This window comes from Pelodiscus sinensis, chromosome 9 (assembly GCF_052426305.1).
Source record: "Pelodiscus sinensis isolate ZL-2025 chromosome 9, ASM5242630v1, whole genome shotgun sequence".
In the NCBI taxonomy this organism is placed as follows: Eukaryota; Metazoa; Chordata; order Testudines; family Trionychidae; genus Pelodiscus; species Pelodiscus sinensis.
This window is the reverse complement of record NC_143060.1, coordinates 24,816,781-24,882,959: the sequence shown is the minus strand read 5'-3', so window position 1 is coordinate 24,882,959 and position 66,179 is coordinate 24,816,781. Positions and strand designations below refer to the sequence as shown.

At 40.8% G+C, this 66,179-nt stretch overlaps 1 long non-coding RNA gene across 1 annotated transcript; it reads left to right on the top strand.

The window, feature by feature from the left end:
- Positions 1–19,908: 19,908 nt before the first annotated feature.
- LOC142830657 (uncharacterized) lies at positions 19,909–24,793 on the top strand. The gene is made up of 3 exons (XR_012906095.2): positions 19,909–19,999; positions 23,376–23,472; positions 24,508–24,793. It is a non-coding gene; the product is annotated as an uncharacterized LOC142830657 (long non-coding RNA).
- Positions 24,794–66,179: the final 41,386 nt, after the last annotated feature.

Sequence of the window (66,179 nt, the reverse complement as noted above, 5' to 3'; positions counted from 1 at the left end):
CAATGACTATTTATTTGCAAAACCTGGACGCTTAAGACATTTAAAATGCAAGCTCAGTCAAAGTTTTCTCTGTAATTGCTTCATTCATTTTTCTAAGGCTAACTTGGCCCTACTTAAACTGCAAAAGAAAAACAACTTTTAATCTTATATGTTGGTGCCTCTGATATTACTGAAACGGAGCACAAGAGGCAAGCAATGCGTATGCAGAACAGATGTTGTACTATTGACCTTCACTCATCGAAAGCTTATTACTAGATTGTTCTTACAGGCACTAGAGTTTCACAGACCGAGCAACTGGGTGACAACCGCTGCCAGGAAACCTGACTCCTTCAGAAAAGATCTGAACTCATTTTGAAAAGGAAAATGTTGCTTAAGGTGGCTTTTAATATTTGATACCCATAGAATTATTCTCTGCACTTCTTGCTGATCCGTTACTAGATGAAATTCAAGGTATGAGCTACTATTCAAAGAGATCAGAAAGAACTACAATTGCTTTACAAACTACCTTACCACATCCACCATACCACACTTACCCAGATCCTATGGGCCAGATTGTGATCTCAGCTATAGGGTTACACAAAACAGAACACCCATGCCCTGCATTCACTCCATGCCCTCTTCCCCCCATCATTTGCTTTCTCTGCCCTCATTCACTCACTCATTTTCACCGGCCTGGCTCAGAGGACAAGGATTCAAGAGGGTAGACCTGGGGGTTCAGAGTAAGAAACAGGGCTCCAGGCTGAGTCAGGTGGTTAGGATGTGAGAGGAGGTATGGGCTCTAGACTGAGGTATGATTTTCAGGGTGAGCTCAAAATGAGGGGTTCAGGGTACAGAAGGTTGGGGGTTCAGGCTGGGAGTGCAGGCTCTGATGTGGGGCTGGGTCTAAGGGGTTCGGAGTGAGGGGTAGTGTTGTGGTGGATGTGAGGACTCTTGCAGGGGCGTGCACACTTTGAGTTGGGGCTAGGGATGATGGGTTTGGGATGTGGGAGTGATGAAGGCTGGGACAAGGGGTTCAGAGGGTGGAGGGGGATCAGGCCTGGGGCAGGGATTTGGGGCACCAAAGTGGGGATAAGTGCTTTGACTGGGGATGAGGGCTTTGGGGTGGGGTTGGGAATGAGAGGTTTAGCATGCAGGAGGATGCTCTGGGCTGGGATTGAAAGGTTCAGAGTAGGGATGTTAAACATCGATTAATTAACTAATTGAATAGTCGATGGGATTTCCATTGACTATTCAATTAGCCAATAGAGACTAGTGAACATTCCGCTTTGAAAGTACAAGAGCTCCAGTGAGAGTTCTTGTACATTTCAAAGATTGAAATGCTGCATGGAACCCGGGGCCAGCGGGGAACTCTGAGTCCCCCGCTCGTCTCGGGCTCCATGCGATGTTTCAGTCTTTGAAATGCACAAGTGCTCCGGCCCCATCCCATGGAGCTGGAGCTCGGAGGAACCTGCTTTTAACCAGCACCTCCCAGCACCCCTTCCTCTTCCTCCCTTGCTGCCTCTTTCTGGTAGAGGCAGCACAGGAGGAGAGAGGAGGGGAAGCAACTAGTCGACTAATGTGTCAACTATTCAATAAGCTTTTGCTTATCGAATAGTCGACTAGTCTATTAGTCACTTACATCCCTAGTTCAGAGGGTAGGAGGGGAGTCAGGGCTGGAGCTGGGGCAGCAGGATGGGCACTGGGAGGCTCAAAGGTACAGACTCTGGATGGCACTTACCTCAAGCAGCTCCCAGAAGCAACAGCATGTCCACCCTCCTGCTCCTATGTGGAAGTAGAGCCATATGGCTCTGTACACTGCCCAGTCTGCAGGCATCATCTCTGCAGCTCCCACTGGTTGCAATTCCTGGCCAATGAAAACTGCAGGGATGGTGTAGGGGGTGGAGGTGGCTTGCGGAGCCCCCAGCTGTCCCTACCCATAGAAGCCAGAGGGTGGACATGCTGACTGCTTACAGGTGCTACACAGTGGAAAGGCTAGCGGGAGTCCTGTCAGCTCTGCTGTGCAGTGTGGCCAACCAGAGAGTCAAAATCCTAGTCAGCACCACCAGGATCCCTTTTTGATTGGGGGGGTTCATTGAAAACTGGACACCTGATCACCCTACTCACTTACATTGATGTAAATGTAGAATAACTCCACATTTAAGCTGATATAGGTGACCTTTGAAATAAGTATTCCAACAGCGATGCTTTTGAGTACTGGAGGTAGAGTCATCTCAGTGGCAGGCCCACATTACCAGAATCTCTTCCCAGCATGATCCTTGACAAAGGCAGCAAAATGCTCCTTTTTGCCCTGTTCTTCCCAGCAGATTAAGGTCTGGTTTCTCAGCTCACTGGTGAATCTGTGGAGAGCAAAACAACATGTCTCCCTTTATGATTTATAAGAAGCCAGACCAGCCTTTTTATGTCTACAGATGTTAATTGGAAGTGCTAGGTTAAATTGCTGCTCTAAATGTTATGAAATTATTGGGATTATGTCAGACATGTTTATTGCTCATTAAGATGCAAATTTTTCCAATGAATAATAATCATTATTTGAAATTAATATCTAGATAGCTTGGAGCCAGGCTTGTTTATTGGGGGAGAGCAAGAGGGAATCTGTCCTGGGACCTGGTGATTCAAAAGGGCACAGGGCTCCTGGCCGTCATCATTGTGACAGCACTGGTGGTTGGAGCCCTGGGCCTTTTAAAACACTGCTGGAGCCCTGCTAAGAGTTAACAGGGGGGCATGTTGTAGTACAGATGGCACTGAGGGCTGGTTGCCCTAGCCTCTCCCCTTCTTCCTAAGGACCTGCACCTTCTGGGAGTGCTGAGCTAACCCATCCACTTTGCCCAGGCGCCCAGCAATTCTGTTGTCTCCCCTTCATGGAACCCTTTATTGGAGGTCAGATCATGAAATCTTTAGTCAGCCCTTACAATGTCTCTGATATGTACAGTTTTGCACTATTAAAACTAGATATAACTTTGTTCTGGTTTATTCAGACCAGAGTTGTACTTCAATAGCAGTTTTGTTTGAGTAAGGATAGAGTGAAGCCTATGGCCAAAATATTAAATCTCATTAGTTAGTGAGGGTGCCTCAACTTTTGGTTGCCAAATTTGGGACCTTTTGAAGGGACCTTATTTCCAGAAAGTGTCAAGCTACATATGCTTTGAAAATCAGATCCATTTGAGGTGTCTCAAGTTGGCCACTGAAGACCACTGGTCACTTTTGAAAATCTTGACACATGTGATCTGGCCCTTTGACATCTAGGATCTGAAAATCTTGACATATAGGATTTCAGTTTATAACTGTATCAACACTCCATCCACAAGCCAATACATTGCTTGATTACAGACTGTGTCAGTACATACATGCTGAAAACTCACACAAAGGGGAGAGAAATGGGGATGGCAGTCCTTAGTTTGCCATAAAACTCCACCCAAAAAACTTTGCCCCAGCCACACTAACTGTATAAATCTTTAGGTATTGTCACCAAAAAATAACACTGCAGACAGTTCAATCAATTTTTCCCTAAAAAAGCAGTTTTCAGCAAAATACTGACAATAAAGATGGAGTTAGCAGACAATGTGCAAAAGAAAAAAAAGAAACTCCAAAGAAAACATTTCCCCAAAGATATAATTGGCACATATAAACAGCCAATAATCCAACACTGTGTAGCCTAATCTCTGGCTAGTTTCAATTGGTTAGTGATGCTTGGCAAATTTCAGGGTGGAGCCCTAAAAGACCTAAACTGATAGACAGAAATGTGGGGGTTTTTTTTAAATCACTGACAATCAAATCCTCAAGCTGTCATGGGTTTGAACAACTGGAGTACTTTACAATTGTTCATGATGAAACAGGGAGCCAGTGAAGAAGCTTCATGACTGATGTAATTTATGTTCATTTCTAAAGGGGTCAGAGACCACTCACGCGGCGGCTGCATTCTGAACCAAATGCGTTTTCTGTAATGATGATGCTGGCAGAACTGCTAGCAACAAATTATGATAATCCAGGCGAAATGTTATTAAATCTTGTACAACTGTTTTCAGATCAGCAAGGGGCCTGGCCAGATTTAATCCAAGCAATGCTTGTGAGATAGTAAAAAACTGTTGCTCTCCTGGGGGGGAGGAATAGCTCAGTGGTTTGAGCAGTGACCTGCTAAACCCAGCATTGTAAATTCAATCCTTGCAGAGGCTATTTAGGGATTTGGGGCAAAAATTTGTCAGGGATGGTACTTGGTCCTGCTGTGAAGGCAGGGGACTGGACTGGACTGGACTCAACTCAATGACCTTTCAAGGTCCCTTCTAGTTCTAGGAGATAGACAATCTCCATTATAAAAGTTTCAATAGCATTTTAATATGTTGGGCTTTGAGATCTCTTTTGACAAGCATAGCTTCCTGACTTCATAGATGTAGATTATGGGAGTAAACGATCATCTATGAAATTGGTTTTTAAGTAACTAATGATTGCTTTTAAGGGTAAACAAAAAAATCCTCAGTTCTGCTTAAACTCAGATCTAGCCCTCAGAATTCCCTCTGCCTTGAAACAACTTAAACATAATGGTCTGACAAAGGAGTGATACAAAAGAAAAATGTAAAGAAGTGATGTGTAATGTTCTTAGAGGTTCCACAGTTAAAGTGACACCTTCAATTTCAAAATTATACTTCTCTCTGCAAATGTTTTACCCACAATTGCTATAAATAACACCTAGGGTCCTCATAAAAGAAAGAGAATAGAGAAATATATTTTTCTTTTGACAAAGTATTCTGCATTGCCATTTTCATGGTTTCTACTGATTCTCACATAGGTCTTGAGCCTGCAACCACTTATGCACCTGGTTCACTTTGCACACATGGAGTAGTCCCATGTAGTCCAATAGGACTATTTATGTGGCACAAACTAAGCTGTGTGTAAATGTTTCACGGGATCAGTGCCTTAGTCATATCCCCTGTTGTTTATGCACATCACACAGCAGTGGGGGATAGAAAAACTTCTTTTAAAATAGTAAAATTGTGCCCATACAGCATGAAAATCATCAGGAGGATCAGGCAGCAGCTGTAGTATCTGAAACTACTTTAAATCTCTTTTGTATTTGACTAAATTTAAAGTTGATGGTATGTCTTTTAGAAATTTGACTGCTAAAGTGTATTGTCAATCACAATTATCACTACAGATTGAATCTCTCTAGTCTAGCACTCTCTGGTCTGGTGGCATCTGTGGCCCAGCATGATTTTAGTTAGCTAGATGGCCATTTTTCCTGGGTGTGGCTAAGTTTCCCACAGGCTCATAAAGATTGTTTACGGCCACCAGTCTGGGCTCTGTGTTCTGTGCTGTTATTTAGCTCTAGTTTACCCCAAATGTCTCCCAAGAGCCCAGCAAGCAGTGGAAGTGTTGGTAATGCTGCTGCTAGACAATATTGACCTCCCATTATTCAGTAAATTCTATGATTAGGCACCAGTCAGGTCCTGAGGATGCTGGATTAGAGAGGTTTAACCTATACATTATGGCTAGACAACTGACTAGATTATCTTCAGATAGTGACCAGAGAAAACCTGTGTAGTATTTTCCAAAACAGCAAGTGCTTCCTATAATGGAAGATATGTAAACCCTACTGACATTGACAATAAACTAAAACACAACCTTATAATTTGCACAGTTTCAAAAACACCTATGACACATTTCAGTGCTGGATACCACATGTAGTAACCTTGTAAATGAGCAAAAACTAGATTTTATGGTTTGGTGACTGGCACCAAAATGTAAACAAGCACACAAACTAAAGAAAATGTAGCCAGACATGAACCCCATCTTGTTTCTCCCCCCCCCCCAGAGAGCAAGAGAAAGGCAGTCAGCCTTTGATGCCCTGGGAACGCAGGTGTGCTGCCTGTCCCTGACTCTACCATAAACAGAAACCAGACAGTAAATGGGCTAGCTGACGACCCGGGGCCTTCCATCACCCTGATGGCTAGTACCAGTAATTGACATGCCTGCACTGTCCCAGGAGAGGAATCTTAGCCCATCACATACCAGAGGTGCCCATTGTCTGCATTTTCCCAGGTGTGAATTATGCTTTGCACCCTTCGTGGGAAATTTGTCATTCAAAGCCATTTTTCCTAATTGCCCACTTGAGACCAGGAAGAAGCCTACATGACCCAAGGGGTATAAAGAGGTTTAATAGCCCACCCCATTTGAGCTCCAATCATCTACACCTGCTGGCAGGTATTGATTGTCTCCCGAGGTCTGTGGGACGCCCAACCTCGCCCTACTTCTTCCCGAGGGATTGAGAGAAAGACGCTGGCCACGCCAAGTCTGGAACACAGGGGTGAGAATATATACCTGCTAGGTGTCTATTTTGCATGCATTTAATAAGAGCTCAGAGAACCAAAAGGGTTTCATGGTACCTGTAAGTGACTTATTAGTGTAATTTCTGTCCTGTCCTTTGTAGTGGCTGTGTTATCTGTAACACAGCAGTAGCATTTAACAGCTAAGTTTACCCTGTAACAATAAAATAGTAACTGTTAAGCTTTAACCTGACTCCTTCAGTTGCTGTAACAGAACCAAGCACAATTCTAAAAGAACTTCAGCCGGTCATAAGGGACAGGTATAGGAAGAGCTTGGGCGTTTTGGATTGTGTCACTCCCAGGTGACAGATCCGTTGGGGCATCTCTCAGTCTTTCCTGGACTGCCCGCTGCAAAGGGGTCCTATATCCTAGCAGCTAAAATCGGAGGTGTAATAATCTCTTCCTATAAACTCGGGGCGTCTGAGAGCCTGTTGGCTGCCCTCTGTGACGGGACCCCGGTCCTAGCAGTAAAGTCACAGACGTTAAACTCTTTTGGGGTGCCCTCCAGCCTCCTAGGCTGCCCACTGCAACGAGACCTTGCATTTCAGCAGTTGAAGACTTGGGTGTAACACACACGCACACACTGCCCTGACCATCGGCTGACAGAAGTAAAACTTAAACTAAGCCTATGCAGTCCCTGAGGGCATGTCTACACAGTAAGGCTGAAGTTGAATTAAGCTACGCAACTTCAGCTATGTTAATTGCATAGCCTAAGTTGAAATAGCTTAATTTGGCTTTTAGCACTGTCTACACAGCAGGAAGTCAAAAGAAGAACACTCTTCCTTTGATTTCCCTTTGACTTCCCTTATTTCATGTAAAATGAGGGTTACAGGAGTCGGAGTAAGAAGTTTTCCAACTTGCCATTATTTTGAAATAATGTAGATCCGCTCTTTGTTATTTTGGAATAAAGTCAATTATTCCAAAATAATGCTGCTGTATAGACGCACCCTGAGTGATCAAAATACTCTTTCACATGAAGACCTTAAACATGGGTATCCTCAGAAACGTGTTAGAGAATCTCAGCCTTTTATTTTTTAAAACACAAATTGCTTGCTTTCCCCATCACAAAGATAGCTTTGATACTGATAGGCATGGCTGAAATGAGAAATAAAGTGGAATCAATTTCTGCAAAGAGAAGTGTGATGAGGGAATCGAGAGATACACCTCCGTGCACTGCAAACTTTTATTTAGATACACAGGTATGTGTGCACACACACAATGTAAATAAGTAATTTATAGCAAAACACTTAAAGAATCAGCTCATTCAAACCAGTTTAGGCTGCCCCTCTCAGGGTGTGTTGACACTGCATTCTTAGCTTAAAATAAGATATGCAATTTGCGCCATGCAAATTGCGTATCCTATTTTGATTCTTTTTCAAAATAGGCTATTTCAAAATGTGATGTGTCCATACAGTGCCAAATTTTGAAATAAAACACTATTTCAAGACATCCCTTATCCCTCTTGCAACAAGGTTTACAGGGATGCTGAAATAGGACAACCGCTATATTTTGCAATAGCGTACGCATTCAAAGGATGCAGGATAGCTATTTTGGGATACCTCTTTTCTCCCAAAATAGCATTGCAGTGTAGATGTATCTAAGTGACAATTTGCTAATGGTGGATAGGATACATTTGGGTAGCAAATTTTGGTAGCAAAATTTGTTCTACGTATCCAGACTTAGAATGTCTTCTTTTCTGCTTGCTTTTCCTGTCAGGTCATGGAGGGGGAGGGGGGAAGAAAGAGGGGGGAAGAGGGGAAAGAGAGAGACAGCATGTGAGTGTGCACAGGCCCTTAGAATTGTTCTCAGTCTTTGCCTCCCATTGCCCAAACTCCTCTGCTTTCAACTGACAGAGAAAGCAAGCAGAGGTGTGGACATGTTAAAGGGTTTGTGGCACAATATTAGCCACCAGGCAGGTGTCTGGGTTTGGGAAATAGGGCCATGAAATTTCCACATTTGCAAGTTATTTTAGCTTGTTTATTTGGTCAGTGTCTGTCTATACAGTGGGCAGCTTGTGTTTGTCTCAGGGTATTTGGGCTTGTTAATCTGATCAGTGCCAGTCCATTCCTGGCTTCTCTGTCCACCTGCTGACTCCCTAGGTGCTGCCCTTCTGATGCTCTGTCCATCTGTTAAGAATTTGCCAACAAAACACATTAAATAAATCATTTTTAGCTTGTCTTTGTGTGTGTGAGGAGGGGAGAGGAAGCCTTGATCCTCAGATTTCTGAAATAATAATTCATCAAGTATAATACATAATAATTAATAAATATCCCTTTAGAAATTATTCTGCTGATCTCTGATTTTATCTTTTGTTGACTTACTAGCTATTCAGAGAATGCGTAAGTCACTCAAAATGCAGCATCTCGAGATTCAGATTCTGTATTTTTCAGGAGTCATTTTATTATTTGTTGAAATGTTATCCTGATATCAGGAGTCAGAAGCAAATCGTCAGAGTGTGTGAGTGTCACAATATCTGACCAGTCATTGCAGAAAGAAATTCGGACATAGAATCTAACAAAATCTTCTACTTAAATATCACTTGTTTGTTAAAGAAGACAATAACTTATAGAACTGGTTAGAAATTTTGTTTCCTGGGTTGAAAAAATGCAGTTTGGGTTTTCTTGCTTCTCTGATGCAAAAATTAAAAAAGTTTGATGCAATCAGACACTTTATTAACATTGCTGTTTAGCTGAAAAGCAGTGGGGGAAAAGTTTAGAGGGGATTTTTTTGACCAGTCCTAATAAGTCGGGTGTTTGGGGCAACAAACCTGAGAGGCTGAAATGAGGGATCAAATTTGGGTTAGATATAAATCTTGGCAGAGGACACTAGTAGTTTAGTCTACATATGTTCAAAGGAAGTAACTCAAATACAAGGAGGCCTAGCCCTCTTTTCCCCACATCTTTTGGCAGAAGGGAATATGGGGATGGAGAGTGTAAGGAAGGCAGGAATTCTCAAATACAGTATAGGCTGGTGAAACAACTCATGAGTATACTGCTCCATTGCAATCAGCCTGTCAAAGACATTGTGGAGGGTGGGGGGAACCAGGGAGCAAGGCTTGACAGTTGCTGGAGGCAGTGTTGATTCACATGTCGCTTGGAAATGGTGCTAGCCTTTGGGGATCTCTCAGAAACATGTGGTTTGTGTAGACTGAAAATTAATGGGCAGTTCCAAGGTAGAGCAATCCCAGTCTCTCTAGCTCCTTTTGAATGATGTTCAGAAACTCTTTAAAGAAATAGACCTTCAGCTGGTGTAAATTTATATAATCATCATCAATGGAGCTATGCTGATTTACACCAGCCCCTTGGAATGTAAAGGCACTGTGTTTCCAGTCTTTTCTATGAGACTAACCCGTATAGAGACCAGTACAGTCTACTGTGTAATAAAAGGCTAATGCAGTTTTATCTTCACATTGCACATGCAGAGGCTGTAATTTGTTTAAATTATGCTATTACCTATAAAGTATCAGTAAGTTCCAGACAGTTGTAAGACAAAAACTTAGCTTAGTTGATGAATGAATTCAGAAATCCCTTAACATGGGTCCCAGAGAGGAAGTAATATGATTAAAATGGAGTTCTAATTCATCTGACAAAACTGGAGACAATAAGACCTGAACAAAACCCAAAGGATGCTGAGACTCCTAACCTAAATCATAGATCAGTGTTTTTAAAACTGTGGTAAGTTAATACTCTTTTTGAGCAATTAATCACTGTTTACCAACCTGCTCATCAGAGAGAGCAAGTAAACAAAATACTGTAGAAAATTCCTCAAAGCTGAAGTAAAATCAATCCCTGCCAGTAGCTATTATGATTATTTTATTTTTTTCACATTGGGACTGAAAGGGAAATTGTGTGTGTAAGTCAATCAGTTTCCTCCAAAAAGTTTTTATTTTATAACAGTGTTACAAGAGAAGAGATGATACAAATATAGCATCCAGTTGAGGGTGGAGTTGAGGTCATTGCTACAACAGAAATTGTATCAGGATCTGCCTCAAGATACTTCTATGTTGCCAACTTTTTTATCTCTTGACATTTGCTGTAGACTGACAAGATAGCAATGTGAAAACTTGGGTTGGGGTGGTTGGTAAAAGGTGGCTAAATAAGAAAAAGCTCCAAATATTGGGACTGTTCCTATACAATTGGGATATCTGGTCACCCTATTTCATCTTTTTTTTTTAACCCTAGCTCCTGAAGTCCTGAGATTAAGTGAGAATTTGTTTTTATTTTAGAAAAAAGTTTCTAAATTTCTAAAAACAAATCTCATGATTTAGGTCACACTCATGAATTGAGAGCAATGAGTGAATCACATACTTATGTACTTTGCTGAACTAGAGCTAGAATGTTAAACAAATTGTAGCTTACTACCAAAACAGAGTTGAGAAGAATAAACTTTTTTTTTGCTGTTACTAATATGAGAGAGGTAAAATGCTCTATTAAAATGTATCTAAATTTACAGTTTTGTATTCCTCAGCAAAGGTAAGCAATAATGATACTGTACACATCAGATCATTTATTTTATATTGTAAAAAGCAATTATCTCAAGAAATATCTTCCAAATGTTAAAGTTATTCTTACAGAAATAACTATAATTATTGATATTTATCTTCTTATCAGAGCTTTTGCTAAGAAAGAAGCACAAAATGTAATAAGTAGGATCTTCTCTAACTACTGCAGTATATCTGCCTTATTGTCAGAACATGAAACCTTCATGTAAGATGGATTTGCCAAACAGAAGTAGACTACAAAACCTGAAATCATGTACATCACTTGATAATGACCTTGTTCTCTCTCATATAAAGCAGAGAGTTACTAGTGTTTCCATACTGTAAATCAACTTAACCTCTCATGAAACAAAGAAAAGGGACCTTTTAGATTTGCATTGTGTTATCTATCTAGAACATTTTTTTAAAATGGCTCACAGCAAAACTCTCAGAAGTGGCAATGTTAGCTATTGCATACAGCAGCTATTTCTGTATAGAGCTACTGCAGCCCAGAGGGCTTACAAAAGGGCTTTGATCATTTAGTGCTTTTGAGTTGCAAAAGCTTTCTCCTACCTAATACTTTTGTAACTGATAACTGTTTCATGGTTTCTCCTTTTCTGAATGACGATCATATATAGCTGAATGTCTGAGGGTAAATGGATTGGTTTGTGATATTTCCTTTAGATCTGAAAATATCATTGATTTGCATAAAAATAAGTCTACATTTCACATAATGGAAGACACACATCAGAATGTGTGTTGTCCATATTTGTGGACTCTTATCATAAAAACATCCAGATCTTTTAACCGGGCACTAAATATAACTTTAAAGTAATGCTAATTCAGGAGAAAAAAAAAAACAGTACGCATCATCTGTCGACAGTTTGATACTCTGTGATATGTGTAACCAATTGTTCTTATTTACATTAATTTGCATTGTGAAAAGCAATTTTACAGTTTCAGTCAGGCTTAATAGGCAATTTGCAACTCAGCGCCTAATGGCATAGTTACTTAAGCCTGCCCCAGGGGTGCTTTCCAGACTTGATATGAGACTAAACCTTTTAAATGTTCAATTGAACATCTTAAAAAGTCAAAAAGTCTTTAGCTATTAGACCTGGTTTGTACTTGCCTTGTCATATTTAATACTATTGCCAGAGATGCCCTTTGATTCAGATTCCATTTTGTTCCACATTGCAGAAGTGCTGATTTGATTCTGCAAAACATGGTGACACAAATGAAATATGTAATCCCTTCCCAAGATATATTAATGAAACAAGGAGGTGTTAGGTAACATTGCACTGGCATTATTTACAGTAGTATGTCTGGAGTGGAAGAGGGCTACTACCTTCATTTTATGTCTATGACTATTCTCTAAGACAGATGAAAACATAGTTGTATACTTTCATATTTTTGAATGTATAAACTTCTCCCATAGGTATGATAAAACCACATGCTAATAAGTCTGAATACAAGCAAATGAGCTAGATTCTACGCTCACTTGAACAAATTTTAACTCGGTGATAGTCCATTAGGCCTGAAGTTTTTTAACCAAACCAAACCAAACTGGAGAATCCCAACTAATGAGTATTCCTGAATATTTGATCAATGTGTGGGGAGCAGCAGAGGTCATGTCATATCATTTCTAGAGCACTATTTCACAGGCACTTTTTGTCTTCCACAAATTACAATCCAAGCTCATCAGGATTCCAAAAGTATGGTATTGCTCCTGGAGAAGTACTTCTGGAAATGGCAACAAGCAAGATACTGTATTGAACCCTGCAGATGCTGATATCTGTTAGTCTAGCAGATTAGGAGTGTTTGAGTAACATGAAATCCCAAAAGCTGTACCATTGTAAGAAGGAATGTAATGTACTGAATATATTTCCTTAGCCTGGTTATAAATAACAAGTGGGAATCAGTGGATGCCTGGAATAAAGTTTGATATTCTAAGGTTATCACTGTAAGTGACATATTTCATGGGATTAACGGTATTTACCTATCATGAATCAAGTGAAATGATCGTCAATACTGATTTTTAATAAAAAGAGATAAAGCCTTGTTCTCTTTTCACCATAATGGTGTTAATTATAATTGAAGTTATTGGATATTCGGGACTATACATGTGCTTAAAATTTATCTGCTTACACGTACTTGGCTGAATCAAAGCCATTATTAATGTTCTAGATCAAAACCATTCTCCTTCATATTCTGTAGTTGCAGGCTAATTGATTCCCAACAACTTTTCAGATCTTTTGGGGTATTTTTTTCTTAACTGTCTTGATATCTCCACTATGGAACTTATGACAGGATTAAGAAAAGCAATATAAGTGTGTAGGGTATTGTTAAACTTAAAAATCAACAAATAGTCTGGTAGCATTTTAAAGACTAACAAAACATGTAGATGGTATCATGAACTTTTGTGGGCACAGTCTACTTCTTCAGATGACCAGAGTGTTGGATGTCCAGAACTAAAATAAATAGGATAGAACGGGGGTGGGAGGGAGGGAGGAAGAAAAAATAGGAGGAGGGGGGAAACAAGAAGAGGCAGTAGGTATAAAAATATAAAGGGGAAAGAGGAGCTAGAATGTAACAGGAAAAACAAATAGTCTATAAGCACCTAGAATAGTGATAGAAATGTAGCAGTGTTAGTCTGGTGTAGCTGAAACAAAAACCAGGAGGATGTAGCACTTTAAAGACTAACAAGATGGTTTATTAGGTGATGAACCTTCATGGGCCAGATCCACTTCAGGTCCTGCTCACGAAAGCTCATCACCTAATAAACCATCTTGTTAGTCTTTAAAGTGCTACAGAGTCCTGTTTTTTGTATAAGCACCTAAAGACTGGATAGTCAAAAGAGGCAGATAAGAACCATTAGCAGGCAATTAGAGAAAAAGAGAACTAATACCAGATACTATACAAACAAAGAACCATTGGAACCTTCATTGTTTGGTAGGTTGATAATGTCCCAGCCATCAGATATCTTTACTTAAACCATTAACATGAGAATCAAGCTTGTGAATGAATTGTTGTTCCAGCCCTTCCCTGTGTGTTAGGCTTGTGGAATTGGTCTGTAATAAAACAGCCACTTGAAGACCTGTTATGAATGCCCAAGCAGATTGAAGTGTTCCCCAACAGGTTTTTATATGTTCCCTTTATGGATATCTGATTTGTGTCCATTAATTATTTCCCATAAGGACTGTCCAGTTTGTCCAATCTATATTGCAGTGGGACATTGCTGGCATTTGATGGCATAGATTACATTCCTGGATGTGCAGTTAAATGAACCTCTGATTTGGTAGTTTATATGGTTGGCTCCAGTAATGAATTTGCTTGAATAGATATGTGAGCAGAGTTGGCATCTGGGCTGATTGCCGGGCTGGGTTCCTGGATGTTTATGATGTAGCTGTGTAGCATGGTTACTGAAGAGAATTTGTTTCAGGTTGGGGGGTTGTCCGTAAGTGAGAATAGGCCTTTCCCCCAAGGTCTCTGAGGGTATGTCTAGACTGCATCCCTCTGTCAGCAGAGGGATGCAGATTAGGCAGGTCGACATTGCAAATGAGGCAGGGATTTAAATATCCCGTGCCTAATTTTCATAAAATGGCTGCCACGTTTTGCTGACTCAGCACTTTGTCTGCAAAAAGCAGCAGTCTAAAGGGGGATCTGTTGTGAAAGAAAGCCTTTTTCAAAACAGATCCTGTAAACTTCCTTGCAGGAGGCATAAGGCATCTGTCGAAAAAGGCTTTCTTTCTTGACAGATCCCACTCTAGACTGCCCTTTTTTGTGGACAAAATGCGGAGTCGTCAAAACATGGTGGTCATTTTTATGCAAATTAGGCACTGGATATTTAAATCCCTGCCTCATTTGCAATGTCGACCTGCCTAATCTGCATCCCTCTGCTGTCAGAGAGATGCAGTCTAGACATACCCAGAGAGTGAGGGATAATTTTCCTAGGTTGTAGATTGTGGATAATGCGTTGGAGGGGTTTAAGTTGTGGTAATGACAGGTGGAATTCTGTTATTTTCTCTTTTGGCCCTGTCTTGAAGTAGTTCATGTCTGAGTACTTTTTTGGCTCTGTCAATCTGTTTTTTTACTTCTCCAGGTGGGTATTTCAGTTTTAGGCATGTTGTATTTCTGCCTCTGAGGTGTAGAGCTATCACAAAAGATACACTGATTGCTGTTTTCTAAAATAGAACACTGTGCCATGCTCAAAATAATGGAACACCCTTACCCCTTGTTTCAGTTTCCTTTATTTCTGTAAGAAGAGTGTTATTTCAAAAGATGTCAAAATTCACTTCACAGTTGTATACAAGAGAGGTTCCAAATAAAAAATACTAGAGCTATGTGCTACAGGCATATCTAGTATTTGCAGCACTATGCAGCAAATGGAAAGATACAGTTAAGGAAAGTTGTATATCAAATCACCCCAAGATATAATGAAAAAAGCCTTTTATCTGTAATGAAGGCAACACATGCTAGTTTGTGAATATTCCATTAAGCTTGGGAAAAATAAAATAAAACAAAGCTCCTATGTTGGTCTTCAATAAGACCTGGCTTATAGTCCATCTGAATTTTGCATTGCAGTTGGTGTATACATTGAGCAGCAATCTGGTGGTTCCTGTGTATGTATCTGTGAAAATCAATGGGATAGCTTAATTTAGTTGTTTTTTATTTAAGTTGGTCATTGGTATAGCATCTCAGTGTTGCATAAAATTATAGAGCACAAAAGCACAGAACCCAAAAGATGTCATAAACTGAAAAGAGTCTTTTGAAATGACATATTAAGGGTGTTTCTCTACTTTATCTGCATTGGCAGCTATCTCAATTTCTTATCAAAGAGTAACCTGCAAAACAAATTATATTTTTCAACGTTATATCCTGAAAATAACAATTATGGTTATACACTATGTTCAATGTATTCTGCAATTCCATGGCTACATAATTTACCTCCTTGTTGCAGAACTGTGCTCCAGAAGATAAACTTTCATCTACTTCACTTATCTTAATAGGATGTTGAAGTCAGAAACCTTGATGGTTTAAAAGTCATCACTGTTAACCATTTTGTTACCAGTTATTTTAGCGGAAGCATCTAACAATCCTGAACAACCTCCTGTGTTTGACTGGTAGCATATTCCCTGCAGTTTTTTATTCTGCTGCTGGAACCTCATCCTTCCAGTAATAGCTTCTGTGAGGGAGTTGTGTTCTATGCAAAATCAAAGTACAAGGAAAACTTGTAAAATTCAAAGAGAAGATAAATACAATATCAAAACAGAGAGTTTATTTTTCTGGTGTAGTATTTCATCTTTCATTCAATACAAACATCAGTTTGGGAAAAAATGGACTGGCATGTTATAGAAATGAGGTGACTTTGCTGAAGAATTTAGAGCACATGGTACCTTGATTGCATATGATAGATCCAATGCCCCAGGAAAATGTTCATGAGGGATTTGAAAATACAGTCTGAATGCACATATACAATTTATAAATGCAGACAGAGAAAATTGACTGAAAAGATAATGATTACATTCTTCATGCAAAATATTTCTGAATAAAACACAGGAAAATTATCTTTTAAATGGTCATTTAATTTGTTCATTACTAAGATTTTACGCCCATAACACAGTTGGATAAAATCATTTTCTCTTATAAACTGCTAGTGTTTAATTGTTGTTACATAATGCTACAGAGATAAGGGCCAAATCTAATCCTTTTGTTAACATGCACAATTTTTTAAAACTAGGATTTAATCTGGTTCTCAATCATTTGTTATATAAAACCTTATTTCAAACAGTATACAGATTTCCCATATAAATAGTGTTCTCTATAAAATTCATACTGATAATGTAGCATATTCATTACAGCATCCAGAATAAGTCAGCAAATGAATTTTTCCATTAATCACTTGCCTGTATAATAATGACCTTCATGCTTAGATCTGAGTGGTCAGCAATGACAGCCTGATAGGCCACACCAAAACAGATTAATTTTTAATCCTAAAAAAACACCATAAATCTAATTGTGGAAGGAATGGAGTTCCATGAAGAATAAGCATAGCATGCAAACAGAAAACTATTGATAGAGGTTGTTGCTAGAAATAAACAACTGTGGAAGAGTGGTTGGACATACACATCAGTGAGATATACAAGGAACCAACAAACCCCTCAATCTGACAAAGCAAAGCCATCTGAGATTTGGCTCTACAAACTTACCTCTTTCTACTGTCATTTAATAAAATGAAACACTGGGTTCCAATCTGCGTATAGTCCAGCCTCCTTTAAGAGGTTATAACTGTTTACTGAATTATTTTACAAGTACACTTCTGGAATACTTAGCTAAATGTCATTATCAAAATGAAAAAAAGGGATGTCATTTTTGCTTTAAATACTGATATCTACAAGGATGCAAATCTAATATTTTGACATATTGAAATTGCTAGCTACACATTGTTCAGAGATGATTTGCACGTGACTGTTTCATGTCCTGAGACCCCTTTACTAGCTAAGAACCTTCCTTGAGGCAAATTTTAAGTCAAATGAATAGAAACGTGCGCTTTAAATGAATACAGCAATCACTTAAAAGTGTTTTCAGAATAAAACAAGTGAACATTTTTCTTTAGTAGGGGTTACGTACAATACCCTGAAACCTTTTTTGCAAATAGTTCAATAACAGACTATAAAGACTTTTCAAAAAGCAAGACAAATAGCAATAAGAAAATGATCAGTTCAAGTCCACTTTTTGTTCTCCTGAACCTGATTGTCCTCTAATACTGAGGAAATTAGTGTAACTCCTTTGAAATCAACAAATGAGTGTAAATGAGATGAGAATAAAGCCCATTAGGTACATCAAATATGAAACATATCATTCAAGTGATAGGGATTTCATACTCTCAATACTTTGTTAACTGTGGATGTGACTCCTAAAACTGAGCTTTCCCAAAGCTCTGGGATTTGAGTATCTATTTCTGAAGGAGTATTATAGATATCCAAGAAGAATTGGAGTCAACGTGATTTTTTTTTTTTAAAAAAAGAAGCCTTGCTAAAAGTTATTTGGAAAAGCAATATGAAACTTTTCATTTTGTCATTTTCATTTTTTTCCTAGCTAATGGAATTCACCAAATTCAACCAAATTTTGTGAATAGTTTTGATTGTCCTGAAACCATATTTTTCTGCAATTTTTTTCTGAAAATTTTCATCTAGCTTTATGCCTGACCTCTTACACATAGTTTTAAATTTGCTTTGTGCAGTTGCAGCAATCCAAGCCAACCTTGTTGCAGCTGAGGATCTAAACAGTCACCTATTTCCTACCTGCTTATTAAGACTTTTTCCATTTACTTCAATCAGAGCAGGGTCAAAATCTTAAAGCCCAATGTAACCTTATTTGTAGAACGTTTTTAAATATAATCCCCCAAATGACTGATGAACAGCTAGACTGTGGAGAGGAAATGGTGTGGAGCTCCTATGAAAAAAATCTGCATCATCATGGCTTGATGCCACTGGATTTTGCAGGGATGGTTTGTTGATTCAATAGTTGTCAGTTAAGAGTTAAGCCATTGTCTCATTTGACACTGGGCATGCATGTGCCATAAATGATTTACAGGAAGTTTTCAGAAAGCATGTAACAAACCTGGATATGTGTGAAGCAACATGTTTAATTAAATGAGACAATCAAAGATACAGAACAAAATTCCTTCATGTGCATTTCTGGAGTTGCTGCTCTATGGCTGATATCAATTCTTAATAATTTCAATAAGGACTTTTATGTAAAACTTGCTTGTATAATATGGCCAGCTTAATATGTGATGGATTCATTTTTTAGACAAGTACTTTTCATTTGATTTTAAATGAAAGATATACTTTCACATTGGTGATCTCTGGATGTCATTAACTTGAATAGCTTTCAGATTATTTTTATCTAAAGAGGGAGTCCCTTAACTTTGGTCTACATTAGGGAATTATTTTGAAATAACTTATTTTGAAATATTAATCGGAGAATCAACACTACCAAGCCCATTATTTTGAAATAATAACTTCTGCTTTCCACAAGGAATAACTCTTATTTCAAAATAGTTATTTCAAAATAGCATTAGTGTGGATGCTCTACTGCTGCTATTTTGATATAACTGCTCCCCAGAGTCATTCAGACTAATTACTCCCCAGTACTTCCTGGGGCTCTAAGTCAAGGTAGCATGTCCACATTAAGTGAGCCTGCCTTGGGCTAATTCTGAGGCTTCCCTGTAGTGTGAACATGCTATTTTGAAATAGTTATTTTGGGAGTTATTATTTTGAAATGATTTCCTAGAGTAGACATGTCCTTAGTTATCTACCTTCTGAAATTAGACATTTAAAAATATATAGACAATATAAAAGCCTGGCCAATATTAGTTTTCCCTCCATCATTTGTATCATTTTAGCAATATATTCCTCAGTAGACTGTAATCGGTGGTTGTACTGAACTACAGGAAGGTTATTGTGAAGAAAACAACATGTAAATAAGGCAGATAATTCCAAGCTTTTATCACTGATCTTAGAACATTTGCATTTGAACAGTTTATCCAGGTTCTGTAGATTTTATTTGGTAATTGCTTGGGCAGTTGTTTTTTGACAACGCTATGATTAATGATTGCCTTTCTTTGCCTGTCTCTTATAAATGATTTTTTAAAATGTCTAAAGGTAAAAGACTACATTTTACATCAAAATCAACATACTCAGTGATATATTTTAGTAGATACGTGAGGTCAAAGGCTGTGCCTTTGTCATTTATAATAAAAGCCTTTCACATTTTATTTTAATTAACTTGCAAAGCTATTAGCACTCTTGTACAGAGAACAGCATGTACGGTACACCTCAAGAAGTGCTTTCATACCCTGATGAGAGGCGTGGTTTAAGTGCCAAATGTTTTTTTAAAGAAATTAATACCAGTCAATAGTATACTATAGTGCAATACTATACTACTTAGTAAAGTAGCACTACTGCTTGGTACTTAGTACAGAAAGAATGAGAACCCAATACACCTGTGGAAAACTAAATTGTAAATTGTGGTACTTCCCTTTGTAATTTTAGTTAGGCCAGATCCCCAGCTGGTGTAAATTAGCTTAGCTTCCATGAAGTCAAGAAAGCATTGCTAATTTACAGGCAGTGAGGGTGTGGGATCTGGCCTTCCAAAATGTTTCTGTCTGAGTATTTCTCTCCTTATGGCATGAGAGTGTGTGGAGGTAAGGCTATTCACCCTTTTATATATTCTCCATGGTTATACTGTACCTTTGTGAATGGAATCCTGCATTTCACTGTGGGTGACATTTGACCCTCTGGAAGTCAATGGAAGTTTTGCCATTGACATAAATGGGGCTAGGGTTTTACACTGTGAATCTGCCATGCCAGCTGGTACATGGTTCCCATTTGACAAGCAAGCATGTGAGTTACTCCTGACTGTCTTTGGATAGGTGTAGGTTTCATGCACAGAAATGACATTGAGCGTAAGGGGTTTAGTAGTGCCCAGATTAGTGTAAGGGGGTTAGTAATGCCCACATTAGATGAGGACATGCTAAGTATTAATCTATGAAAACTGATGTGTAATAATGGTATGAATCTGTAAGAGATTTGGTCAGTGAGGTAAAGTTATAATGGTGGGTTATTAGAATTTCCTATATGAATATATTGATCTAAATAGGAGTCTGAAGAGAAAACAGAAAAGGCACCCAATAGATTTTGATAAGCAGTCTGAAGTATGTAATTGGAAGGCAATGTGGGAAGTTGTGAGCTTTAAGGACCCCGAATCCTAACTCCAGCAAATTGTAAGCCTTGTTTTGGCCAAAGCTGGAAGCCTGAAAGTCAAAAGAACACTGCAAAATGCCCTTCCAATGGGAAGAAAGGGATCGCTTCTCAGAAGCTGTCTACAGGCTGACACAGAGACTGGCACTGTGGAGAGACAATCTAAATAAAATGGGTCTTCCCAGATCCTTAGGGAAAAAATTGCTATGCATACAGTCTGTTTGGTTGTTGTTAAGATCTGCTGTCTCTCAAATGTTTTGGTTCTAAATATGTGATACTTTGCTCTAAGAAGGCTCTTTTGGTCACAGAATTATCATTGTTCTTGGAGCCTGAGGAATAGAACTGTAGTGTCAGAGCTTAAGTCAAACCTGTTGAAGTAATTGTGTTTAGTGTTTGGATCTGGGCCAAGGGTGGGCAAGAGACTGCCAGCTGGCCAGATCTGGCCTGCCAAGCCACCGGATCTTACCTGCACCTGCCTCACCAAAGCCCTTAGGCAGACAACAGCCTATACTTTAAAAAGCCAGATATTCTCCATTCTGCATCACTGGGGAGGACAGAGGGAGATTACTCATGCTGTTCCCGCCACCCACCAAACTCCCATTCACCAAACTCCCAGTTTCTGGCCAATAGAAGCTGAGAATTTTTGCTGGGAGCAGGGGCAGTGTAAGAAGCTTTCTCCCTCCCTTTTTGTCCCCCTCCCTCTCATGCCTGGAGTGGAGCCACTGGAGCAGTGAGCAGTCTGCACCAGACAGTCTGCCTCAGGTTTCTGCTGGTAAGTGCCTCTGAGCCAGTGCCTGCCTCTGGCACCCCAGCCCTCTGTCCTTCCTCCACATACCCAAATTCTCAGTCCCCTCATGCACACATCTCTCCTCCCATATATGGCACCCAAATCTCCTGCCCAGACCACAGTCCCCTATTACCTTAGGTTACATTCCCAAACCCTGCACCCCAGTCCCCTGCCTTAGGTCACAACTGCCTCCTTTACCCAAACTCCCTCCCAGACTCCATTCTCCTTCCTGTACCCCAATCCCTTATCCCAAGCTCCCTTCTGCACCCAGCCTCCATTAACCCTGGAATTTCTCCATTAACATCATGGAAGAGCAGGGCCCTCAACCACATTCCAAAGTCTTGGAGTGGTCCCCCAGCAAAAATTATTGCCCACCCCTGGTGTGGGCTGAGGGGACAATAGTATGATTCCATCTGGAGTCAGTGATGGGTTTAGCCCTGTAACTTGGGAGGAGGTGCACTTGATGGCTACGTCTAGACTGCATCCCTCTGTTGACAGAGAGATGCAAATCAAGCATGTCGAAATTGCTAATGAAGAGGGGATTTAAATATCCCACACTTCATTAACATAAACATGGCCACCACTTTTTTTTTAAACAGAGCTTTTTTGAAAAAAAAAAAAAAAGGGGGGAAGTCTAGACATGGTTCTGTCAAAGAATAAACCGTTTTTCGACAGATCCTGTATTCCTCAAAAAATAAGGAATACAGGATCTGTTGAAAAAGGGTTTATTTTTTGACAGATCCGCATCTAGACTGCCGTTTTTTCGAAAAAGCTCCGTTTAAAAAAAAAAAAAAGCGGTGGCCATAATTTATGCTAATGAAGCATGGGATATTTAAATCCCTGCTTCAATAGCAATTTCGACGTGCCTAATCTACATCTCTCTGTCAACAGAGAGGTGTAGTCTAGAGACACCCGATGAGACCAAGAAAGGTCAGAGGTGCAGTTCACTGGTAAATGTGGCCAAGGCACTTCGTGTTCGGTGTGCTCCACAGAAAAATGGACAGAGGGTTTCCAAAAAGAATGTCTAGTTAAGGCTAACTTCCTTGCCCACTCTGCTGCTGCCCCCTTCCCAGCCTAATGGAGGGAGGAAAAAAAAAGAGACCAAGATAAAGTTGTCTAAGGTGCCAGTTCACTCATTCATTCCTATTTGGCAAAGAATTTAAATACCTGCTTAACTTTAAACTCATACTGAATCCATTGAGACTTAAAGTAATGCAAGCTCTTAAGTGGTTTGCTGAATAAAGAAGCTTAACTTCCACTTCTTCCATTGCGCATAGGGGATTAAGGCAGATATTGATGGTGTTGAGGGGACTATTGCTTCTTTAGAGCCTTTGACAAATTGCAGCATTGATCACTGACAAATGAACACCTAGCTCATTTGTTATTTGGATGTCAATATGGTTGCCTACAAACATTATGCATCTCTTGAAACATACGTGCACTGGGACGCAGGTTTTAAAAATTTAAATACAACTGAATATGAGGGCACTGTGATAGGTTTATCTCTGGATATGTTAGGTATTATGGATAAGATTCTTGTTCGCTTTTCCGTGTTGCTGATCTTTGTGATGGACGGTAACTACAGGTTGAACCTCTCTAGTCTGGCAGCCTGGGAACCTGACTGGTGTCAAATTGGAGAATTTGCTGAACCATTGGAGGTTAATATTGTCTTGAAGCATTATTAACACTTCCACTGCTTGCTGGGCTGAGAAGAAATTTAGGAGTATATTAATGCTAAATAACAACACAGATCACTGTGAGCCAGGACTGGTGGCTGTAAACAAACTTTATGGGACTGCGAGAAACTTGGCCACACTCATGAGAAGCGGACATCCAGATAACTAAAATCATGCCATACTATGGATGTTGGCAGACTCAAATTGAACCTCTCCAGTCAACCCTCTCTTGTTGAACCTCTCTAGTCTAAAGAAAACCCTGTACCAAGTTGTGTGTGTGTGTGTGTGTGTGTGTGTGACCATAGAAAAATTAGATCTCTTTGTAGCGCACAAATGAACAAGGCCCTTCATTTTCAGGTGGTTTGTCAGCACTGCTGCTTGGGAGAAGTGGAGACAGATGGCCTTAGAAGGTGACCTGTTCATTTCCTCAGTCCTGTGTTCTACACTGCTTAAGGTATCCAATTGCACCTATGTGATATATCCCACACTGGCATGCCTGCTACACTAAAGGATGGGGGACTGGTAGCATACAGTAATCCATCTAGATGCTACATTGTTGCTCTGTGCAAATCCTTGTTTTTCTTGATTAGAATAGCGTTATCACTTTTTGTGCATAGCCTCAGCATTGCAAAGGAGTTAGAAAAAGGGGCAAGGATTAGCTGATTATGTGTGTGATCAGTTATTTCCTTGTGTTTTTTTTTAACAACTCACTGAGTTCACACTGAATGGTAACTTCTGTTCTCCGAGCTAGTTCTCTGCTCTCCTTATGTGCATGTAGGTCCACCTGACATCAATGCTTGACATCAGGGGGATGTAGGGAGACTAGCCATGCAGGTTTGAGAGGAAATTTTTGTATCAAGGTTTTCATAATGACAAATCTGGGCTCTTGACTACTGACTGAACATATTGAATTTTTATGTTCATTCTTGCTATTTTTACTGTTTTTTTTCATTCAGAGTTTTTCTTGATGCAGTAGTCAGAGAAGATACAGACTTAAATGCCCACTGCTCACTGCCAAATTGTATAACATTTGCTTCCCACAAACGTTCACTTGCCATTTCTATTTAATTACCAGAGATTTCTTAGAATGCATAAGAATGAACTATTTAAGGATTTTTTAAAGACATATGAGTTCCTAAAGGTGATTATGTGACTGAAACCACAGAATGTCATTTGGAAAAGGGTCTGTTTGAAACAATCTACTGTCCAGTGGGCTTAATTCATCTCATTTGCACTGGTGTAAATCAGCAATAACCTGCTGAAGTAAATGGAGTTATATGAGGAAATGGGTTGATTTGGCATGAATCCTATAAAATCTACGTTTGTCATCTGCCTATGTCATCCATGTATTGTGTATTTTAGAAGGTCTGTTTCAATTGTATCTAAAAGGTATAAGTTTGATTATATTTTAATATACTGATATATATCTTCTGAGGTTTATGTATTTGCTCCATATACCAAAACAGTACAATGTAATGTTTCTTTATAGGCAAGGAGCCAGAACTTCTACTGGTGCAAATTGTCATAGCAACACTGACCTCCTTTGTATTTTCTTGAGTTTTCTGGAGCTGCTGAAGTATGAATGTCCTGCTTGTGACACAATGGGCTTATAGGCTAGTCACTGCATATATTTTTGGTTCAGTTTAAAACAAAATGGATGGTATACCAGGACCTCCTGATAGAATAAAACGTAACTGCTGTGTTGTCTATCTGTAAGAAAACACTGTCATATTTCAATACTATTGTGAGGTAGTTGTGCATAAATGTTGCCTTTTACATGACAACTGTGGATTTGGCTTTTATTTACTGCTTATGGGACCAGAGCCTCAATTGTTGGAAACTGACATGGGTCCACTGATTTCAATCCAGTGCCAGGTGAATGTGTCAGAACTGGCTTCCAAATGTGGAAAAATACAAATAGGATAAGATTGAATATAATTTCAGCTACCCTGATGTAAATCAGGGATAATGTTAGAATAAACAGTGGAGTCACTCTGTATTTCCACCAGCATAACCAAGATCAGAATCCAATTCACACATATTAATATAGCTTGAGAAAAATATCAAGAAAACACTTTTGCTTCACAATAAATTTTGGACACAAGCTCTCAAAAGTCAGATGATTCTGCATGTCCTCAACTGGTATAAATCAGTGTCTCTCAATCGAATTACACTGAATTTTCACCAGCTCAGGAACTACCCTTGTTCTATCTTTTAACTTCACTCTGAAGATTGGCATTTTGGGAGCATGAGTTAAGTTCGGAAAGTAAGTTACCTGAACTTCAAATTTTCTGCCTTTTTATCACTCTGATTTGTGTAGAAACAAATGTGTCATTCTAGTTGCTATAAAATAGAATTGTCATTCTAGTTGCTATAAAATAGAATTGTAATAGATGTAATGCAAAGAACCAAACCATATCAAATGATGACGTTTGTTTGGTTGGTTTTGGCCTTCAGATCAGTATCCTCTTTGTAATGCATCTTCCTTTGCTACTTCTATTACTGTTAAATGCTGAGCACTATGACTTCAATAGAATTTTTAATAGCCAGGCTTCAAATATAAATTTGGCAGCTATCAGTAATTAGACTCACCAGAGTGCAATGTGGGGAGCAGGAATCTCTGCAGGAATCAAAGGTGCATAGTCAGGAAATAAAGCAAAGCTTTGTTTCCCCAGCTAAACAGAAGAGACTCCCTTGAGTTTGCTCTGCAATATTATAAAATGCTTAAAGGCAAAGGTCCATTATTTCTGACCTCTGTCTGCACATCCAACTGCAACTGTTGTCATTTGGGACTCTTTAAGGGCTTCAAACCAAGCTGTAATAACCAGCAAACCATTTTAGCATTGCCATTAACGGATGCTGCTATTTGTGTAGAATAGAAGAATACTTAACAGCAATTTCAAGTAAGATTCATTTAGTGTTATTTGCTGTTCCATTAGTTAATGCCAAATACTAATGTTCATTTGTTGTTAGACCATATATGATAATTAGATGATTTTTTTTCAGATTTTTCATCTTTCAGGCAACCAGAAAGAAACAAATTTACTTCATGCTGTTGTTTACTGGGAAAGGACTAATAATTGATGACAGTTTACTTAGATATTTGGAGCAACTGGCAAAATAGGGTGTTTTGATCAATGTTTTTAATCTCACCACTTTATTTTTTAAAAGTTACTTGTCAGGTGTATTGCTGTATTCAATTGACATAATTTTGCTCTGATACCGTAGGTGTAAATCAAGAGAAACTCCACTGAAATCAATAGTATTTCTGTCTTTGAAAGGAGTAAAGGAAAGTAGAGATTTTTCCTATATGAGTAAAAAGAGCAATAAGTAAGTATATAAATCTAAGGCACAGAATCAAATTTCATAGGACTTTCAAGAGTTTTAAAATTGTGAGTACACACAGTCTCAAAACTTAGACATCAGTGATGATCTGGATATCAATCCTATTCCCTTTCTGGACTGGACAAACTTTGTCAAGCAAGTTGGAAGGTTAATGCCCATCATGTTCATTGCTTAGGCACTCCTACTTCATTATCCCATTCAAAATCATCTTTGAGAAATATGTTTTCATTTGAACAATGTCATCTTATTTAGCATTGGTGTAATGCTGCTTGTCGCCTTTTGTCTTTGACAATTTGACAATGACACTGGTACTACTCATGGAAGTATACAGTTAAGGCTAGTGTATAGCCTCGTTTCCTAAGAAACATTCTGATTTAGCGTAGCGAGGATAGTATGTTGCCTTTTGGCATCCAGACTACTAGTCTCTACAGTTCATATTTAGTCTATATTTTATGTATGGGCCTGGCTTAATTCACAGAGATGATTGTAGCAGAGATCGAGGGTTAGGACTCGTGGATTACATTCCTCTAGCTACCAATAACTGTGGGTATGTCTACACTACCACCCTAGTTCAAACTAGAGTGGTTAATGTAGTCATACGAACTTGCAAATGAAGCCCGGGATTTGAATTTCCCGGGCTTCATTTGCATGTTGCCGGGCGCCGCCATTTTTAAATGTCCGCTAGTGCGGACTTCATGACCGCGGCTACACGCGGCACGAACTAGATAGTTCGGACTAGGCTTCCTATTCTGAACTATCTAGTTCGTGCCGCGTGTAGCTGCGGTCATGAAGTCCGCACTAGCGGACATTTAAAAATGGTGGCGCCCGGCAACATGCAAATGAAGCCCGGGAAATTCAAATCCCGGGCTTCATTTGCAAGTTTGTATGGCTACATTAACCACCCTAGTTCGAACTAGGGTGATAGTGTAGACATACCCTCTCTGTGTTTTCCTTTTTTGCTGGAGAGACCCTGATCCAGGGAAGTGCTATCTGTCTAAGAGCAAAGTATTTGTGTTATGAGTACTTTTCCCCCTTCAACTGATGTTTCTGTTAGGAAATAAGTAGCAAATAGTTACATTTTGATAACACCAAAGGCCTCAGTTGGGAACAGGAGCCCATAGTGCTGGAGGATCTTCTTCCTGAGTATTTTCTTTAACTACGTTACAACTACCATCATAACCTTCAAAGTATTCTTAGTCCCATTCCCAATATCATAGAGAAAATAGTTTAATAGAAAATTTTCTGTAGAAACTAACAGCAGATGATTTCTCTCATTGTCTCAGGCGTGCTCTATCGCTATCCTCTGATCCTCTCAGACATGGGTCACTTAGTGGAAACTTTAGGTGTTTTTATTTACATTCATTACCAATACCAGTACAGTCCAATGCAACAACATTACAAACGTGCTTCTCTACCCTATAATCCTTTCCTGCAGGGCCAGGGAGCAACAGACATCTCCTTCCCTGAGAACTATGCACAAACTGGACTCAGATAACCTTTGGTTTTCTTTTTTAACACACTTTCTATACAGAGAAAGGAAAGGAGAGAGATGATGATCTGTATCAATGATTTCCCAAACTTAGGGTCACGAGCCGACACTGGGTCAGTAGTCAGAGCTCGGTGTGGGATGTGGGTGGGGAGGGAGTTCCCTGGCAGCAGTGCAAGGAGCTCCGCAGGAGGGGGGGGCGGTTCTTCGGCAGACACACAGGAGCTCTGTAGGGGGAGGAGGGAGAGTGGGAGGTGGGCGGATTTGTGTCTCTAAAAAGATAAAATTATTGGGTCACAGGCATAAATGATTTTTCCCAACCGGGTCATAAGAAAAAAGTTTGAAAATCACTGATCTATATAGTACAATACAGTGAGACAGTGCAATATTAGTATGAAACAGATTGGAGTATGAGGCACCTAGAAAATACTGTTACTTTTAAATTTAGTTAATTTAGTGCTTATAAAAGATGGCAAATTGATAGTTCAGGAAATATGAAATCCTCCAATTATCCACGGTAGAATCGCAGGACAAATAGTTGCTGTGCAAGCTTCCCCATACTGTCTTAGTGATGTTTCATCCTTTAATCTCTAGCAAGAGGGCAATTCACTCACCATACCCAATTAAACCTTGGCTCTGCTCCTGAGAATGATAGCAAGGGTAGTAAATGTGAGAATGATTTTGTAAAATGGGCATATGTATTTGAATTGCTGATCAAGTGGAGAAAGGCTTTTTTCCTAATCATAAAATGATATACCATGACTTTCCTGAGCACCATTTAGACGGAAGGGTCCCCAAATACTTCACAATTAATAAAACATTTTTTACATAAGGTTCACTTCATCCACTGCTTTGAGTGAATTGTGGCAATTTATTTAATAGCAGCTTAGGAGATCCAGTCTGTCAAAGATACCCACACTACATTTTGTCCAGAACTACTGGTTAACATCCATACTCTTTGAGAAAGGGCCATGAGACCTTTGGTATCCACAAGGGGTCAGGTTATCAGAGTTACTCTTCATCCAAAAACCAATAGGTGAAATCCCAGTTCCCCTGATGTCAATATCAGAGACATCTCCAATCCCAGCCCAACCCTATTTAGCTTATGAGCCATCTACTCCATTCAGCCAGGTGATACTACACCTGAACTGTCTTCCCCAAGTATCAACATTTTCATTTCAGTCCCTCTTTCCTATCCAATCCCACCAAGACAGAAATCCTTTAAGACATTTTTCCAGCTCATTTCCCCCCCCCCCCCCCATTTGCTTCATACTTCGAAGATTATAGTGTTAACTAAACCAAATAGTTATGAAGCTTGTTAAGCCCTTTGGTCATGTCCCCCAAAGCACTCGAAAAGATCAAGCTGGAGAGTGCAACTGTATTTCCCAATCAGACATATGGCACTGAGAGAAGAACTTGTTACTAAAGTTCTACAAATGTGCTAGCACATGTCTAGAAAAGACACAAACTGAGTACAAAGTGCCATGATCAAATAGCTGGACCATGGTTGATATGTGCTAGTGGACGGGATGAATCTGAAGCTCATTGATGAATGAGAACTGCATTTCAAACAGATGAATGGCCTTCAGATGGAAGGATAAAAAATACTAATTATTAAAACAATCTAGGCCATGGAAAATACAAACAAAACCAGCATAGAAAAGATGCGAAAACTATGCTCAGTCAGAACTTGCATCTGAGTAATATTGACGGAGAGCATTGGGAACCTACAGCTGCCAATCAAATGAGGTGGTGAGAGAGCAGAAAATAATGTGTACGTGACTTGAAATCACCATTTTTTATGTGTGTAAAACAAAGTGCCAACTACATCTACAGTTGCGGGTGGTACATCAACATGAATATCACCTTTGACCATCTGGGGCAAGATGCATTAATTTTGAGAATACATGTACTCTTTCTGTAGCAGGAAGGCTGGTAGGATAAGGCTGAAGCTTAACAGTGAACCAGAGAGAGCTGTAGGACACATTATTAAAATATAGGCTTTTTTTAATATTAAAGATATTGATTCTTTGTCACAAGGCCTCAGTTGTACACACAGAGCTCTGCATCCAGGAGTGGATAGCATGCCACAGAACTCATAACCCAGGGAGACGAGGAACTTGGGTAGTTCAAAGCCATCTTTGCACTCTCCAGATTGAGGATGTAATCATGAGCCAGAGGGAGACCTGGAAGGGCTGCCAAAGTTAGGGTGGCTTGTTACTGGCTACTCAAAATGTCTGTCTTGCTTCCAGCCTTGCTCCTAGAATGGTTTCTGATGGAGTCCTCTGAAAATAGCAGGTAGGTGTCAACCTCACTTCCAGCACTGAGGGGATTCTCTCACTGCTGGAGCTGGGAATTTTAGGGCTCTTTATGATACTCAGTCCTTTGATCAGAGGTCAGAGGGGGCTGAGATTTTCACCCACAATCTTAGCTCTTTGGTTACAAAATAGGAACCAATAGCACCTTTGACTCTTTGGTGATTTACACATCAATATTTACTCTGACACTTGTATAACACAAAGTACATAGTATAATACTTAGAAGCTGCCTTGAGTCTTTATAAAAGCCACTTGAATCATTTTTTATTTTAATCATGGTTTTGCTCTACAGTTATTAAGAAGTATTATGCCATTTATAGTTGATTACATTTTCCAAATGAGTGTGTTTGTTTTTTATCCACTAAAGTGAAATGCCTAGAGGAATTTTGCATCTAATCCCTCGAAATGAAATACTGGGAATTCCTCATATCCTAATGATGACTCGCAAAGAACAAGTATGCTTTTACCACAGTTTTTATTCCAACAACTTAAGGTCATTACAAAGCTTTCTTAATTATTTGTACTTTCAGGGAACATTTCTAATATAATTTTAGAGTACAAAGGAAGTCAATGCATCTATTTTACGAGACAGCTTGAAGAAAACCTATTTTGTTCAATCATTAGGTCAAGCCAAATAAATTTCTGCCTTATTCAAAGAAAATTGCTAGTGAATGTCTAGGCTGAAGTGATTTTAACTTCCTTGACACTGAAGATTTAGTTACGTGAGATAATAATGAACAGCTGAAAGATATAATTTTAGATGTAAAGAGAGTGCAGCATCTACACATTTCAGAAATGAATAACTCTTACCACATATTGCCCCGTAAAATCATATATTTAAGGCACTAAATACGAGAAAGACTTGCAATGGATTCAAATGCTGCTTTCAGGTAGATTTATTACAATTGACATATTCAGATATTTAAAAATAAAACCCACACACAGAATTCATTCCTCCAACAATACTCTTTGTATTGTAACTCTTAAAACATTTTGGAAAGCAACGAAATGCTTTAGCCTGTGCAGAAAGTATCCACCTATACCATGAATGAATAAAGCAGCTATAGAAAAGGCACATGACAGTGATTTGCATTTTGCTCTGGTAACCTGTTTAATTCCAACAGCAATTCAAAGTGTTGGTTATTCTCTTTAAATGACATAAGTATCTGAGAAATCTCTTGTGGGGTCCTGCTGTAGCCGTAGTAATCCACTGATTTCCTCAGGTGGTCTAATGAATCCTGGGGGTTAAAACCAGAGTGCTCTCAATGGAGTTAAATGCCATTGAATGCAGGGCTTGTCTATGTGTGGACATTCCAGAAAGTTAATCTAAATAAAATAAAGGTGTGAATTTGAAGCAGATTAATTAAACTCTATTTAGGCAATGTTTATGCTTGTACAATTTTAGGGAACTGAAGAAAGAAAAATGCTGACTTGTGTACGTACTTACTTTCATAGGGGTCAGAGTTCTTATATTTGCAGCACTTCCACTGCTGATGAGACCAGCACTCTGGGGATGTCTACACTACACACTTATGTCAAAATAAGCTATTTCAGAATAGTAACTCCTGAAAGAGCTATTTCAAAATAGCACGTCCAAACTACAAATGCCCATCAAAATAGCGCAGAGCTATATCAAAATAGAGCATCCACACTGATTGGAGGATGAATTGCATTTAAGGCCACTCTGGGCAGCAGTCATTTCCTGGAGCTGCTGCTTGAGGCTATCTGAGGCTCCTGTTTAAAGGGACTCTGCTCTAGAGCCATGTCTCAGGCTCTTTACCTTTGCCTACCTCCTCAAGGGACAACAAACTCATCTCACTGCATGTTCTGGTTGCCCTTGCAGACACCACAGCACTCCGGCCATGGAGTGGGACCTGCTGCAAAGCACTCGCCAGCTCTTAGACCTCGTGTTGTGCCTCCTGTTCAGTTACCACAGGTTGCCCATGTGACTTTGCAGGAACAGAACCTGCAGCTCATTGTGGGGCACCACCTCACCTTTCTTCACGCACTGCTCATACAGCACAGTCCTTCCCACCCTATCCTGCACACTGTGCACTGCCGCTTCGTGCCAGGACACCAGTTCTGACAGTGGGGTGACCAGCAGTGACTCCAGAACATCCACATGCAGAAGGACACCTTCCTGGAGCTGTGCAAGTGGCTCGCGCCTGCCCACAGGTGACAGGACACCCACATGTGACTTGCCATCCCTCTCCAGAAGTGGGTTGCCATTGCCATTTGGAAGCTCGCTACGCCGGACAGCTGCCACTCCATTAGAAACCAGTTTGGTGTGGGGAGATCAACCGTTGGGGGCTGTGCTCATGCAGGTATGACTCTTGTGCTATTGTCCCAAGGGTGGTGAACTATTGGAATGGAGATCCCTAAGGAAGTCGAGGGTGGACTCTCCAACCCTGGAGGTTTTGAAATCCCACCTTCACAAAGCCCTGAAGGGGTTGTAGTAAGTAGGTATTGGTCCTGCTGTGGGAAGGGGCTTGGGCTTGGGGAATTCCTGAGGGCTCTGGCAACCCTGTGATTCTGTTTGTATCCTTTTATATGTGGTGAGGCCATCAACACCATCCTGCTACACACCTGAAATATTCCTGCTTCTAAAAAGAAAGCAATTGTCTTTTTTCCATTAAAACAGGTTCCAGCTCTAGGATGCCTGGTAATTTCCAAGGTTAACACAATAGTCTCTTGGTAATCACCGATGCTTCTCTTGAAAGATACATTTTTTATAATAGACTGAGATATGACTGAGCATGTACAATACTCAAAATAAAGATATTAGAAATCAAAGGAAACCCAAATGTTTGGATGTATATTTGAAACTTATTGAAAGCTCTTAACTCTTTGAAATAGGTAATAGGCTATTCTGTTACTGCTCTGTGATAGGAAGTCTTGGCATATGAAGTCCCACATAATTTGATCCTCTTTGCTGTTAAACTGCATTGCATTTTCATGTCTAATTCTTTATCCAGTCTAGGTCCCAGGTCTCTGTCAGCCTTCGCTACCTTTCCTGGATATTATCTCCTACTCACTATTTGTGAAGGTTTTTGTATCCCTCTTCCCTAACCACTGCAGTGTGATAGTTTTTATTTTTTCAGTTGAATTTATTTTGATTACAGCCTTTCTCCGAGTTACGAATGAGTTACGGACCAAATACTTGGCCATAACTCGAGTTGTTCGTAACTCGGGCCTCATTGAGTTACACGCGACCACGCTGTTCGTAAGCGCGGGTCGCGTTCATAACCTGGGGACCGCCTTTACGACCGCACCATGGGAGCTTTGGTTGTAAGTGCGAACGGTCGTAACTCAGGGAGCGGCTGTACTCAGAAATACAGGAATTGTACTAAAAAAGCCCCACAGGTCCAAGAAGTCTGCTACAATTTCTCTGACATTTGTTATAGAAACGTTAATGGTTAATTATTAAATCCTCTTCAAGAGGAGAAATATTCCTAGTCACACTTGCTAACCTGTTTATGCCCTCATTTTCTTATTATTCTAACACGTCTAGTTTTTAAAAAAATTCTATTACAAATTCAGCCTCACTAATAACCAGGACAATGAGTTCCACAAGTTTATTATGAAGATTAATTGTTGCCTTCTTTCTATATTTATAATTGTTCTAGATTTCTTGGGATTATTCCTCTATCTGTGCTGGTGTTCACATCTTCTAATGTGGTGTCTATGAATTTTATTGATGTGATGTTTACCTGTCACCTAGCCCTGATCTACACAAGGGAGATATTTTGAAATAACTGCCCCCTCCCCTTAGCTCGAATTAATAATTGAGTTTCCACCCTACCAGGCCCTTAATTTTGAAATAACAGGCTGGTTATTCCAAAATCTGTGCTCCTGTATTATTCCTCAGGGAATAATAATTATTTTGAAATAGAATTAGTGTGCATGATCTGCTGCTGCTAATTAGAAATAATTGACCTCCAGAGGCCTCTCACAGCTGCAGTTCTGACCATTCTGGCCACAGTTGGCATTTCCACTGGTCCCCTTCTTCTGTGAAGCTTAAAACTCCAGGCTGCAGAAGGACTTATCACACATGGCCAGCTTTGCCAGCCCCATGCACAACAGCAGCATCCCAGGAACCATGTGTTACCTCAGTGCTCCCTCTGAGCCTCCCGTGGCTGCCAGCACTCCTGCTGTTCCCTCAGCTGCTACTGGCCAGGGACACAGGAAAGCTTTGGCCTGGACTAGTGTGGGGAGGAGACCAACATCCAGCATCTCTGCACCAGGAAATGAAATATGGACATCTACAGCTGGATCGCTGCCAGCCTGGCTGACAAAGGCCATAACCGGACCTTGGACCAGGTCTGGATGAAAGTCAAGGAGCTCTGACAGGCCTCCCACAAGGCCAGGGAGCAGAGTGGATGCTCTGGAGCAACACCATACAGTTGCTGCTACTTCAAAAAGCTAGATGCTATCCTCGGGGGGGGGGGGGAGGTGGTCACCTCCTTCCCCATTGTCATGGCGAACTCCCACATGGCAATGGTGATGCACTTCTGCACGGGGATGGCAGGTCTCATGCGGGTGTCCTATCACCTGCGGGCAGGAGTGAGCCAGTCACAGAACTTGAGGAAGTTAGAAGTTCTGCACCCACTGCTGGTTGTCCCATAGCTGAAGGATGATGCAGTCTCACCAGTCTGAACTCATCTCCTGACACCAGGAGTGGTGCTCCATGGTGTTCCGAAGATTGAGGAGCATGTGCCAGGACATGGGTGATCAGGGTGGTCCTGCTGGAGCAGCATGCGGACAGTTTGGAAGTATTATGTCATGAGGTGAGGCACGAGGCCTGTAAGCCTTGTGCTACTTTGTAGCAGCTCTGGCTCCATGTTGTGAGTGCTGTGGTATCCACAAAGGCAACCAGAGCAGATTGCATCCCTTTTGTGTCCTGCAAGGGGGGGAGGTAGTAGAGGAGCAGCGTGTGAGATGTGGCCATAGAGAGGATCCCCTGAAAGCACACGCCACAGCTTGCCCGACCAAGCAGCCATAGGAAGTCTCTGTGCTGCTAGTGCCCTCCCCAGAGTGCTTCCAGGGGCTCTAAGTCCAAGACAGGCTCCAATCAGTGTGGATATGCCATTATTTCTCAACCAGTGGTATGAGTACCCTTAGGGGTACTGGAGAGAAGTCTGGAGGGGTACGTCAACACAACTTAAATTTGGAGAAAACTGAATTTTTGTTTTAAGTTTTACAGAATTTTATTATTTTTGTACTTTTGATACCCAAACATTTCATCGCCCACCCGACTACAATTAAGTTGTTTAAATAAATGTGTTGTAGAAATTTTTTTGTGTGTGTCTGAAAACTGTAAGTACTAGGGATACTTATATATATTTTTTAAAGGGATACTTTATAAAAAAAAAAAAGGTTGAGAAACACTGGGATACGCTATTTTGAAATAATTCTGACTAATATCAATGCTTCCAGTAGTGGGGACATGCTATTTTGATTTTGTTAAATCCAGAGTTGTTACGTTGATTTTAGTTCTTTTGAAATAATTTCCTAGTGTAGATATGCCCCTAGAGTTGGAAAGGAAGTGCCAAATAAGATGAAACTTGATACAGATCCCAGGACCTGTATTCTGAATTTATAAATGTGTGTCTGGCAACATTTGTGTTGTGGAATCTACAACTGGAATTATTTATCCCTTTCATTCTGGTAGACTGTATCACTGCTGTTTCTTGATAAGTGTCTGGGTAACAGATTTCCACTGTCTTATTCTCCTCTGTCTTATGAAGGGTGCAATACCCATTGTAACTATCCAGGTTAAACAGCTCCATACGTAATGCCCTTCTGCTCCCTCTATAGGTTCTAGTCTTTCTTGATGCTGATTCCTTGTACACCTCTTTCTTGATTAACAGAACCTTGGTCTCTTCCTCTGAGAACCACATTCAGCATAGCTTGTATTTATATTCCTATATTACAGAAAAAAAAGATATGTTACAGATTATACCAAAATTCTAAATGTAACATTCTTGTAAATTACTAACTCTAGGAAATCAGTATTATTTCATTCCAAATATAAAAGCCTTGTGTTATCTGGAAAATATGTGGTAGCATCCTACTGTTACTCCTTAGTCTGAACTTCCATTGACGTCAATGGAAATTTTCAATAAACTTAGGTGGCAGGATACAGACTCTAAATTATTCATTTGCAAATAAGATTTGAATGGTCTTCTCTGTCTCTGACTTCTTCACCATTATTTACACAAAATTAATGCAGCTTGAAGACAGTGTTCATAGTAGAGAGAAGAAATAGTACGTCACCCAGATAAATCATGTGAGTTCTGCTTTTGCACTGATAAGTCCTTTTTGTTTTCAGTGTTTATTTCACAATAAAAATTCATCTTACATGCCTGTACTTACCTGGCAGTTTGGCTGTTCCCATTTATTTATTTATTTATTTATTTTTAACATTATAGGCTTGCCAATTATGCTGGACTGGTGGGAGCTTTGAAAACGTTATTGGCAGCACTTCCTGTCTCTTATTCAGCTTTTTTCCTCCATTGTTGGATGTTTTTGATCCGTACTTGGGATTTATCAGTTTAATTAATCTAATCTCTGCAGTAGCATCCATGCTAACTGAAAAGATTTCCAACAATCTTTGGAATCCCTGTAATCACTGAATGAGAATAAAGATATGATGTAGCATATAGCAGTATTTCTTATCTGTGAGTCTTACATTTAGTTTTTTACAATTTTATTTTCCTTTTAATTGGAGCTGTATTTCTGTTTAGTTATGTGGTCACTTCTACATTTTTCCTCTTTGACAAAGCTATGTTTTAAATATTTACTAAAACTATAATTTGTTATTCAGGAGAAGATTTATGATAGAAAAATTAAACTGGATTGCTACAGTAAAATTTACAATAGTGGTGATACAGACATTGTTTGCTGATAGTATTAAACTTGCAAATTAGCTTAGACAACAAAACACCATTACCCCAGTATTTGCAGAAACAACAATGCTACTGAACAGCTATCCCTGCCTATATTACCCAGCGCTGTGCCCACTGATTTCAGTAGTGGAGAATCAGGCTTTAAATGACTTAAATGACAATATTCATGGACTTTATTTATAATCTACTATCTACAGTAGACTTCCGATAATCTGGAACCTTTGGGACCTAGGTGGTGCCAGATTATGTTGGACTATCAGGAGGTACTGTAAGATGGTTATATATATATACTGTATGCAGTATATACTGTAGATCAAATGTTTTTGACCCTTTTTATTGTACATACTGCATACAGTATACTGTAATGTTTTCGTATTTTTAACCCTCTTTTACCCTTTTCACTCCGTTCAGCTGATGCAACTACTGCCTTGTGACTTGTTTTTTGCCGAAGCTCATTCACTAGGCTCTTGCCATTTTGATGCTGGACTATTGGGAGTGCCGTACAATTGGATGCTGGACTATTGGAGTTTTACTGTACCTCAGCATAAGATGAAGCACAGCAAAATTCGCTGTGCAGTATTTACACAGGGATTTTGTGTAACAAACTAAACTTGTGTAGTTTGGTAATTGGTTTAGTTGTATTTTGTAAGAAGCAAAGTCTTAAAATTAACTAGAATACATCTCTGATGGATATCTAATGATGGAAACCTATACCTAATGCTCAACTACTTGGGAACAATCTACACTCATTGCCATATTTGCTTTCTGCAACCAACCTTCTGTATCACTTATCATGAGACATGTGCCTGAATATTTGGATGCTAATATCTAAATTGTACGATTAAATCTATCAATCTAAATTTGGGTTATTGCTGATGTATTGTATGACTTTTAAACCATATGTTGTACTTTTGGATAATTTAAGCTCTATGCTAACATGTACAGAAACTCTTTCCTTAACATGTGTATTATATAATTTAAGCATTAGCATTAATTCAAGGTTTGAAACATCAGACATTGTTTAAATGCAATACAACTTACAACTACATTGCACTTGTGTCTCTGGCAGGGGTTCTCAATCTACAGATCGCAGCCCCCTGGAGTTCACAAACAAAAGACAGAGATCATACTTGTCCTGCTTTTTTTCCCCTTTTGCTAAGTGGCAAAGAGGTTCTTGCAATATGAAAGAGGGGCACCAGGGAATTCCATTATGAAAAAGTTGAATGTCATTGGTAGGGTAACTGACAAACAAATATTTCACAAACAAATAAATGTTCTCAACTTCGTTTTAGTTATTTGTATTTTTAGTATTTTAAAATATAAAAACATGTAAACCTTTAATTTGTTTTCCCTTAGCAAATGACATTTTAAGCAATCTTTATTAAGATTGCCCTATCATAAAAATACAGAGTATTGCACATATGTTGATAACTAGCAAGTCTTAAGAGTGTTCACTTTGACTCTGGACAGACTCCAGAGATGTTCTGAGTAGGGTGAAAGGGAAATCCTATGAAAAATGTTGAGATTTCATACGTGTCTCCTTTCTTAAATTGGGAAAAAAACAGTCAAATATTCTATAATTTTGGTGAACCAAAAATCTGATAACTATTTTGATTTGGGCCATAAAAACATTTTGTTTTGCTAAATTCATTTTAAAATTGACAACTCTTTTAATTTTTTTAGTCTTATTAGCTTAAATTTCCAAGCAAAAAGTCATTTTGACCTGAAAGCTGGAATTTTTAAATTAAAAAAATGTTGAAACAAATCATTTTGACAATTGTGAAACTTTTTTAAATTTGAGAAATTTGTTGAAACGGAGCCTTCTTTCACAAAAAGCTTCAGTTTCAACAAATCAGCATTTTTCAACAAAAAAAATTGTCAAAATTTTCCAGCCAGCTTCTGACTTCTCCCTATTTTACACCAAAGAAACCCTTGACAAAGGCGGAATGAATCAGAGGGTTGGTTTTTCTGTTGTGTTTTCAACAAAGCTTTTGCAATCCTCTAATGTCCCGAATTCAGCAAAATGATCAAGTAAAATCAGAGGCTCAAAGGTGCTTCACAGAATGGCCTGTTCTGTGGACCAACTAGAAGTGCTTCTTGGACATAACTATGTATCAAAACAAAAATCTACAGGGTGGGATTTTCAAAGCACTTAAGTGGGGTAATTGCTGAACGCCCATCAAAATGAGTTGGGTACTTGATTCCCTCAGGCATGTTTGAGACCTCACCCTTTGTAAATATTGCAACATACACTATTACAATGGAAGGAAAGATGACAAGCTTCTACATTGCCACTGCCATCAATCTAGCTAACTACGCTGCATTCCTCAGCAAATACGATTTCAATAATTATGCAAAGTTCGACACCTTTATTGATGACATACCAGACAATAAAAAGGCACAACTCAGAGCTGTATAGGCAGCCTGCCAGCATTTCACTGGAACCCATGTCAGAATATATACAGACAATACAGCCTGTATGTTCTACATAAACAGGCAAAGAGGTGCATGATCACTGGCCCTCTGCAAGGAGGCCATAACTCTCTGGAACTGGTGCCTCGCCCACGACATCTCCATAAGTGCACGCAACCTCCCCAGTGTCCTCAATACAATAGCGGACACCCTCAGCAGAGCCCTACCACGAGTGGGAACTTGATAGTGCAGTTCTGACATAACACAAATTAGTTTGAAGTCATCTATTGTGGAGCACCCCCAGGGACATCAGTCTCAAAGAAGAGGAGGTTACTCATCTTCTTGTAACTGATGTTCTTCAAGATGAGTGTCCCTGGGGGGTGCTCCGCTACCCTCCCTTCCTCCCCTCTACTAAGAAAAGAAAAGAAAAGCTGCTCTTACGCCTGGTCCTGATAGAGAAGGAACTGAAGGGAGGGTGGCTACGCATACATGATGTTTCCGGGTGGGGCCTGCATGCACCACATGCTGTGCATGCATGGCCCCAATGCACTGCTATCAAAAATCCACTCTGAGACACTGGGATGCACCTACACCTACTCAGGGGCGGCCAGTGGCTATAGGCGGACTTGGCTGCTGCCTAGTGCACCATCACCAGAGGCGCCCGATGATGATGTCAGGCGGGCGCCTGGGGCACCCAACGATGACATCAGTCCATTGACAGCCCTGCAGGCGGGGGCTTCAATTGCGCGTTCCACCTGAGGCACCAGCTGCCATAGCCGGCCTCACACTGCTCCTGCATCTACTGTGGAGCCCCCCCCCCCCCAAAGATGCTCCTCTCAAAGAATGTCAGTTACAGAAAGAATAGTGATAGAAATGTAGCCGTGTTAGTCTGGTCTAGCTGAAACAGAAAACAGGACTATGTAGCACTTTAAAGACTAACAAGATGGTTTATTAGGTGATGAGCTTTCATGGGCCAGACCCACACGTGGGGAGCGCAGACCCCAAAGGGCCACTTGCCGCCCCGGGCCCAGCTGAGCGCCGCTCCTGCCGGGCTTGCCGCCGTTTGCTGCCCCGCCGGGGCCTGGCAGGAGCACTGCTCACCTAGGAGCGCTGCAGCGTGCCACGCAGGTAGGGGAAGGGGGTAAGGATGGCTGGAAGGGGGTGGAAAGCAAAGCTGGGAGAGGATTGGGGGCTGTGGGGCTAGAGGGGAGGATGGGGGGGCCAGAGGAAGGGGGGAAGGAAGCAGCGCTGGTGGGGGGGGTGTCCAGGGGGCCAGCCAAACTTCCAGGGAGGGAGGGGAAGGGGGCGGGGCTGTCTGGAAGGGGGGTGGAAAGCAGAGCTGGGGGGGATTGGGGGCTGTGGGGCTGGAGGGGAGGATGGAGCCAGGGGGCGGGGCCATGTACATCACTGCTCCCCTTCCCCTCCCACTGTGGTGCTCAGCTGAGTGCTGCTCCCCTCAGCCGGGCTGCCAGGGGAGCCAGCAGCACAAGGGGCTGTTTGGGCTCCCCCAGGGTGGGAGGGGAAGGGAGGGTGGTGATGTATACAGCCCCAGCCCTGGCTGTGTACTTCACCGCCCTGCCCCCCTCCCTTGCGGCAACCCGGCTGAGCAGGCAGCACTCAGCCAAGAGCCACGGTGGGAGGGAAGGGGAAGGGGAAGGGGAAGAGGAAGGGGGGCGGGGAGAGATGGAGGGGAGAGAGAGGCAGGAGGAGGAGGAGAAGAGAAAGGGGGAGAGAGAGGCAGGAGGGGGAGAAGAGAAAGAAAGAGACGGAGAGAGAGGCAGGAGGCAGAGGAGATCGGGGGGGGGGGGAGGCAGTAGGAAGAGAGAGAGAGAGAGAGCGAGCTCAGGATAGAAGACCTGAAAATTCCGTCTTATGATGGGCTAATTGGCTAGTTATTTTAGATCAGCAGAACTGACTTCCCACTGCCTTGCTCCTTGGGAGGCATTTATATTTGTAAAAAGTAAAATAAAACTTTCCAAAATTATGGCATTTTATAACTCTTTGCACTCAGTTTTCATAGTTTTGTAAAGGAGCACACAATGGGCTCGTCTACATTGGCCCCTTTTCCGGAAGGGGCATGGTAATTTTTGAGATCGTAATAGGGAAATCCGCGGGGGATTTAAATATCCCCTGCGGCATTTAAATAAAAATGTCCGACGCTTTTTTCCGGCTTTTAGAAAAGCCGGAAAAGAGCGTCTACACTGGCCAGATCCTCCGGAAAAAAGCCCTTTTCCGGAGGATCTCTTATTCCTACTTCAAAGTATAAGAGATCCTCCAGAAAAGGGCTTTTTTCCGGAGGATCTGGCCAGTGTAGACGCTCTTTTCCGGCTTTTCTAAAAGCCAGAAAAAAGCGGCGGACATTTTTATTTAAATGCCGCGGGGGATATTTAAATCCCCCGCGGATTTCCCTATTACGATCTCAAAAATTACCATGCCCCTTCCGGAAAAGGGGCCAGTGTAGACGTAGCCAATGTGTGTGTGTGTGAGGGGGGGGGGAAATAAGCGCACTAGTTTTAATGTAATTATTTACTGGATTGAGACAATTTCTCTACGTGTCTCCTTTTGAAAACTATGAGGATCCCCACAATGCTACATCCTGACATCTTGTGATAGAAACAGCTTCCTTTACCCTTTGTACTGAAATGTTCCAATAGCTCTGCAGTGCTCAGCCACCATTTTGAACAGAAGCTTTTGTACTATTGGATCCTGTGAAGGTGATTTGATGGACACTGCTAGGATGGAGCAAATTATTAGCCTGAGGGCAGAGTGAGTGTAGGGTTTTTGTTTTGCATAGAACACTTAGAATTGCCTACATCTCAATTAACCTTATTGAATTGACCTTCCCTTTGTACATATTTTATATAATTATATGGCACTAAAATGGCCTTTTTTCACTCCTTGAGTAAAGGCCACTTGCTGCTTTCCTCTTTTCCAGAAATACTTTATGTTGTTTTGTCAACTGTGTTACCCACAATGGTGATTAGAAAAATGGATGAACCATTTCTTGTTGCCACTCAAATTTTGCACTTTGTTTGATCTGGCTTAGTTTTGGTATGGAAAGTCTCTGCTTGTGTAAATTAGTAAAACTCCAGTAAATTCTGTGAAGGAGTGCCTATTTACACCCACAGAAAATTTGTCTTTCTTGATTATCAAAATTAAATATGGAAATTTAGATGCATGAATACTTTTAACATAAATGGAATTCGTACAACCAAATCCTCATCTATCATGTTATTAGTGTAACCATCTTTAGGATCTATTCTATAATTACAAATAGTAATCTCTTTGAACTCTAAAGGAGTTAACTTCTACTGAAATTAATGCAATGTTGGGGTGTACCCAACCACTGTCAAACAATTTAAGTGCCAAAATCTTGATGAAATATTAGGGGGGATAGGCGGGGGACGGGGGTGTTAATTGGGCTTTAAAAAAATGAACTGATTTTTACATTTTGGTGGTTTTTTTGTGAATTTTTACAAGTTAATTATCTTTTTTTTTTTTTATCTAAAATGTTATTGAAAGAATTATCAAAATTGTTACATTTTCCAGATCTCAGAAAGGTCAATAAGCATTGTGATAGCTTCTGTATTTTTGATAAACATGAGATTTTTATATAATATAATGAAAAAAATCATTTTTTAGATTTTTTTCCACTTTTTTTTTAAGTTTTAAACGTAGCTCTAGTATTTACCACCCACAAGTCAGTAACATTTCAAAAGAGCATGGCCAATAAATTCAAAATTAGGCTTACAGTTGGGTGCCTTCTTCCATGCTTAGGTCTGCTTTTCATTTGTGGATTTTCAGCATAACTGAAACTCCCCAAAGTTCAAACATCCAATTTCTGAACATCTACACATTAAAAAAAACAAAAAACAAAAAAGCTTTTATAGAGCCCTATGTAGTACTCTTAAACTGGTGCCCTTATGCCCAATGGAATGACAATTTTTTAGAGATGCCCCCTGCTCCTCCAGAGTCTTCTGGCCTATGCTTGCACCACTAGCTGGTTGCTGGTGAGCAGGGACTGACTACAGCCAATGGGGGAGAGGGGAGAGTTGGTTAAGGGATGGGGCTGACCAAAGAGTGGGTGCAGAGCCTGTCGGGGAGGGGGGAAGGGTGGGCAGACATGGGAGGCCCAGAATTCTCTTTCAGAATCTCTACCTTCCTCCTCCTCCTCCTCCTCCCATTAAACCTGCCATTCCTCAAGCATGAGCATTCAAGGTGAAATAAAAAAAAAAACCTTAGATTGTTTCCATTGCAAATATACAGTATTTCAGCTACATTATGGGTTAAATAGGCTTTTGTGGGCTAGTCTGGAAACCTAACATACATTTATAACATTGTTTCTATGGGAAAATGTGTTCTGTGTTCCAAACAATCAATTCCAAATGTACTTTTGGAACACAACCTGTTCATACATCGGGGACTTCCTGTACTTCTGAAAATCAGGTCAATTATTTAGACATCTATTCTGGATTTACATGTGTAACTTTAGGTATGCATTTAAAATTCTGACTTTTCTTTTAAAAGACAGAGATATTTTCATAATCACCAACTACCATACATAATTTTGTTGAAAGCCTATCACCTTATCCATCAGTTAGGTCCTACAAACTAAGCCTATTACCCTGCACCAGTATTTGAAGTAGGAGATAACCATAGAACACCTAAGTGGTGGTAATGATGAATAGTTTTGAATCAGTTTTGAACAAATACCCCCGATCACTGCTAGAGAATGCGGGTTGGCAAGGCAGCATCTTTTATATAAGTTCTAAAGCAAGGTTTTGATTATTTGTGGTTACTAAAAAGCCTACTTTCTGTGAAAATAGGTGTCACCTCTACTGCCTTGGCTCTATTGCAGCCTGAGTAATTATATTAAGAAAAGGTGGAAACCAGAGGGGAACAAATACAAATGTTTAAAACAGTTTTTCCTACCCACTTCTTTTTATTGGCAAAATATCATTTTTATCAACATTTTTCCAGCTGGCTGTGCTCATTAAGCTGAAACTGTCACTAGGCATCTTCAATGGTCAAGAGAAATGGTCACCTTAACTCATAAAAGTAAGTGTGTACTCAGGAGGCAACATACCTTCTCACAATCTCATATCCTCACAATTCTTAGGTCCCGTGATAGGGTATAGCAACCTCACACTGAAGATCAGGGAGTTGACTTGGCCCAGCTGGCTGAAAGGGCCCCACTCCACATCCCTGCTGGGCATGCTCCCAGGGGAGGCAGACTATAAAAGCCTCTGGAGCAGCTCAGTTTGGGCTGACTGCGGAAGAGGAAGGAGCTGCAGAGAGAGCGCTCTGGATCCAGGTGAGCAGACGTGGCCAGACCTCCCAGCAGCAGCCGGGGCAAGACAGGCAGCCTGAGGAGCCACAACACCCAAAAGAGACAACGAGGAAAAACGGTGGCCAAGGGATGCTAGGAATTAGCCCAGGGTGGGGAATTGTTCTCCGGGCGCTCAGCTTGTTGCAGTAGGATTCCCCACTGAGCAAGCAGTGGATTGTGCCACCACCAACAGGGTTCAGAGCTTGGGGCCCAGTGGAGTGAGAGGGCCTGGGTTCTCCTACCTTCCCCCATATCTAGCCTGTGTAGGGGAAGTATTCTGGCTCACCTATGGATGAGGCCTCGGGGTCGTATTATCCCTAGTAAAGGGGACTCGCCGTGGGTTAGGCCTCTGGGCCATAATACCCCTAAGAAAGGGGACATGCATATAGACTCTAGCCACCAGGTCAGTTTAATGCTAGTTGTGGGAGCTTGCGAACAGCCTTGGAAAAAGGCCCTTAAAGGGGACTAAATTTGAGGGACCTCCAAAGATAGGACACCCTTCAACAGGTTCCTTGGCAGGTAAAGGACCATTTGTTAGGGATATTTTGTCTTCTACTTTTGTTTCTTAGAAAGCTAAAGGGGAAAAGAAGCATAGTCCAACTGCAAAAACCTTTTCAGGGTGTGTCTTCGTAGCAAATCTGCATTGACTTGCAACTGCTGGGTGACAAGTTGAAAGCAAGACAAGCCCAAATGGGAGTACAAAGTGACTTCTTCAAATGTAGGTAGGATCAGAGAAGGCACACTTCCACGGCATTGGCTCATGCCAGCTGTACAAAAATGAAAGTATTTACAAGTGTGCCTGATTCTGGGTTCCCCACAGCATTTCAAAGGGTCAGTGCCACATGGAGTCTGGGGGTCAGCTGGGGACTCAGAGTTCCCAGCTGACCTAGGCTCCATGTGGCACTGCCACTTTGAAATGCCATGGGGAGCACAGGGCCAGCAGGGGACTGCTTGAGTCTCCTGCTGGCCCTGTGCTCCCCAAAGCGCTCCCCAAAGGCAGGGGTGCCCTTATTGACTAATCGAAGCAAATTGCATCGACTATTCAATTAGCCAATTAATCTAAATTTAACATCCCTAGTAAGGGGTGGGACTGGGGCAGACAGCCCTCTGTGTCACCCAAACCCCAGCTCAGGCTGTGCTTGCCCCTCCCACCGCAGCTTTAAGGGCCACATGGACTGCGCCGGGTGGCACTCCGGTAGCTGCTGCCACAATAGTAGCAGTGGTGACCAGGAGCGCAGGACCTCTTTGAATCACCAGGGGTGGGCAACTGTCCCTTTGCTTCTTAGTCAGTGGACCTGACACCAGCACAAAGTGTGTGCAAATCATTACCATGCTGACGCGGCAACATTTTACACCCAATTTGGAAAAATTAGGGCAATGGAGAATCTGGTCCTTAGAGTCATTAATTAATTACTTTCTCGCTTTAGCTTCACTGAGAGCATAAGCGGGCCCTTACATTCTAAGAAGGAAAACTGATTTGTTCACTCTGCAAGACTGCCATAATTGCACATTAGCAAGCTGCACCGTTGTCTTGGCTCTGTGACCAATCAACATGTCAGTTAAAGTAGATTTGATTTTGGAAAATCCTACAGATCCCAATAAAGATCAGCAATCATTAAAATTAACCACATGGTGATTTAATCAACATATAGTTTTGTTAATTACTAGCTCTTTCTTCATGTCCATCTGTTTTTAGGGTTTAGTGAACCTGCAGCAGATGTTCATGTAAATATAATAAGCTGGTTGCCATGTAAATATAACATTTTCAAGAGTGTTTGTGTAACAACCTTTCAATTTATGTATGCTGTTCTCAGTACCATGTCATTAGTGGCTTAAATGCAAAACTGATAACTTTGTTAAAAGCCCCATTAGTCACAGTTTCTGCTTTAAGGCTTTTTCACCCCAATTTTTTGTAATTTGTTTTCAGTTAGACCAGACCCTTGGGAGATGCCATCACATTTATAAGTGTGTCCTGGGAACAGCAACACAAAAATGAAATAGAACTATTCCATTCACACTCAGTTCAAGAGCATAAAAATAATTACCAAGATCATAGTCAATATGATTCATTCATCTTGAATTGTGTAAGTGAAAAGTGGTTTGTGTAGATAAATGTTTCAGCTTTGGAACAATCAGTGCTATTTAAACCATTCAGACTCTCAAGGAAACTAATTCACTGAGTCAGAGTAGTTAATAGAGTAGATAGCAGGACTAACCAGTTTAACTTTTAATGTGGTACTGCTCAAGTAACTGTTGGAATTGATCAAATGCACTATCACTGAACTGGGCAAGAGTCAAGTATCAGAGGGGTAGCCGTGTTAGTCTGGATCTGTAAAAGCGACAAGGAGTTCTGTGGCACCTTATAGACCAACAGATTTATTGGAGCATAAGCAAGGGCAAAGACCCACTTTGTCAGGTGCATGTAGTGGAAATTCCAGGGGCAGGTATAAATATACAGGCATAAGAAAAGAGTACCAATCAAGAGTAAGGCTGTAATATATATGCCTGTATACTTATACCTACCCCTGGAATTTCCACTACATGCATCTGATGAAGTGGGTTTTTGCCCACGAAAGCTTATGCTCCAATAACTCTGTTAGTCTATAAGATGCCACAGGACTCGTCACCTGGGCAAGAGTGAGATTACATAAAACAAATTAGCAGGCTTCTTAAAGCCTGAAACTGTGTGTGTTTTTTTTTTTTTTTGCGCACACACTGTAGTGGAGACTTAAAATAGAGATTTTATTTTTCCCCCAGGAGGGAAAATATGTGAGCTTGGGTGGTTAACAGATCTATGAGGCAGGCACTGTCTTTTTTTTTTTTTTGGTCAATATTTGTACAGTGCCTAGCAGGCAACGAGGTCTTCCTCTCTGACTGAGACTCCTAGATCTTACGAACAATAATAAAGATATAGATTTTTTTTAATTCAGTAATCAGATGTAAATGTATAATTTTGTGTGTATTTGCAGTGGTTTTCGAGGGTACTGGACAGGGAAATTTGGAATTAAGTTGTCTTTATAGAACAGAAAAATCAGAAGCAGAGACAACACTGACCCCAAAGGTATCATATTTAGAGTTCTGCAAGCCTCAGTTACTAGTCTGTCCCCTGAAATTGCCATCTATACTGCCAATTTTGGAAGTGGATTTTAGGAACTGCGTGAGTGCCGAGAAATTCATTGGCTCCGTCTAGACTGGCATGATTTTCCACAAATGCTTTTAATGGAAAAGTTTTTCCATTAAAAGCATTTGTGGAAGAGCATCTAGATTGGCACGGACGCTTTTGCACAAAAGCACTTTTTGCAGAAAAGTGTCTATGCCGATCTAGACACGATTTTGCACAAGAAAGCCCCGATTGTCATTTTAGCCATCGGGGCTTTTTTGCGCAAAACAGTTTTTAGCTGTCTACACTGGCCCTCTTGAACAAATACATTTGCGCAAGAGGGCTTTTTCCCCGAACGGGAGCAGCATAGTATTTGCGGAAGAACACTGACAATCTTACATTATATCGTCAGTGCTCTTGTGCAAAATCAAGCGGCCAATGTATACAGCTGGCAAGTTTTTCAGCAAAAGCAAGCACTTTTGCGGAAAAACTTGCCAGTCTAGATGCAGCCATTTTGTATTGGCCACAAAGCAGTCAGCAAATGAGAAATTTCAGAGTACCAGCTTTGACTGTATTTGAACATGTAACCTGGATGTGAAAGACTACATACGTATCCCAATACCAAATGACTACCAATCTGCTAGGCCATTCAGTTACCAGTGTTCCTGTTTTCAGTGCTGACTCAGTAAGGCACTAACGTATATCCTTTTTCAGGATAGCATAAGCAATGTTTATGTACTGTCCTGAACACAGAGGCCTTTTTCAATTGGAGCCTTAATGAGGATTGACTATAATTAGAACCAATATTAACTCATAGCTTCTTTTCAACCTTAATGACAACTATCACTACAATAAAACATGTACAAGAACAACTGGAGTTGTACCTACTACACCTAAAATTAAGTTCCAAATCTCATGCTCACTTATCTTTTTGTAGTTGCCTACAATGTTCTGAAACAAATTCATTTATGGTAAAATGTACCATACTTGGTCTCATCTCAAGGATATCTTTTATTTAAAGTTTATTCAAAATTTGAAGAATATTGGTAGAATATTTTACATATGTCACTGTGCACTGAAAAGCAATCTAAGCTTGAGAGGAAAGGTTTATTGTTTAAAGTGATGTATGATCAGGAAAGTTCATATTTTGTGCATATGATTAGCATTTTCCTATTGTGACTTTATAAAAGCATGTTAAATATCCAGTTAATGACATCCATTTAAGGATGTCCTGCTCCCTGGAAAAGTGTATTCCGCATGCTGAACTCTACCAGCTAGATAGTTCTGATTCAAGGAACCTGAAAATGGCTTCACATAAAAAAACAAAGCTCAGTCAGGATGGCTCCATTCAAGTCAACTTTTGTTAGATTTAGTAGAAATATTTAACATAAGCTCAGCATGAAAGCACTCCATCCAGATAAGGTACTTCAGCACAGACACAAGCAGAATAGCTCTGAAACAAGCATATTAGGGTATGACCTGGTCAAAAGGGACCAGGAGGGCCATCCTCCACATGTACCGTCTCACCAGGTGGGGGAGGGGAGGAGGTCTTGGTGACTAGCTGTGCTGGTACCAGCAGCAAGGGTGTGCTGTACCTCACCACATCTGATGAAGTGGGTATTTGCCCATGAAAGCTTATGATCCAATACATGTTAGTCCATAGGACTCCTTGTCGCTTTTGCAGATCCAGACTAACATGGCTACCCCTCTGATACACTCACCCCTTTCTGCACTCACCAGCAGTGGCGGAGTAAGCAGGGCAAGGTAGCCCCACTTGCTTTGCTCCCCCAGCTGAGGAGTGCGGGGGTGGTCTGTCCCCTCCCCTAGTGTGGCATGGAGCTGCCTTGCTCCACTTCCCTTGCTGATGCCAGTGAGTAGGAGCGTTGACCCCTCCTACAGAGCCAAGACCCCTACCCCTCTAATGTCCCTACTGGCCAACCCTTTTAACCCTCAGAATGGGAAAGCATGTGACCCCCTGTGACCCCATGAGTCACCTCTGCATCTGCACTACACAGCTTTTAGTGACAAGGCTGTGTCCACACAATTGTCTCTCTAAAACTCAGGCAATATTTGTCTGCTCTTTTGTTGATGAAAAACTTCCACCCCATGAGTCATGTTTTCTTTGTCAGCAGCAAATAATTCATTGTTTACACTAGAACTTGCCTGGGCAAAGCTTTTGTTGTTCTGGGGTGAGGTCGAGTTTTAGCACCTGTGAACAACACAAGATGTGTCACTCAATAGTGTAGACAAAGCCTTCCAAATTTTTCTTCCAAGGTAGCAGAGACTGTAATTTTGCAAAGACAGATAGATGTGGATCACCCTCCTCATTCTCCACATTCCTCCCTTTCTTATAAAAAAAAATACAGCACAGGAAAATTAAATACAAGAATTTTTATTAATGCAATGTAAAGACTAATATACCAAGTGTCCTGACATCTTTGATTGTCAACTTTGAGGATAGAGACCTTCTTTTTGTAATGTGTTTGTACAGTATCTAGCATAAGAGAGTCTTCATCTATGACTGGGACTCTTACTCTACTGTAATACAACTAAATAATAATAAAGAGAAATCAGGATAGTCTTTCCTTTGAAGTTACTAGAATTAGTCTGAACTTAATGTAGTGTACGTGTGTGCAGGCCCACTATCCTTACACTGGAACATGACAAATAATTTCCTTTGGTCTGAAACTTTACTAAATGACAGAAAAGGCAAGCTTGTAGCTCCAAATACTTTTAGAATATAGAAACAAAAGATATTAGATTCCAGGCAAAATATTTTCCACCCAGGTTATAGCTAATATTGATATCAGAGTCAGTCAGGCAGCTATAAGGGCAAAAAGGACATATTTTGTTACCAACTTATGGGCAAGTGGTCAAACAGCTTTCAGTTACAGCACACCTGAATAGCATTGAGAAGGTTGTCATTACTAACACTACTTTATGAGGCTAGCATTAGTACTACAACCATTGCCACTGGAAGGAGACAGCAGGTGCAGTAACAACATTTCCCACCCCTCCAATTCCAATCTTTCAGGACTAGTCTCTCTTTCTCTTCCTCTACATTTTCCTTTCTCACTTTGTTGTGTTTCTATTACTTTAAATTAAGAGCAGTGGGTGGTGGGAAATCATTGTTCTCTGTGCATGAGAACCAATTTGCAAACTGGGCAGTTAGTTTTCTTCTGTTTGAACTTGTTTTGATTAAAGTCATTGAGTTTATTTAATGCAAAGACAGCGGGGCTCAGTTTTCCTTTATGAGAGTGACAATGCAGTTTGATCTTTTACTATGAAGCTACAGTAGGTTTAAGCTATTTTTGTACCTGACATAGACAGATCAACCAGATGCAAGGAGAGGTTCAAAGTTTTAATGGAAGAGATCTTACTTTGAACAGAACCCTGAAACCTTTCAAGTTTATCTAGCATTCATTAATTTCAATATGTTCCCTTGACCAACTTAACATCTGTTTTCTCTGCATGTATCTTTTAAGTCCATGTGCCCTTGTAATAATAAGACTCAAATTATTCATGATTTCTAATAAAGTTAAGTAAAATGTAAAATAATCTATCACTCTTTCCAGTTTAAGTAGAATAGACTCCAATGATGCTTTTTTTTCATTGTTTTGGTCTTTGGTTACAAAGGTAACACTGCACATTATTCTCAATATAGTAATATCAATATGGCATAATTATGATGCATTTTGTACAAGATAAGTCATGTGAGTTGTCATCAAAAAAAGTTATGATTTGCTGGATATGATAATCCTATTTGTATGCATGTATCATTTTTATATCTGAAGTTATTAATATTGACTATGGATAGGTAATTTTAAATGGGCTTACTCTGAAAAAGACTTTCAGGTATAACAGTGAAGGAGCCAGACAGCGATGATGGCCCATCAGTAATACAACAAGCCCTGGAATAACTTAACCTTCCTATAAATGTTCCAGACAACCTGGCTGCTATGGCTCAGCAAAGTATGTAAAGGCATGTGACTAAGCCACATGACTCTGGACTCCATCTTGGGATGTCACTGTTTTTTCCCCAAACTGAGTTTTGGAACAAGGGTTCCTGCCTTCTGCTAGAGCTATATAAAGTAGGGGGAATAACATTGTCTGTCACAAGAAGACTCCTGGAAGGGACAAAGACTGAACTGGGGGAAAAGCTGGACCCAGGCTAAAGCGATTTCTAGCCTGTGTATGAAAACCTGGGGATTCCAAGCTGCAAAGCAAGTGTAACTTGTGCTTGATGAAACTGCAGCCTCCTTGTATCATCAGCCAGGGTGTGAATTTGCTAATTCATATCCTATCTTTCTAGTATCCCAGGGTTAGGCTGTATATTTGTTAATTCGCTAGGTAATCTGCTTTCATCTGATTGCTTTCACTTATAATAACTTACAATTTATCTTTTGTAGTTTGTGATGGTGATGATGGCAAACTTGTTTTTGCTTTATCTAAATCAGTGAGTTTGAATGAAATGGATGGGGAATCATAGCACAAAGGTCAAAGGCTGTTGCATTATTCCTCTCCAAATTGGGAGAAGGCAAACTTGATGAGCTTACATTCACAAATCCCTATGCCATACAAGATGGTATAATTTTGGTTTTATGCTCCAGAGGAGATGCGTGCTTGAGAAGCTGAGAGTTACCTTGGCTGGGTAGACTTCCTATTGTTGCTTCCTCCAGTAGCAGGCAGTGAGCCTGCATGTAACTGCACCTGGGTGCATCCCTAATTGTGTGTATGCTGGTGAAAATGTAATTTGCAGCATATCACAGCAGCACAGTGAGAGAGGGAACCCAGGCTGGTGGGTCAGAGCTTAGTGGTACCCCATTTCCAGATGACACCTCAAGGGAACTCATCACCAAGAATGCCAGTATCACTGAAACAAAATACAGGACTAAAGTGCTATATAGTCCTGTATTTTGTTTCAGCTACACCAGACTAACACGGCTACATTTCTATCATTAGTGTCACTGAAGAAATTTTACTAGGGAGTGAATTCTCTCTGAAGTCCAGCTGTTGAGGGCAGACTGTGAGAAAAGATCCATTCCAGCCCAAGGAGAGCCTATATATCCTGGAGATTTACACTAGATTTTCCAATAGTCTAGGGAATGTGGGCACAAGTGTCCAGAATAAGCAGGGCTCTTTCCTTCTCTGGCCTCAGTAACTACATTAGCAATCAGCTAAGGAGATTTTTAAAGTGACACTGACTATTGTTCATGTTTTCCCTAAAGACTTAGGACCCACTTCTGCAATAGTTTTGGCATTAGTGGGCTGCTCCTATGCCTGAAATTCAGCATGCAGGTAAATGTGTGTAGGATGAAAGCTTTAACAACCATTAAAATTATTCTACTGATGGGTGAAGAACAACCAAGTGCATTTTAGGAAAGCAACACCTCAAGCACACCCTCATTCTGCCTGGCTGTTCTATTGCCATCCATTCACAGGCAGTGTTCTGTGATAGGGATGCTCTAGGAGGAGAGGCTCAATAGCCAGCAGTAGATTTTGGATGAGCAGAGCACAGTGAATATGATGGTCTGGCAAGGGAAAGGAACTCCCTTTCCCTTTTTGCAAAAGTAATAGCAGTACATCTCAGGCACAGATCAGCCTCTTCACAAGAGACACCACTGATTCTAAACTGCTAGACATATTAATCTCATTTATTTAGAGTGTAAACTCTTTGGCGGGGTCCAAGTTTTACATCCATCTGTACATTTGGCGACCTGGCCCATGATGGATTTCTAGGCACACACAATGCAAAGAAATATTATTCATAATAATCAATAATTTCTCAGGAACAAGGATAAAATTCTGGCCCCATTGATGTGAACTACAAAACTCCCACTGATTTCAGTTTAGGAGGGATTTCTCCCCAGGAGTTAACATATTTACAGGAGGAGCAGGGATAGCTCAGTGGTTTGAGCATATTTACAGGAGGAGCAGGGATAGCTCAGTGGTTTGAGCATATTTACAGGAGGAGCAGGGATAGCTCAGTGGTTTGAGCATTGGCCCGTTAAATTCAGGGTTGTAAGTTTAACCTTGAAGGGGGCTATTTTAAGGATTTGGGGCCAATCTGTCAGGGATGGTACTTGGTCCTGCTGTGAGGGCAGGGGACTGGACTCAATGACCTCTTGAGGTCCCTTCCAGTTCTATGAGATAGGTATCTCTCTCTCTCCATATATATATATATATATATATAGCTGTAGTTTCATCAAATAATCCTGGAATTGTAGCTTCAAGAGGAGGAAAAAGGCTTCAGAGTTTCTGTATTACACTTTGCAAAAATCAGATAAAATGTAGAAAAGTCTGGTTCACAAATTTCACTTGGCAATGGCAAAGATAGAAAACTATGCACCCTTTCTTAAGTTGTTTGACCTCCAAATCAAAGCTAACAATCTCTTTTTGTGATTGACTGTAACTAGAGTTACATCTGGAAAAGCTAAAACTTTAATAGAGTTCCACAAAATAAAACATTGGACCATTCTGGCTCCAACCTTAACATCCACCCAGGGTCAATTTCAAGAGGAAAGTTACAGTCAAAGCTTTATTATCTCTTGGAACAGAGATGGCTCAGACTTCCCCCTATATCTATAGGTGTCAATACAGAATGTGCTGCCAAAGGAGATCACTAAAAGGGGTTGCACATCTGAACTACTGGTGGGGCAGATTTTTAATTCATTTTCAAAGGCTCTTTTAAGAGGGATTTTAAAGCTAGTCGGAGAAGATTTTTTCTGTCACCCACTGATATAATGGAAAAATTTACAAAAATTTACAAAAATTGCATATTCATAATCATTTTCTAAATATTCTATCTGTTGTCTTCTTCTAAAATATTTCCTCTAATAAATACTAGATTTTCAGCCAGGGGAAAGGTTTATTATCTTGTCCTGTCAATAGAATTCCTCCAACACCTAAATTTTATTCTCCAATCCTCACATGCAAGCAAATATTTAAGGCCCTCAAAACAGCATCCAAATTTGAAGGACCAATTACATACTTGCACCATATGTTGTGGCAATAGATTCTGAGTCTCCAAAAGTCTACCCTAACAGGATAGATGGGGATTCCCTTTGTACAGGGACATTCCCTGCTGATGTAGATCCAGAATTGCTGCCTTGACATCCTTGCTTTTATCCCTTAGGCATAGGAGTGGGAAAGGTGTGCTTGCTACCACAATAACCCTTGGGGGGGGGGCTAAGGCACTGGCACATGTTACAGCAGCTCTGAAGCCTCCATAAGGTGAAAGAAGTGGGTATGAATTTGATGTTGGTGAGAAGATGAAAAAGGAGACAACTGTAGGGGAAAAAGAGAACAAAAGAGAAGGAAGAACAGACAGGAAAGAAAATGGAAAGAGCAGATAGATAATGTGAGAGAAAAGAAGAAGGTGACATGAAGGAATAGGAAAAAAAACAGACTAGAGAAGGAATATAGATTGAGAGAAAGAAAACAATTAAAATAAAGAAAAATACATATGAAAGTAGGCAAAGAGTAACCATAGCCTAAAGAGAAGGGAAGGAAGGAGAAAAAGATAGAGGAAGAACAAAAAACAGGGAAAGTTGAGAGGAGGTATAGAGTAAATAAATTCTTGCTGTGTGATAGATGAAAAACCATGCATATGTTTGGATTTAAGAGAGGCTTTCTGTGGTACTGTACTAATGGTTGTAGCTGGTAGCTGCCTTGACCTGGGATGCATGTGATGAGTGGTGTGTAGACCTCTGCTTCATTTCCCATTGTAAATATGTCAGTAGAAGCATTGACAGTTACAAAAATTGCAGCACCATTTCACAACTCCTAGAAGCGTTGTCTGTGCATTTCTCATGATATTACAGATGCATTTGGGTTTTTTAGAATGTATTGATTATACTTCGCAATTGCTTATCTTCTTATCTTCCACCAGCCCAGTTCTCAAATGCTCCATGAGCCACCCCCTTCTCCATGTGCAGCCTTTGTCCCAATTACTCTGCTGGAAACAGAGTGCCCAGCACAGTTCCAGAAGGGATGAAGTATAGTTACATCCCAATAAAGCAGTGATAACACATCTTGAAGCCATGACGTATGGTTTGTTTATCTTACTTATACTATTATTTTGGGGTTCTCTGCAACCCATCTCTGTTGTATGTATTGCAGAGATGATCCCAAACGAAAGCCATATATCAAAATACCTTTGAACTTTATAGAAAATGACAAGAGTTTTCAAATCCAATTCCAGATCTAAATGTTGCAAATATCTTATTCTGACCACTGGCTGACCGCAAATCCTAGCTCAAAACAGCGTGGTAAGTGTGCCCAATTTCCACATACAGTAGTTTAGCGGGTATAATTCTCTTCCCTTCTAGTGCAGGGGTCTCAAACTCCCAGCCTGTGGGAAATGTGGGGATGGGGCTCACTGCTGCACTCACATGGCACCAGGTCCCCTTGGTGATGCATGCTCAGGGGACAGAGTACCTTGTGGGGGAGAGGACCAGGAGATGATGGCAAGGGGAGGGGTTTGGGGGCTGGTAACAGCCAGGCCCCCTCCTGTCCCACTGGAAGTCCCAGGCTAGGTTGCACAATCACTCCAGCCAGGACTGGCCTTAGGGTTGAGAGTTTGAGACTCCTGCTCCAGTGGCTGGTTCTATGCCTGGAACAGGCAGCTACTTTTTCTCTCATTAAAATCTACAGTAATTCTTTTGCTCAAATGCTAGCTGTTTGTGTGTGTGGGGAGGGGGGCGGGAGGGTGAAGGAGGGGGTTGCTGAAGAAGTCCTTGGTTTGATTCCTACTAATGACCATCTCCCTGGATATATATGGTCATAATTCATTAGACAGTGACATGCTGGATGGGACTTGCAGTCTTATGGATCTAGATGCTTGTGATAAGCTTCTCTGACAGAAAGTATATATGAGTCACTGCAGCTAAGCGTGCATGTAACTGCATGTACGTGAGTAATTCCATTGAAGCCAATACAAGTTTTGCTAGACTGGAGTTTAAATTCGGATTTAGTGCTTGTGATCATGTCCACCAACCTACTGGCTTTTCCCCCAGCCTATAACAGCCTACCACAAACTCCAAGCCTACTTAAGCAGTGAATAAGTAGCAGGTTTCTAAAATCATATAGTAAAGCCTCTCAGGCAGACAAAATCACATGCACTAAACCAGTGTACTACATCAATATGCCCACATATTGTGTTTCAATCCAGATTAAAAAAAATTGAAACCTGAGGTTCATCGCTTATGCTGAGACTAGGTGAATGTATTTTTATATGAGCATTCACAAGCAACTGATCTTGTACATCTATTGAAGATGAGTTGAAAAATAATACTTTTATTCTGGTGGGACAGGAGAGAGAAAGAATCATTACCCAGAAAGTACCTTCTGGTTTGTCCTCTTATTAGCTCTGAAGATTTTGGTCTATTTCAGATATGTATTGGCAGTCATTTGAGGGACCAGGAGAGGGAGACAAGGAAGTGAAAGCAGATCATTAAATAGCTCAGTTCACACTTCTTTAGGTCTCTTTAGTTCCTTCTCTCAGATTGGCCAGGTAAGCTAGTACTGGCAAGCACTACCTTAGCAGGTCAGAACATCTTCAGTTTGTAAAGGAAAGAAACACAAGATGCCAGGAAACTATCATTAGCTGAAAAATCCTGAAAGCAAAGTCTTGAATCCTTAACGTGGATTTTTTTAGGATGTACATTTATTTTTTTGAGTTGAACTGGAGGATCATCGAGGTCAGCTTCCACCACAGAGTCTCTCTTTTTTTTAGAAGACTAAATCAACTATACTAGAAAAAATGAACACTCATAAAACATAATCATTTTAGTTGAGCAGAAGTTCATCTAAACTAGATTCACGTGAAGATCAACCTATAACTGTATTTTTAAAATTTATAGCAATTTGTGAATCCATTTTATTTACATTTCTGTTACTTTTTTATTACTGAAAAAGATCCCTCTTTTGAATATGAACATACCTAATAATATGAATGTCTCTGTTCTCCTCCACCACTGAGTCTTACTGTGATAAAATTATTAGATTCAAAAGGAGAATGGAAATTAATGGCAAGAATGAAACCTTATAATTGAAAATGAAATAAAACTGAAACTTGTAGATAGAACACTGGTTTTAATTTCAATCTGAGTGTTTAAGGAATAATTGTGCCTTTTAAGAATTCATTTGTTCTATTTCATACATGTTTTTGAGGTAATATACAATTCATTTTCATTATTAGGCATGCTAGATTTTGTTATATTTATAGGCTAAATCTTGAAGGTCTCTCCCCTTTGACAAAGAAAAGTCCACTGGCACTTTAGTGTAAATAAGACCATATCCAATAATAATTATTATTACACATTGTCTTATTTACAATCTTTCAATTATATCTGAAAGATGACATAAGAGCATGAAACCTCACATATGTTTCTGAAGTACCTAAATATGTTCACTCCACTTTGGCTATGTGTCAAATAAGCAAGTGTTTAAAAAATGGCTCTCTCTTAAACACCAAGGAAGACAAGGAACAATTTTTTTTTCTGATCATTTTTTCAGGATCAGTATTTAAAACATTTTAGGATGTTCCTAGCCCTAGGAGTAATTAAATGCAAGATCTTAAAATATGCATGCTGATTGCAATCTTTATTTTCTCTACACATTTTTAACTTCTGACCTTTTGTAGCCAACTTCTTGTCATTTGCTAGAGCAAGAGAGAAAAAGAGGTTAATGCTTTATAATATTTACTATTACTAATACCAATTGAAAGAAAAGACAATCAGATTACATGAAACACTGGTTTTCACCATTACCGCTATTGAAATACTAGATGTTAAAATCATGTCCAAACCGAAATGGGGAATTAAAATAAGCAGGCAGTCTGAAAGATGCATGCAATTTTAAGGTCCTTGTGGTGGGGTAGTGCTAGAAACAACAGGTTTATACAATGAGACCATTGGCATCCCAGCCAGATAGGACAAACAAATAAGTAATTTTTCATAGTGTGGTCCAAAATTAGCAAACTTGGGTGCCTAAAGTAAGTCACATTAATCCATATTTATGCGTGTAGTCTGATTATGACACATACTTGTGAGAGCTATGGGACTTAACCAGCTTCTGCTCTGACACTGACTCCGTGGCATCAGTATCAATCTGGAGTTACACTGATGTAACTAGAGCAGAATCAGGGCTTCTGTTTTCATTTGTAATTATATTTGTGATGTTTTCCAAGCTTCAAGGAATTATTTGTGGCTGAAATATGAAAAAAGGTCTTCCACGGTATTTCAAATCCCGATACTTAAAATTTCACAGATAATTTGTATTTCCTGTCCTTTAAGTTGAATTTGATTGAATAACTCCCAATTTCCCTAACATGACTCTCCCTTCTTAGAGTAAAGATGGAAATGTATGGTTCCAGGACTATAAGTATGTCTACATTGTAATAAAAGACCTTCAGCCTCATCATGGCTAGTTGTGAGGAGCAGGGGAGTAGAGCTATCAAATTACAACATAGCTGTTTCAGACTCTGGCTGCTGCTGGCTCTGAGACCTTGCTAACTTACAGTCAGAGCCGAAAACATGTATACTGCAATTTTATAACCCTAAGGCCAGAGCCCCTCCAACCTGAATCAGCTGATTGAAGCTTTGCAACTTGGCAATGTAGGGTTTTTAAACATAATGTAGACATATAATTCCTAGAGCACCTATCAGAATTCAGCTTCAGGAGGCATACCGGAGCAGTCGACAAAGGCTTCCCTTGTCGACAGCACCGTGTCTAGACTGCCGCACTGTGCCAGATCAGCTGATTGTCAGCACAGTGCGGTGGCCATTTTTATTTTAATGAAGCGGGGGTTATTTAAATAATTGACTATGTCGAGTAACTACTTTACATGGCTCCATTGATGGAGCCATGTAGTCTAGACACACCCTATATGTCTAGACACACCCTATATGTCATGATTTGGATGTTCTCAGCTCAGTTCCTAGTAATCTAGTCATATCACAAATAGCCCTTACATATTAAATGAATTGTCATTTAATTAGCAGAGGTCAAGCACTGAACTGGTATGTCAACTGACCTAGTAGTTCAGCCCTAGAGGCAGTCCCTTTGGATCAAGTTTGAAGCATGCTTTGCTCTGTTCCAGTGGTCTCCAACCTTTTTACACCCAAGATCACTTTTTAAATCTCAGAACAGGTGAAGATCTACTGCCCCGCCCCTTCCTTGAAGCCCCACGCCTTTGTTGAATCCCCACCCTCTCTATTCTCCTCCTATCAATCACTTGCTATTCGCAGCCCTTCTTAAACACTCGGATAAACAGTTTATTTTTAAATTATGCGATGTATAAAATTAAAATCACGTGTTTATAGTTATGAAATAAATGGTAGCTATGTCTAGACTGGCATGATTTTGCAGAAATACTTTTAACGGAAAAGTTTTTCTGGTAAAAATATTTTCACAAAAGAGCGTCTATACTGGGCACGGATGCTTTTGCGCAAAAGCATCCGTGCCCAGTATAGATGCGCTTTTGTGCAAGAAAGATCCAATGGCCATTTTAGCCATCGGGCTTTCTTGTGCAAAAATTAAGGTGCCTGTCTTCACTGGCCCTCTTGCGCATGTATTCATGCGCAAGAGGGCTTATCCCTGAGCGGGAGCACCAAAGTATTTATGCAAGAAGCACTGAATTCTTACATTAGAACATCAGTGCTCTTGTTCAAATTCAAGTGGCCAGTGTAGACAGCTGGCAAGTTTTTGTGCAAAAGTGGCTGCTTTTGTGCAAAATCTTGCCAGTCTAGATGCACCCAGTCTGTTTTTATTCGTGCTATTTAAATCTAAAATGAAGCATTTATAATTATACGTTTTTTGGGGACAGAGTTCTGCGGCTGGCGGCAGGGGAGAGGGAACAAGGTGTTGGGAGGACAGAAGACAGGGTTCTTCAGCAGGGGACAGAGTGCCAGTGGGGACAGAGTTCGGGGAGTGGGGATGGGAATGGGGACAGAGTTCTGTAGCTGGGGACAGGGGAGTGGGGTCTGGGGAGCAGGGAATGCAGACAGGGGGTGGGATGCCAGTAGCAGCAGAGTGTCTCCTGCATCTGCCTCCTCACAGGATTCTCCCCCACCCCCCTGAGGGAAGCCAGCACATACCTCCTCCAGGCCCGATTTCCCCCCCACCCCATGGCACGGGGAAACCCCACGTGTGCTTGCCCCGGGGCCAACCCCTCCCTCCCACGGCAAGGCCAAACCCCCACAGGCACCTGCCCCGGGGCCAAACCCCTTCTCCCACGGCATGGCGTGGCGCGGCCAACCCCCTCCCACAGCATGGCCAACCCCCACAGGCACCTGCCTAGGGCCAAATCCCCCTACCTCAGCACAGCTTGACCTGGCCAACCCCCTCCGTACCCGCAGCATGGCCAAACCCTGGGGCCGACCCCCGCTCCTGCAGCGCAGGGAAAACCCTGCGCTCGACTCACCCCTCCGGCACCGCACTTCTCCTCCAGGGCCGATGCCCCTTCCCCCAGCACACAACAGAGCTGTGGGAGGGGAGCTGCCCATGCACTTCCGGAACACCCGGACTGACATGGGCTTCAGACAGGACTTCCATCCATCCCGTGGGAAGCTGGCACTACACTGGTAGAGGTAGGTAGTGAGGCTTCTCGGGGCGTGGGGGAAAAATAGGGGTTGGGGATGCCCAAACACCTTGCGATCGACTGGTTGAGGCCTCGTGATCGACCAGTAGATTGCGATCGACGGGTTTGTGACCACGGCTCTATTCTATGGACAGAGGTCTTCAGTGGATAAAGGAATTTGATGCCTACCCATCTGACAATTTTTGCAATGCTAAATCCATTTAATTTTCAAACATTTACACAAAAGAAGAAGACACAATCCACTTGTAATTTGTTCCTCTGAAAATTACTGCTGCCTGGAGGTTGTGGTAATTTACTAGTCTTCTTTGAAAAATTTGATATATTTTAATAGAGTATTTATATTTCATACACTAGATTCAAGAACTTCCTTACTTCAGCTGACCCTCTTCAACACTATTTCTTTAGATATTGCATTTCTCCTGTGTGCATAATTAAGAGATGGCATTTAATGTGTGGAAAATAAGAGATCTAATTAAATGGAAGAAGTAAAAACAAAGCCTTTTCAATTTGCACTCTTGTTCTGAGTACAATACACATCAGGTGGAGAAAAGCACTTGTTACCAATATGAACATTTAAAAAAAATGAGTAAGCCCTTAGGCCCACATCCTGTAAACACTTCTTCAGGTACTTAACATTATGTAAGTGAATAATCCCATCAAAGTCATATGCATCAGTGTTTGCAGGAGTCAGACTTAGGTTCTATTTAAAAGCCCATGCAAGAAACTGGAAATCTTTCTATTGATTTCAGTGTGTTTTAGATCAGGCCCATAGTTGACTTGCCTGAGATATTACTCATCAATATATTATAATCATACTATGCCTTATTTTAAGTCTTTATGGAGGAATTTAAATAACTGTGGTTTAGGTAGATAAAATCCTTTATAATTTATGATTCATATTTTTATAATCTCCCTTAATTTCCTCTAAGCTTCTTAAGCGCCTATGAAATGAAGAAACCCAGTTTCTATTGTCACTTCTTTCTTATTGAGGTGTGAAATATGTGATGCTTCCATTAACGATCCATGTGAACTTTCTAAAAGGACTGTGCAGAACAATCAGTAAAGTAAGGATTATTTTTTAAATGACCTGTTTATCATTGCAAATTGCAAGAAAGGGACATAAAAAATTAATTCACCAGTTTTCCTCTTGTATGTGAGCTTAGGGTGTATAGTTTATAGCAGTTTTATAGAAAAATATATGCTTTGATAGATTGACTCTAGTATTAAAGTGAATTACAAATATGTATTTATATTTGATACATCAAATCTATACATGTACTAAATCAAATAGAACAGATATAGTCAACTCTAAAAATTTCCTAAGCCTTACTTGCTTTTGATTAAAAGTTATTCTAAGATCTACTTTATAAATGACATATGAAATCATTGTAATTAATTGTGCTAAACTAAATCCAGAACTTTAACTTTTAAATATATTTTCACTAAGGAAGGAAATTGTAATCTATATGTTGACATTTCTCTCTGCTTTTAATATTTTCTTCCTTTCATACTGGTCCCCTAATATATCATATCAATCATATCATATCATATTTGAATTTAGTAGATGCAGGCTACAATCATTCCCAGCATCAGAGTTTGTGCCAATACTATTTCAAAATAACAGGCACCATGTAACCATTAGGCTAAGTCCCTGATGGAAATATTATTTTAGAATCTTCTGGCCATGGATGATAGACTTCTGGTCTTGGTCAGCATGTGATATCTGTACATCACCTGCCAAAAGAGTAATTGGGAAATATGCCAGTCTTCTTTTATATTACTGTAGGTAGGTGATGCTGGCCAGGATTTTCCAGTTATTCTATTGATTGGTATTAACACAGAGCTCTGTGCCGGACAATGTTCTATCCATAGTTGATAAGCTCTCTGGGAAATGTTATAAGTATGTAAATTGTTAACATATTTAAATCAAGACATCTATGTTTTCATAGAATCCTAGGACTGAAAGGGACTTGAGAGGTTATCCAGTCCAGTGCCGTGTGTTCGTGGCAGGACCAAGTACCATCTAGAGTAGAGCATCCCTGAAAGACAGGATTGAAAAATTGTCAAGATTTACTGATACATTGGGGTCCTGGGCAAGGTGTGTAGGGTGGTTTTGGGTCCCTAGAAGGTGTGGGGCCTCGGGCAGAAGGGGCGAGGCCCTTTGTGGTTGCTGCTGCCTCAGTGCCACTGCCCCTAGGTAGTGGCAGCAGCCAGGCGCTCTGGGGCTTTGGTGTTGATTTAAAGGGCCACGGCCTCATTGCTGCTGCCACTGCTACTGCAGTTGGAGGAGGCCTTTTAAATCACCAGCCCCACAAAGCAGCTGCCCCTTTTGCACTCCTTCCCCATCACCAGGACTGCCAATGGTGGGAGCAAAAGGGGCTGTGCTGTTAAACATTGGCCATTTCCAGGCTCATACTGGCAGCCAGTTCTTCCTGATATACTGTATCAGCCCACTTTCACCTCTACTGACAGACTTTTGTCTAACCAGCTCTTTAAAATCTCCAGTGATGGAGTTTTGAACAATGGTAGGAGTGTGGAATAAGTCTAAATTTGACGTTCTCTTGACCATGTGGGGTTAACAAAATGCTTTCAGTAGGATTTGTTTGACACCAACTGAGCTAGTACATGCTGAAACTCCAGATGTCTTTCCGCGGTTGTTAGTTACAATCCATGTTAACATCTAACTTTCCCATTTAATATATAAAACTTTTTCAAAACCTCAGGCAGACCTATCTCCAGTGAGGGACATTCCTAAGTACCAACAATATAGTCAGTTGATACTATCTGTGTACTTGAGAAGTATTAACATTTTCCAAAACTGAGTGGTTATTAGAGCATCTGGTTGTGTGACCATATGGCTGATAGTGGTAGTTAATAGAAGATTGAATTTTTCTTTTAGGCAAGTCAAAGTGCTGTCTCACTTGGGCTTTTGAAATGAATACTGAAGTCTCACTTGTTTCCTCTTGTTTTTAATCATCTGCTCGGTAATGCAGTCTGTAGTGCTGTACATCTTTTTTTGAAAGCTCCTTGAGGTGCCCTGGCATTGGCATGATAAGACACTAAAACAGTGGTGACAAATGAAAAGTTCAGGGTTTTCCATGCCATGCTGCTGGTTCTATGAGATTGTTTACTGCAGGAAGCTATGCGCTTTAATCAGAACTAAGCGAATAGTGGGAAATAATTGTCCATGAGCATTCTTTCAAATTCAAAAATTAATTTTGATATGACTGTATGCACAAACCGTTCATGTTTGCTTTCTGCTCATATGAGGGCTCAAGCACAAATACCCCAAAGAGAATTTTTGGACTGGATGCCTGAATAACTGCTGGATGCATTTTTCAAACTATTTAATACTAAAATCCAAAATAATTTTCTTTTAATTTTTGTTGAGTTGGTTAGTTACATAGGTCATCCCATCTGGTACAAAATAATGGCTCCTGGCTACATTACTAGTGGATACTGTGGGTATATTGTCAATGTAATATAGAGCAAGACTAAATTGGATACAGGTAGTCCCCGAGTTACGCGGATCCGACTTACGTTGGATCCGCAGTTACGAACGGGGTTCCTCTCCCTGGTCTCCAGCAGACCAGGGAGAGGAAGCAAAGCGGCGGAACACGTGGGCAGCGGACAGGGCTGTCCGCTGCCCACGCGCTCCGAGGCTTGGCTCTGCTTTGCCCCCCCCCCCGGTCTGCAGACCAAGGGAATGGGGGGGGGCAAAGCAGAGCCAAGCCCCGGAGCGCCCGGCCAGCTGACAGCCCAGACGCGTCTGGGCTGGCAGCTGGCAGCGCGCTCCGCGGCTTGGCTGTGCTCTGCCCCCCCCATCCCCCTGGTCTGCAGACCAGGAGGACGGGGGGGGGGGCAAAGCAGAGCAAAGCCGTGGAGCACGCGGGCAGCGGACAGCCACGGCGCGTCTGGGCTGTCCCGCTGCCCCCGTGCTCCGTGGCTTTGCTCCAGACACCTGTGGTACAGCAGCTGGGGCGCTGCCAGTTGGTCCCGTAGCGCCGCTCTGGGCGCTACTGGACCAACCGGGCAGCACCCCAGCTGTTCTGCCCCAGGCATCCTGATTCAGCCACTGCTGGTCAGATTCAGCAGCGGCTGAATCAGGACGCCTGGGGCAGAGCAGCTTGGGTGCTGCTGGGTTGGTCCAGTAGTGCCGAGGAGCGGCGGCGCTACTGGACCAACCCAGCAGCACCCCAGCTGCTCTGCCCCAGGCGTCCCCAAGTCAGCCGCTGCTGAAACTGACCAGTGGCTGACTACAGGAAGCCCCTGCCCCGGGCTTCCTGGAATCAGCCGCTGATCAGTTTCAGCAGCAGCTGACTTGGGGATGCCTGGGGTTCTGAAGTTGAATCTGTATGTAAGTCAGAACTGGCGTCCAGATTCAGCTGCTGTTGAAACTGATCTGTTTCAGCAGCGGCTGAATCTGGACGCCAGTTCCGACTTACTTACAGATTCAACTTAAGAACAAACCTACAGTCCCTATCTTTACGTAACCCGGGGACTGCCTGTATTGTCATCTGCAGTGTGCAGAAAACCACATGGTTTATGAATATATGGATATATAAATCTATACATTTTAAGGCCAGCAAGGACCTTTATGATCATCTCATCTGAATTCCTGCACGACGTGAGCCATTGGATTTGTTTTGATCACGGTTCA